The sequence below is a fragment of the Mustelus asterias genome, chromosome 25, assembly GCF_964213995.1.
Source record: "Mustelus asterias chromosome 25, sMusAst1.hap1.1, whole genome shotgun sequence".
Classification (NCBI taxonomy): Eukaryota; Metazoa; Chordata; class Chondrichthyes; order Carcharhiniformes; family Triakidae; genus Mustelus; species Mustelus asterias.
The window spans coordinates 53,508,286-53,580,374 of record NC_135825.1 but is presented as its reverse complement, the minus strand read 5'-3'; the positions used below and the strand labels follow the sequence as shown (position 1 = coordinate 53,580,374).

The window sequence follows — 72,089 nt, the reverse complement described above, 5'->3', positions numbered from 1 at the left end:
TGCTAACCACCCCGGCAGACGCCCCCCCCCTCCCCCCCCCCCCCCCCCCGCTGGATCGGACCCCCCTGGGAGGCAGGCCCCCCCCGGCAGACTGCTCCCCCCTCCCCCCCCCCCCCGGGATCAGACCCCCCAGGAGGCAGGCAGGCAGGCCCCCTCGGTGGCAGGCATCCCTTCTGCCCCTTATCTAAAATCTATACCCCCTGATCATTGATCCCTCCACCAAGGGGAAAAGTTCCTTCCTATCTCTGCCCTGCATAATTTTATATATCTCAATCATATCCCCACCCTCAGGGCCCGAATTTACCAAAACTTCGTGCCTATTTTCGGGCGCGAAATCGCGGTAAAGTTGGGCATCGGGCCTATACCGCGATCTGCACCCGATTCCGAGCAGATCAAGGCTTTACCCACACTCGATTCGGGCGCGCCCAATTGGGCAGCCTGACGATTTAAGTGTATTTCCATGCATTTAAATCAACTTAATGAATCGCGCGTCCAACTCTCCCGCCAAATCCCACTTTACTGTCTTCTGGCCCGTTCCGGATCCACGCTTTTAGCGACCTGCAGAATAAAAGTCCGAAGTGGATTTCTATTCTGCAGGGGAGCCTCCGAAGCCCTCTCTGCCCTTGTGAAGTCACCATCCTCCTCGACCATGCTTCGCGGACAGCCCTGCTAACCACCCCGGCAGACGCCCCCCCCCCCCCCCCCCCCCGCTGGATCGGACCCCCCTGGGAGGCAGGCCCCCCCCGGCAGACTGCTCCCCCCTCCCCCCCCCCCCCGGGATCAGACCCCCCAGGAGGCAGGCAGGCAGGCCCCCCTCGGTGGCAGGCAGGCCCCCCTCAGCAGAGCACACCCCCAATCTACCTCGATCGCTGGTCTCCCTCCACCATCCTTCCGTTAGCAAGATAAGCTGCATGTTCCTCAGCTAGATCCACTTTGGTCAACACAAAGATGGTCCTTCTGCCTTGTGGGTCCATCTGGCTCACCAAGTCAGTTACAATACTGCGTTCAGCATCAACTGAACCATCTTGGATACAAAGGATAATGAATGGTACTGGTCGATCTTCCTGGTGCTATCAGTACTGTAACATCAGGAATGGCTGCCGACACCAAGGATATAATTTTTAGCATAAGCAAGGCTTACAGGCTGAACCCTAATGCCGTTATCCTTTGTATCCAAGATGGTTCAGTAGATGCTGAATGCAGTATTGTAACTGACTTGGTGAGCCAGATAGACCCGTCACACCCCCTCTCCTCCTCCCACCCCCCCACCGCAGAGGGTGATCTGGGTCCCGCCCCCTCTTCCCCCCCCCTCCCCCCCGTGTGTCCCCCCCCCCCCCCCCCCCAGATGATCTGGGTCAGAGAGCCGCTCTCTCTGCTTTTTTCTCCCTGCCCGGGCGCGCTGCTTCAGATTTTTTTTCGAGCCGCGCATGCGCAGTTCAGAGCTCCGATCGTTCCGGCAGCGCTAAGCCCCGCCCACAGCGCAAATCGGACCAGAGCTGGCAAAACACGTATGGGCGCGCTGGAAAGAGGATTCCGGGCTCGGATCTACTTGACGCCCAGATTCGGCACTTGGACTCCAAATGGTAAAATCAGGCCCTCAGTCTCCTCTTCTCCAAGGAAAACAACCTCAGTCTACCCAATCTCTCTTCGTAACCATAACTCTCCAGCCCAGGCAACATCCTGGTAAATCTCCTCTGCAACCTTTTCACTGCTATCACATCCCTCCCATAATGTGAATTCCAGAACTGCACACAATACTCTAGCTGTGGCCTAACCAAACTTTTATATCGTTCCAGAATAACCTCCCTGCTCTTAAACTCTATGCCTTGGCTAATGTGTACCAATCACCTCAACTAGTAGCAGCAAGTTCCAATGTACTAATGTTACCTCAATAAAATGCTTTTCAAACTGTAGTAACGGGATCATCAAAATCCTATTTCACTGGGATCAATTCGAAAGAATCATGGAAACCCTACAGTGCAGAAGGAGGCCATTCAGCCCATTAGGCCCTTGCTAGTGAAAGACGTTTTCTTCTGATAGCACAGTTTTCCATTGTGTAGTTGACACTGTCATTTGGAAGTTAGGACAAAGAATTATGATAGGGAGCTATTGACAGTGTGATGATATTTGAAGGGATTATCTGGGATGATGCCAAAACCTGCGAATATTTACAAGAGGTTGCCTCGAAGCATTCGCAGTGATGACACATCTTCACAGGGATATAGACAGGTTAAGTGAGTGGGCAAAAACTTGGCAGATGGAAAATAGTGCAAGAAAATGTGAAGTTATGCATCCTGGTAGGAAGGATAAAGAATTTAAATGGAGAAAGACTGCAGAAAGCTGCAGCACAGAGGGATATGGGGATCCTCATGCATAAATGCTAGTGTGCAAGTTCAACAGGTAACAGGGAAGGCAAATGGAATGTTGGCCTTTATTTCAAAGGGAATGGAATATAAAAATGAGGAAGTATTGCTGAATCTATAAAAGGCACTATTAAGACCATACCTGGAATACTCTGAACAGTTTTAGTCCCCTTATCTAAGAAAAGATACTCTGGCATTGGAGGCAGTCCAGAGAAGGGTCGATCCCGGGTATGGAGGGATTTTCTCACATGCAGAGGTTGAGTAGGTTGGGCCTGTACTCATTGGAGTTTAGGCAAATGAGAAGCGACCTTGTTGAGACATATAGGATTGTCAGGGGGCTTGACACGGTAGATGCTGAGAGGTTCTTTCTCTTTATGGGAGAGTCTAGGGCCAGAGGGTACAACCTCAGAGTAATGAATCATACAATCATAGAATCCCTACAGTGCAGAAGGAGGCCATTCGGCCCATCGAGCCTGCACTGCCAACAATCCCACCCAGGCCCTATCCCCGCAGCCCTACATATTTACCCTGTTAGTCCCCCTGACACTAGGGTCAATTTAGCACGGCCAATCAACCTAACCCACACATATTTGGACTGTGGGAGGAAACCGGAGCACCCGGAGAAAACCCATGCAGACACAGGGTGAACATGCAAACTCCACACAGCCAGTGACCCAAGGCCGGAATTGAACCCGGGTCTCTGGCGCTATGAGGCAGCAGTGCCAACCACTGTGCCACCCTGTGTCGCCCTTTTAAAATCAGAGCTTAGGAGGAAATTCTTCTCTGAGAGGGTAGTGAATCTGCAGAATTCTTTATTGCAGAAGGCTGTAGAGGCTGGGTCGGTAAGTATGTCAATGGCTGAGATAGACAGGTTTTTAATCATTAAGGGAATCAAAGATTATGGGATAAGGTGGGAAAGTGGAGTTGAGGATTGTCACATCAGATGAATCATGATCTCATTGGATGGCAGAGAGATTCAATGGGCCAAATGGCCCACTTCTGCTCCCATTCCCATATGGTCTTATTCCTGTATACAAAGCCATTGCTCTCCTGGTTTCCAGGTTTAAATAGGCTGCGATTTTCCAGCCCTGTTGTGCATGGCGCGGGTCGCACTAATCCTGGAAATTGTGTGTGGACCCAAAGATAGGTTTTGCGCCTGGCACCAAATGGTGCCAGCGATCTTCCCAGTGCATTTCTACTGATGCAAACTGGATCTCGCCACAGTGGGAAGTCACATGGGCACAAATCACTACTGGACCCTCGAAGCATGGACCAGGTGCCATGGATTGCAAGGGTGAGCGCAGAGGTGATGATCGCTTAGTACTAACCTCCAGGGTGCAAAAGGGCAAGTCAACCACTGCCATGGTGTGGGGTGGACTGAGGGGAACCTTCATCGGTGCAGGGACTTGGGGGCTTGGTGGGGCTGGAGTTCTGCAGGTCGGGGCTCACCACTGGGTTGGGGCTTGTGTAATGAATATTCTTACTGGCTGCTGAGAGGCCCTTGTGGGACTACTTGTGATGCCAATTACAAAGCCTACTACTGTTGCACTGGTTACCCTGACATTTTGATTTGATTTGATTTATTATTGTCACATGTATTAGGATACAGTAAAAAGTATTGTTTGTTGTGTGCTATACAGACAAAGCATACCGTACATAGAGAAGGAAAGGGGAGTGTATAGAATGTAGTGTTACAATCATAGCTAGGGTGTAGAGAAAGATCAACTTAATGCAAGGTAGATCCATTCAAAAGTCTGAGGGCAGCAGGGAAGAAGCTGTTCTTGAGTCGGTTGGTATGTGACCTCAGACTTTTGTATCTTTTTCCTGGCAGAAGAAGGTGGAAGAAAGAATGTGCGGGGTGCGTGGGGTCCTTGGTTATGCTGGCTGCTTTTCCGAGGCAGTGGGAAGTGTAGACAGTGTCAATGGATGGAAGGCTGGTTTGTGTGATGGATTGGGCTACATTCACGACCCTTTGTAGTTCCTTGCGGTCTTGGGCAGAGCAGGAGCCCATACCAAGCTGTGATACAACCAGAAAGAATGCTTTCTATGGTGCATCTGTAAAAGTTGGTGAGAGTCGTAGCTGACATGCCAAATTTCCTTAGTCTTCTGAGAAAGTAGAGGCATTGATGGGCTTTCTTAACTATAGTGTCAGCATGGGAGGGACCAGGACAGGTTGTTGGTGATCTGGACACCTAAAAACTTGAAGCTCTCAACCATTTCTACTTTGTCCCCCTTTATATAGACAGCGGCATGTTCTCCTCTACGCTTCCTGAAGTCGATGACAATCTCCTTCGTTTATTGTGTGTCTGTATGTTTGTTACTGTGTGTTATTGTGTGTCTGTATGGTTTATTATGTGTTGCTGTGTGACATCAACAGAGTCCATTTAGCAGGCTCCCCGCTGGGCACCAATGCCTCCGCATGGCTCCGGTTCCAAGATTTTGGAGTAATCAGCTACATGCCGGAAATTGGGTCTTGCCTGGAGAGGTCCAGCAGGCCAGCGATTGGGAATGGGGGGTTCGGAGTGGCAGCAATGCGGGGTTGCGGAGCTGGCCAGCGATCGGGAGGCCAGCAGTGTGGAGCCGATCTCGGTTCTGACAGATTAGTGCATACGCAGTGGCCCACTCAGCGCTGTGCTGCCAACCTCTCAGGTGTGAATAGGTCCCGCCCCCAGATTTTCAGAGTGAACCACACTTGGGCACTCTGCAGCGCTCAGAATGTGGGAGATTCAATCTGAAATTCCCGCTAAATAATCCTGCGGGAGTTACCCCAGTTTTCATGCAAATTTGGCACTTAGAATTTTTTGGGGAGAATCACCGCCATTGTGTATTTGTATGTTTCATTATGAGTCACTGTGTGTTATTGTGTGTTTGCATGTTTCATTATGTGTGTTATTGTGTGTTATGGTGTGTCTGTACGTCTCACTATGTGTTATTGTGTGTTTGTAAGTTTCATTATGTGTGTTATTGTGTGTCTATATATCTCATTATGTGTTATTGTGTGTTTGGACCTTGCATTATGGTCAGCAGAAAGAATGCCAGGTTCTTCTAGATTCTCTCTGAAATGGCACCAATCTCACCCAATCTCTTCTAAGCAGAAAATTATTGCGTTAAATATTAAGGTTCAATCTGGATTGTTTATCAAGTAATGAAATGCTTCATGCCATAACAACAACTCCAAAGAAAACATCCCAAGGTGCTTTGTAGGATTGTTATTGAACACAATTTGGCACTGGGAGAACTGCTTTAATTGAGATTTATTATTATTGTCTTTCTGTAAGCCACAGTCTTGGTTTTAGTTGGCTTCCAGTTGGGCCAATGGGAATAGTTTTGGGTGCTTCCTGCACTAATGGCTGGCCAACAAGCTGTTGCAGGATTTAGAAGAGTGAACCACGGGGGTAAATCCTCTAATCACTTAATCCAATCCTGGGCAAATAATGGAAGTCAAATCCCCACAGCAACACAGAGCTTCCAATGTGTAGCAGAAACTATGGCCCGTTAGATGTAACACCGCGAGATGAAACTCAGAGCGACAGTCCACCTTTCAGAAGTGTTATTACAGTCTCGGTTCTCCTGCCTATTCAGTCACTGTGATCCCTCAATAATATCCATAATCTTTAAAGAGGTGGCCAAGTTTAGAGATCTCTGCTGGGTTTTATTGAACAAATATAATTGGCATACTTTTTAATCAGTTCCCTAAAGGGCATCAAACAACAGCTGGATGTTAATTCCAGGCAAAACCCATCCTTGCAATTCTTGTGTAAATATTCTCCATCTTTTTAAGTGTAGATTCTCTCTATGTTTGTCCTACAGCCAGGAGGGTGGAAGCTGTTCTAATTAAGCAGTAATTACGGGAGTGATTTCTGTGTTAATGTGGGAGTCATTCACAACCTGCGCTCTTCTGGGCTTTGTGATAGGTGGGAGATTGTGGTAATAGTCAAACACCAGAGACTGTGGTTTATCAGAGGCAATGGTATATCAGATGTGGAGTTGCTGGCGTTGGACTGGGGTGGGCACAGTAAGTAGTCTCTCAACACCAGGTTAAAGCCCGACAGGTTTATTTGGTAACACAAGCTTTTGGAGCACCGCTCCTTCATCAGGTGAGAGTAAGTAGTCTCACAACACCAGGTTAAAGTCCAACGGGTTTATTTGGTAGCACAAGCTTTCGGAGCGCCGCCCTTTCATCAGGTGAGTGGCACTCACCTGATAAAGGAGCAGCGCTCCGAAAGCTTGCGCTACCAGATAAACCAGTTGGACTTTAACCTGGTGTTGTGAGACTTCTTAGCATGGTATATCAGAGGCTGTGGTTTATTTGAGGCAATGTTATATCGGAGGTTAAGATATTTCAGAGGCTGAGGTATATCAGAACTTCCCTTACACCAGTGATTTTGATGGGCTGTGATATATCTGGCACATCCAGCTATGGCATATTTGGCTACGTGGCACATCTGGCTGTGGTGTATCTGGCTGTGCCACATCACCAGATCACAAAATAATTAGTCAATCCTTCCAGAAAATCGCTGCATTTCTCTGTTGTATCTTACTACTCTACCCAGGAGTTGATTCTATGTATTGAATGCTCCTTGTGTACAGTCCAATTTCCTTATAGAGTTTGTTGGTGGGATTTTACAGTCTTGTTCGGCGCAAAACCGTACAATCTCACCCATGGTCAACGGATATTTTCATTGTCCACCCCTCATCCTCTCCGCTTCCGTGACGGGCAATCTGGTAAAATTCCGGCCATAGAGTCATACTGTACACAAGAGCCCCTTTGGCCTATCGAGTCTACACTGACAAAACTACACTAAATCTACACTAATCTCACTTTTAAACACTTGGCCCGTTGCCTTGAATATTAAGACATTACAAGTGCTCTTTCAGACATTTTTTACAGGTTGTGAGGTTTCCCGCCTCTACTCCCCTCCCTGGCAGTGTGCGTTCCACACCCCCAACCATCCACTGAGTGGAAGCACTTTTTCCTCGCTTTGCTCCTCACCTCAAAATTATGTCCGCTAGTTTTTGACCCCCTCAACTAAGAGGAACAGCTGCTTCCTACTCACCCTGTGCATACCCCTCATAATCTTATACACCTCAATCAATTCCCCCCTCAGCCTTTTCTGCTCCGAAGAAAACAACCCAAGCCTATCCAACCTCTCTTCATAGTTCAAACACTCCATCCCAGGCAGCATCCTGGGGAATCTCCTCTGCCCCCTCTCTAGTGCAATCAGATCCTTCCTATAGTGAGGTGACCAGAACTGCACACAATACTCCAGCTGCAGTCTAACCAACACTCTGTAAACTCCCACATAACCTCCCTGCTCTTATGATCTATACCACAACTGATAAAGATTATCTTAAATTTACTGTTTATTAGTTTCTCCCGTTCTTACAATGCAAAGTAATTTTCCAGATTTATTTTTCCATAGTGTTAACCGCCCCTTATACATTTATAACATCACCCTTCAGGTTCTCCTTTCAATGCTGAAAGGGCTAGATTCAACCAATCTCATTTTATAACTCATTTGGAAGAATATAATGGCTATTCTCTGCACTGTCTGCAAGGTGTGAATGACTCCCTTGTATCTTACCAATCAGAATGGACACAATACTCAGGGTGTGATCACATCATGGAATCATAGAAACCCTACAGTACAGAAGGAGGCCATTTGGCCCATCGAGTCTGCACCGACAATAATTCCACCCCAGGCCCTATCCCCACAACCCCACACATTTACCTTGCTAATCCCTCTAACCTACACATCCCGGGGCACTAAGGGGCAATTTAGCGTGGCCAATGCACCTAACCCACACATCTTTGGACCGTGGGAGGAAACCGGAGCACCCGGAGGAAACCCATGCAGACACGGGGAGAATGTGCAAACTCCACACAGACAGTGAGCCAAGCCGGGAATCGAACCCAGGTCCCTGGAGCTGTGAGGCAGCCGTGCTAACCACTGTGCCACCGTGCCGCCTACACTACATCAGAGCACCTTGCAATTTGACCTTAGTTTCCTCGCATTCATGCTCTACAGTTTTGGTCAAATAATGCAAGTTTCTATTTGGGAATTGTTGGCTTTTACTGTCTGGATGTGTTGAAGGTTTTCTAAGACTCCTGTTCAAGTTCATTATTAGTTATTTCAAAGCTGTCATTGAATGGCTTGTGTGGACCATGATAGATGCAGGGAGGATGTTCCCGATGGTGGGGGAGTCCAGATTCAGAGGTCACAGTCTGAGGATTCGGGGTAGACCATTTAGGACAGAGGTGAGGAGACATTTCTTCACCCAAAGAGTGGTGAGCCTGTGGAATTCATTACCACAGGAAGTAGTTGATGCCAAAACATTGAATGCATTCAAGAGGCGGCTGGATATAGCACTTGGGGCGAATGGGATCAAAGGTTATGAGGAAAAGGCAGGATTAGGCTATTGAGTTGGATGATCAGCCATGATCTTAATGAGTGGTGGAGCAGGCTCGAAGGGCCAAATGGCCTCCTCTTGCTCCTGGCTTCTATGTTTCTATGTTCTTTCATCTCTGCAATATTTTACACTACAATAAACTTCATCCAAGTACATATCCTTAGCGTACAGGTACAAAAGCCAATCAAAAAGGCTTTTGTAATCTTGGCCTTTATCGCAAAGGGCCATAGAGTCCTAGAGATATACAGCATGGAAACAGGCCCTTCGGCCCAACTTGTCCATGCTGACAAGGTTTCCCAAACTAAACTTATCCTATTTGCCTGCGTTTGGCCCATATCCCTCTAAACCTTTCCCATCCATGCACCTATCCAAATGTCTTTTAAATGTTGTAACTGTACCCGCCTCTACCACCCCCTCTGGCAGCTCATTCCATACACGCACCACCCTCTGTGTTAAAAATGTTGCCCTTGAGTCCCTTCTAAACCTTTCCCCTCTCACCTTAAACCTATGCCCTCTAGTTTTACCCTACCCTGGGGAAAAGGGTATTGATTATTCACCTCATCTATGCTCCTCATGATTTTATGTAAGGTCACCCCTCATCCTCCTGTGCTCCAGGGGAAAAAATCCCGGCCTATCCAGTCTCTCTTATAATTCAAACCCTCCAGTCCCAGCATTGAAAAGCAAAAGAGAAGAAATGTATTCTCAGTTGTAAAAGCCTTGACCAGACCCCCATCTGAGCCAGGCACTGGAAGAAGGATATATTGGCTTTGGAGGGAGTGCAGTGCAGCTTCACCAGAATAATAAACGGGGATTAAAGGGTTAATTAATGAGGGTGGGTTGTAGAAAGTTGGCTTGCATTCCCCTGAGACAAAACATTGAGGCTTTACCAGATTGAGAAACTATTTCCTCTGATCGGAAGTTGAAGGACATGGAAATATAGGCCGCCAAAAGTGCTGAATTGTTGGGAGAACTGTTCTAACTCCTGACTGTTTTCTCAGTGCCGCTTCAGATCTGAATCTCCGCACTCTGTGCACTGCAGAGGTCCCAGTCGGGAATCTCATTAAAAACCCTGGGGGAGCAGGGCCTATTCTCGCCAGAGTCTGACAATCCTGGAACTCTGCGCATGAGCAGTGGCCCCGATCTGTCAACTTCCCGTTTGCTGGCCAACTCGATCGCTGGCCAGCCCGGGACCCCTGCAGTGCTGCCCCTCCACCCCCCAACCCCACCCCCCCCCCCCCCCCCCCCCCCCCACCCCCGATGCGCATCAATTGGACACGAGGCACGAAGCTTCGGTAAAAGAAGGCTTTTATTAGCTAACAATGGAATTAACAGAACTTTAACACACTATCCCAGACTGAAGGGGTCCCGCCCGAGCAGGGGGTCTTATACCTCTCCCAGGAGGCGGAGCCCGACTGGGATGTGCCACAACAGTAACAACCACAGGTGTATCAATCCCACCCTAGCCCAACAACAACATTAGAACAACCCAACAACAACATTAGAACAATCCCACAGTGGGAACCAACGATGGTTCACCACACCCCCCCCCCCACCCATGGCCCAATCGTGGCCCCCACAGCAATTCCTGGGCCAGCCCTGACACCCCCTGTCCCGGAGCACCCTGATGTCCAGCCCACCCCTCCCCCACCCCCCCCAGCAGTGGTGATCTCCCACCCCCCTCACCCCGGCAGACCCCCCCCCCCCCCGCGACCCCCCCTCCCCTGGGTCAGACCCCCCTGGCAGACCACGGCCCCCAGCCCGCCCCAGTCGCTGCCCTCCCTCCATCCCAGACCGATCCTGTCTGCAGAGTGGCAGCGGGACCCCCACTGATCGCCCCTAGGCCCCACCCACAACAGGCCCTGTCCCCTTGGCACTGCCAGATGCCCGGTGGGCAGTGCCAAGGTGCCCTCTGGTCAAGGGCACTTTGCCCCTCGGGCAGTGCCAGGGGGCACAGGCTGGCACAGCCAGGGTACCCATGCCCAGGGGGTGCCATCCCCCCACTGCCCGACGAAGGTACTGTGAAAATCCCCTAGTTGCTACACTCCGGCACATGTTCGGGTACACTGAGGGAGAATTTAGCATGGTCAATGCACCTAACCAGCACATTTTTTGGACAGTGGGAGGAAACCATAGCACCAGGAGGAAACCCACGCAGACACGGGGAGAATGTGCAGACTCCACACAGACAGTGACCGAAGCCGGGAATCGAACCTGGGCCCCTCTCGCTGTGAGGCAGAAGTTCTAACCACTGTGCCACCGTGCACAAGACTTTAAAGTGCATTTACGTGCCCTTGACAATTGGGCTGAAACCTTCACTGGCCAGCTTGGGACCTGCATTGAAAGAGAATCCACAGTGTTACAGAGCACCCCAGCTGTTGGGCTCAGGAAGGTCACACTCTGTTTTTTACTGCGTGGGCTGCTGTAAAGCAGGTAGCTTGAAAGAGCCCAGTCAATCTGACAGTCCAGTTAAAAGGTAAATGTCTAAGGTAAGTCAATGGGGTTTGAGTGGTCGGGAGAGTCGGAGGTCAGGGGGGGAAGGGGTGTTGGGTCGGATGGATGGTCAGGTCGGTGGGGCGAGGGTTTGGACTAGGTTGTGTTGGGTCAGAGGAGCGGGGTGGCGTTTCAGGTCAGGCCCGCAGGTCCAGAGGGTCATGTTGGGTCCAGGGGGTTGGGGGAATCCTTGAGCGGGGGGCGTGGGGAGATCGGGATGGAGAGGGAACCTTCGGGCGAGGAAAACAGGAGCGTGGGGGAGACCCCTGGGTGTCAGAGGCATGGGGGAGTCCAGTGGGGAGAACTGTCTATTGTTTGCAATAGCTACCCAGAAGTTAGAAGAGGTTTTAATTCTTCTAACCTTTTCAGAGTAACTATTAGTGACCCTGTTGTAACTGTCCAAACTTAGCCATTTAAATCACATTTTCAGATGCTTCCCAATGCATAGAACCATAGAAAATTACAGCTCAGAAACAGGCCCTTTGGCCCTTCTTGTCTGTGCCGAACCATTTTATGCCTAGTCCCACTGACCTGCACTTGGACCATATCCCTCCACACCCCTCTCATCCATGAACCCGTCCAAGTTTATAGAACCAAGTTTATAGAAGCATCTTCAAGGTGACTGCCAAATCCAGAGGAATTTAGCACATCTGGGCAAATGGTGTGCAAACCCTGACCTGTGACATTCCGAGAGGGTTCCCAATGCATCTTTGAGGTAGCCCCCCGCCACCAAATCCGACAGTGGGAAGCTCAGAGATCATGGCCCATTAAGATTAGCGCTCGACCACTTAGAGGTGAAATCAGGAAGCATTTTCTCAGTGAAAGGGAAGAGGAAACCTGGAACTGTGAATCCTGGAAAACAACTGGAGTTTGAGACTAGATTCCCATTGGTTAGAATTAGTGAGGGGTATGACGCACGGGTGGGAAAATAGAGCTAAGCTCCAGACCAAACAGGATTTAACTGAATGGTGGAGCAGGATGAAGGGGTTGCAAAGTTTCCTCCTGTTCCTCATGCCCCTATCTTACAATCCAATTCATTTTGTAATTTCTGACTTACTTTCTCCAATTCCACCATTCTCCGAGCATCATTTAGAACCCAAAGAATCCCGACAGTGCAGAACGAGGCCATTTTAAAGGTTAAAGTTTATTTATTATTGTCACAAGTAGGCTTACATTAACACTGCAATACTAACATTGCTGTTAAAATCCCCTATCGTGCACTGACAACAATCCCAGTCAGGCCTTATCCCCGTAACCCCAAGTATTTACCCTGCTAGTCCCCCTGACACTAGGGGGAAATTTAGCATGGCCAATCCACCTAACCTGCACATAGAAACATAGAAAAACTACAGCACAGTACAGGCCCTTCAGCCCACAAAGTTGTGCCACATCTTTGGACTGTGGGAGGAAACCGGAGCACCCGGAAGAAACCCACGCAGACACGAGGAGAAGGTGCAAACTCCACACAGGCAGTCACCTGAGGCTGGAATTGAACCCGTGTCTCTGGCACTGTGAGGCAGCAGTGCTAACCACTGTGCCACTGTGACCAGGTATTTTGAATATGAACAGGTATTTTGCACCAATCTTCACTGTACAGAATACAAGTAAGATCCCAGAAGCAACTGTAAAGCAGGAAGTGGAAGGCAGGAAGGAACTCAGAGGGGCGGCACGGTAGCACAGTGGTTAGCACTGCTGCTTCACAGCTCCAGGGTCCCGGGTTCGATTCCCGGCTCGGGTCACTGTCTGTGTGGAGTTTGCACATTCTCCTCGTGTCTGCGTGGGTTTCCTCCGGGTGCTCCGGTTTCCTCCCACAGTCCAAAGATGTGCGGGTTAGGTTGATTGGCCAGGTTAAAAATTGTCCCTGAGATGTGTAGTTAGAGGGATTAGCGGGTAAATATGTGGGGGTAGGGCCTGGGTGGGATTGTGGTCGGTGCAGACTCGATGGGCTGAATGGCCTCCTTCTGCACTGTAGGGTTTCTATGAAAATGACAGTTACCAGAGAATTGGTACTGAGTAAATTGTTAGAGCGGCAGGCTCTGGAGGGGCCCAAATCTTCATCTTAGACTCTGAAAAGAAGGGTCTAGTAAGATAGTTGATGCATTGGTTTGAATTTTCCAAAACTCTTCGGTTCGGGGAAGATCGCATTAGCTTGGAAGATAGAAAATGTAACTCCTTTATTCAAAAGGGGAGGGAGACAGAAAGAGGAAAACTACAGGCCAGTGCGCTTAACATCTGTCAAAGGGAAAATGTTAGAAGCTTTTATTGAAGGAGTTCTAGCAGGGCACTCAGATAAGCTCAAGTTAATCAGGAAGAGTCAACATGGCTTTGTGAAAGTGAAACCATGTTTAATCAATTTATTGGAATTCTTTGAGGAAGTAACATGTGCATAAAGGAGAACCTAAAGGTGGATGTGTTGTACTTAGGTTTCCAGAAGGCATTTGATAGTGCCAGACCAAAGGTTATTACGGAAAGTAAGAGATCATGTTATAGGTGTGACCGATTGGCATGGATAGGAGATTGGCTGGCTAACAGGAAGCAGAGAGTAGGGATAAATGGGTCTTTTTCAGATTGGCAAGATGTAACGAGTGGTGTGCCACAGTGTTGGGGCCTCAAATATTTACAATGTATATAAATAACTTGGATGAAGGGATTGAAGCGATGGCTGCCAAATTTTCCGATGACTCAAAGTTAGGTAGAGTTGTGAAGATGACATAGGAAACTACAAAGGGACACAGATAGGTTAAGTGAGTGGGAAAAGATCTGGCCAAGGAGTGGTCTTGACAGAGTGGCTGTAGAGAGGATATTTCCTCTTATGGAATCTGGAATGAGGGGGTCATAGAATCATAGAATCCCTACAGTGCAGAAAGAGGCCATTTGGCCCATCATGTCTGCACCGACCACAATCCCACCCAGGCCCCATCCCCATAACCCCATGCATCTACCCTAGCTAAGGGTCAATTTAACATTGCCAATCCACCTAACCGATGCATCTTTGGAGTGTGGGAGGAAACTGGAGGAAACTCACATAGACGCGGGGAGAATGTGCAAACTCCACACAGACAGTGACCCATGCCTGGGAATCGAACCCAGGTCCCTGGAGCTGTGAGGCAGCAGTGCTAACCATTGTGCTACCGTGTCACCCATCAGATTTCACCATCTCCGGGATTTGAACCCAGGTCCCCAGAGCATTATCTTGGGTCTCTGGATTACTGGTCCAGCGACAATACACTGTACCACTGCCTCCATTGTCACTGTTTAAAATAAGGTGTTGCCCATTTAAGATGGAGATGAAGGAGAATGTTTTCACTCAGAGGGTCGTGAGTCTTTGCGACTCATTTCCTAAAAAGGTGCTGGAAGCAGAGTCTCTGAATACATTTAAGGCAGGGGTGAACAGACCCTTGATCAGCAAGGGCGGTGATAGGTTAACAGGGGTAGGCGGGATGCAGATTTAAGTTTACTGTCAGATTAGCCATGGTTTTATTGAATGGCGGAACAGGTTTGAGGGGCTGAATGGCCTACTCCTGCTCCTTGTTCGTATGTTCATATGACCATTCCCCTTCTGTTTCTGAACCTAAGCCATTGATGTAAATTTAACCGAGCAGTGGCCCCAATTCTAAGTCCTGGGGCACATCACTCAGTGCACTGCACCAACCTGATGTGGGACTCTAAACTGCGGCTGTTGTTTCTGACCTTTTTGCCAATTTCTTACCCATTACAAGATCTATGCTTAGTTAGTCACCATCTGAAATCTTACTGAAACTGGAGCAGTATCTCTCTGACTGAAGTTAATAAAACAAAGGGCAACGAAAACAAAAGTTTTTGGGATTGCTCCTGAAATCCAGCGTCATTTTAAGTTTATTTTAAGTTCATGGGTCTTTGACGTACTCTTAGTTGAGGCAGAACAGTCATGACCAGCTTCCAATGCTGAGTCTGTAATGGTTAGTAAAAGAATTATTCAGCTGAGAGGAAGGCCATTCAGCCCATTCTGGCTCTGCCAGTGCTTGTCCTTCAAGTTCCACTCCCAGAAGTATAGAGTGTACTGTTACTGTACGAATGTAACATGTTTGTAGTATTGCTTCGAAATGATATTCCACCAGTATGAGGCACTCTGTCCAATAACTCAGTCAAGTCTTACCCCGAGGAAGTAAACATGAACACAATTTTGCTGCATTGCTGTGGTCACGGAACCTTTCTTGCAAGCTTTGCTTTTGCCATTATTTTTGCTTTTCCTGATGGGTTGAAAATGTGTTCAAACTCCTGACTGTTTAATATTCAATAATTCCTTCAATAATTTATAACTTTTTTAACAGCATTCAGTCACGACGTATTCTTGGCGGGTCCACTTTAAATGTAATGCAAATACTGCTTGACAGACTGTCCTAGATCAATACGATATTGCGCAGGGTAACAGATTGTTCTAGATTAAGATGAAAAGATCACTGAGTGACCTGCTCTGGCTCTGGACAGCCCCAGCTCATAATGACCTGGCAATGGTGGCAGCCTCACTGAAGCTGCAATGTCCACCTTTCTATAACTTTGCTGTCTTATAGGCCGATGCTGGGGGAGTGAGGCCAAAATCACAGAAATTACAACAAATCAGCTTATTGATAACTTGGTTTTTCAATTTGATTTGATTTGATTTGATTTATTATTGTCACATGTATTAGTATACAGTGAAAAGTATTGTTTCTTACGTGCAGACGAAACCTAGCGTTCATAGAGAAGGAAAGGAGCGAGTGCAGAATGTAGTGTCACAGTCATAGCTAAGGTGTAGAGAAAGATCAACTTAATATGACATAGGTGTGGTGAACCATTGTTGGTTCCCACCAGGTAGTGCTGAGCCATGGTCTGGCCAGTACTATGAGTCTGTAGATATGTTACTGTTGGGGTTAGGGTTGGGCTGTTCTACCTGTTAATATAGTCCTATGGTACACCCCAGTTGGCTCCGCCTCTTGGGAGAGGTATAAAGGTCGCTGCTCTGCCTGGTGACCCTTTAGTCTGGGATTGTACATTGTATATAGTAGCTCCGTTATTGTTGGCAATAAAAGCCTTTATTTCCCGAGTACATCCTGCCTCTCGTGTGATATATCGCGCATCAATAGGTCCATTCAAAAGTCTGACAGCAGCAGGGAAGAAGCTGTTCTTGAGTCGGTTGGTATGTGACCTCAGACCTTTGTAACTCAATGTCAACAAAACGAAGGAGATTGTCATCGACTTCAGGAAGCGTAAAGGAGAACATGCCCCTGTCTACATCAACGGGGACGAAGTAGAAAGGGTAGAGAGCTTCACGTTTTTAGGTGTCCAGATCACCAACAACCTGTCCTGGTCCCCCATGCCGACACTATAGTTAAGAAAGCCCACCAACACCTCTATTTTCTCAGACGACTAAGGAAATTTGGCATGTCAGCTACGACTCTCACCAACTTTTACAGATGCACCATAGAAAGCATTCTTTCTGGTTGTATCACAGCTTGGCATGGCTCCTGCTCTGCCCAAGACCGCAAGGTACTACAAAAGGTTGTGAATGTAGCCCAATCCATCACGCAAACCAGCCTCCCATCCATTGACCGGAAGAGAGAATGTCCGGGATGCGTGGGGTCCTTGATTATGTTGGTTGCTTTGCTGAGGCAGCGGGAAGTGTAGACAGTGTCAGTGGATGGGAGGCTGGTTTGCGTGATGGACTGGTGACAGGTGAAGGTATCATTACAATGAGAAAGTCTATGGTTAGATGTTCCTTCTCTGCTATTGGTTGGTTAGATGTCCTAAATGCATCAAAACCTGGGTTCAGGTGGGCAGAAAGAAACAACTAGTGCTTCTGTTGTTGATCGCTATCCGATGATCCATGGTTAATGAGGTCAGACTTGCCTGTAACGATTAGGGGGATTGAATTTGGTAGGGGGATTGAATTTAGGAGTCGTAGCGTTATGTTGCAACTGTACACAACTCTGGTGCGGCCGCACTTGGAGTACTGTGTGCAGTTCTGGTCCCCACATTACAGGAAGGATGTGGAGGCTTTGGAGAGGGTGCAGAGGAGGTTTACCAGGATGTTGCCTGGTATGGAGGGGAGATCCTATGAGGAGAGGCTGAGGGATTTGGGATTGTTTTCGCTGGAAAGGCGGCGGCTAAGAGGGGATCTTATTGAAACATATAAGATGATTAGAGGTTTAGATAGGGTGGATAGTGATAGCCTTTTTCCTCTGATGGAGAAATCCAGCACGAGGGGGCATGGCTTTAAATTGAGGGGGGGTAGTTATAGAACCGATGTCAGGGGTAGGTTCTTTACCCAGAGGGTGGTGAGGGATTGGAATGCCCTGCCAGCATCAGTAGTAAATGCGCCTAGTTTGGGGGCGTTTAAGAGATCCGTAGATAGGTTCATGGACGAAAAGAAATTGGTTTAGGTTGGAGGGTCACAGTTTTTTTTTAACTGGTCGGTGCAACATCGTGGGCCGAAGGGCCTGTTCTGCGCTGTAATGTTCTATGTTCTATGTTCTATTACTCACACAACCTCACTATCAGTGTTCACACAAAGAATGGCACTTGGACAATTCCGTCTTCAGGAGGGGAGGGATAGGGAAAACCGAGGCAAAGATTTGCAGACCCTGATGTTCCGTGGGTTCTCCAAGTTTCCTGCCGTAACTCTGATAGGCTTTCGCTGGAAGCTGGGGGAAACGGTAAAAGACCGGCAATGATTCTGTAAAACCCCAGGGTTTAAATGACAGGACAACTGCATGAGCTCTCTTTGTAATGTTTAAGTTTTAAAGTTTATTTATTTGTGTCGCAAGTAAGCTTACATTAACAACGCAATGAAGTTACTGTGAAACTCCCCGTGTCGCCACATTCCGGCGCCTGTTCGGGTAACACTGAGGGAGAATTTAGCATGGCCAATGCACCCTAACCAGCACGTCTTTCAGACTGTGGGAGGAAACCGGAGGAAATCCACGCAGACACGGGGAGCTCGTGCAGACTCCACACAGACCGTGACCCAAGCCAGGAATCGAACCTGGGTCCCTGGGGCTGTGAGGCAGCAGTGCTAATCATTGCGGCACTGTGGGCAAAGGAAATAATGTTTTTATCCTAATTGAGAGCTTCACAACTCTGCAAACAGCACCTTAAGACTGTTGGTGGTAAATTGTGAAGATTACCAAGCTATCAATTAAAATCTACAATTTTAAATGAAAATTCCCTTTCAGATTTGAGCTGCGTACTTCTGTCAGGCTGTTGGGGAGCAGATGGATTGCACACTCCCAACCCCACCGTAGTTTCCACCTATTTCCCAGGCAATGTTCAGCATGCTGACAGCCTTACAGTCATGTTGATCACGGTGTGCGGACGAGTTATACAAATAAAAACAATCTTTAAAACTAGGACACGTTAAGCTTTGGAAGGAGTAAACCTCAATATCTAACTCTTGGTGTCATCCAGAATTAAATCCTCTTCACTTGGTAAACGGCAAAAGCGTCATTGCGAGAAAGAGATGGGCCCTTTTAATTAAAAATCATGAAAGGAAAGTCAGATGTTGTCTGTTTGAGTAGGAGCTTTTCTTCTTAGAAGAAAAGGATAGCAGTTTGAATCCTGTATTTGGACTAACAGCCCCACTTAGTGTGATCATCCATTAATACAAACTGACCCATGAGTAAAACATTCATTAAAGCCCATTCAGAAGTTACTGGGATATTTAAGTGACCAACTGACCCTATAATCCCCGTTTCTAGCTTACAGCCTCCCAAAGGGTTCAATGAAGAGTATTGCTGTGAGGCAGTCAATAGTCATCAGTCTATGGAGAGTATTATGCTATTAAACATTTGTCCTTTCTTGTTTTGCTGTAGACCTGAAGAGTTTACCTGAGGTGATGGGCAGTGCTGGCCGACGATTGACAATGCTGCAGCAGAACCGGACTGCCTTCGAGGGCGCGATCCTGACCAACATGGAGAAGCCCAGCCACCCAAAGGGCCTCGAGTGGACGGTAGTGGAACCATCCAGTAACCCCTCTACCCCTGAACGGACACTGCCTGTCTACTTGTCCTACTTCGACATGCTGCTAACTGAAGATTGCACGTGGCTATCTAAGGGGCTGGTGGAGCGTCCCGAGATTGACCATGGGCTGAAGACTGAGCCGCACAAAGAGCCAGACCAATGCCCCATAGTGGACAGTCAGGAGCTGTGTGCGCCCACAGAGTTGGACTATCAGAACAGTGTCCACTTAGAAGAAAGATCCCTCGAACAAGTCCAGACGATGGTGGTTGGAGAAGTTCTCAAGGAGATAGAAACAGCCTGTAAATTACTAAACATTGCAGCAGGTAAATGAGAACAAATGTAATTTAAATGGTTAGGCTTATCAACTAGCCTGAATTGATTTTTCTCTACTAATCTAAATCTGGGCTCAAACTACGGCTGTCTATTGTATCAATCTCACAACTGTCAGCTATTGATTAATTTCTTATGTTGTTCATATGTTTGCATACATTTTCACTGGAGCTTCGCACCCAACAAGTGTGACGCAGTTAGAGTGTGACAGACTATACTGTCTGGGTATTATAACGAGCCAGACAAACCAGACTATTGTTACTGCATGGTGTGAGTGTTGATAAGAGGTTGCTTGGAGCAATACAATACAGATTAATCAACTGTGTGAGATAGCTGATTCATCAATGTTAATGTGCCACGATTCAGCTTGCTTCAGATTGATAAGAACTTGTCACTTGATGGATTCCTAGAAAAAGCAACACTGTACAGTGAGACTAAGTTGATTGGCTCTGCATGAATGTGAAACCCTACATTCTTGTACATTTATGTTAACTACAAAGCGAATGTCTGTAAGTTATGTTGTGGACAATATTTCTCGCCACATCATCTCTTCCAGGCGAATTGGTGTGAATCGATCTAAAGTGTATTGTTCTTAATGGTACCTTAACCACCTTATCTAGACTTATATGGGCGACACGGTGGCACTGTGGTTAGCACTGCTGCCTCACAGCACCAGGGACTCAGGTTCGATTCCCAACTTGGGTCACTGTCTGTGCGGAGTTTGCACATTCTCCCCGTGTCTGTGTGGGTTTCCTCCGGGTGCTCCGGTTTCCTCCCACAGTCCAAAGATGTGCAGGTTAGGTGGATTGGCCATGCTAAATTGACCCCTAGTGTCAGGAGATTAGCAGGGTGGATAAGTGGGGTTATGGGGATAGGGCCTGGGTCGGATTGTGGTCGGTGCAGACTTGATGGGCCGAATGGCCTCCTTCTGCACTGTAGAGATTCTATGATCTGCTAACAGTGGGATACACTGAGCACTCTCACTTTGACACTGGACAACACAATGAAGTGTATCTGAAACAGCAAATCCAGAGTGCATCTACAGAGGAAATAATTGTTTGAACAGCGAGGAAGAATGAATCTTACTTGAGCAGTTAAGAAGCGAAGCAATGAATTTACAATCTCAAGGTTCTGCACAAAAGAAATGGAGATAAGTCAACAAGGAAACCAATCTGATGATCTGTACAACTTGCCTTGATATCACGCTCCTCAGACAGCAGATTCCTCGTGGAGCCTCACAATAAGAGGAGTGGAATGTAATGGATATTGAGCATGGGGAAGAGGGAGGGAAATGGAGAGGCTGGAAACAAAGGCTTGGTGATGGTGGGGGGAGAGTTTGTTGGTGCTCCAAGAACATGGACAGAAGTGTCGAGGCAGAATCATAGAGTCATAGAGGTTTACAGCATTGAAACAGGCTCCTTGGCCCAACTTATCCATGCTGCCCACTATTTTACCACTAAGCTATTCCCAATTGTCTGCATTTGGCCCATATCCCTCGATACCCATCTTGCCCATAGATCATAGAATCCATACAGTATAGAAGGAGGCCATTCGGCCCATCGGATCTGTATCGACCACACTCCACCCAGGCCTTATTCCCGTAACCCCACACATTTACTCTACTAATTCCTCCTTAGGGTCAATTTTAGCATGGCCAATCAACCTAACCCACGCATCTTTGAACTGTGGGAGCAAACTGGAGCATCCGGAGGAAACTCACGCAGACACGGGGAGAAAGTGCGAATTCCACACAGGCAGTGACCAAGGCCGGAATTGAAGTCCTGGCGCTGTGAGATAGCAGTGCTAACCACTGTGCCACCCATGTAACTGTGTCTAAATGCTTTTTAAACAACAAAAGTGTACCAGCCTCTACTACTGCCTCTGGCAGCTCGTTCTAGACACTCACCACCCTCTGAGTGAAAAGATTGCCTCTCTGCACCTTTTTGTATCTCTCCCCTCTCATCTTAAACCTATGCCCTCTAGTTTTAGACTTCCCTATATTTGGGAAAAGATATTGACTATCTACTTTATCTATACCGCTCATTATCTTATAGACTGCTATAAGATCACCCCAAGACTTCTATGCTCCAGGCAAAAAAGTCCCAGTCTATCCAACCTCTCAACTGAACAAAGAACAAAGAACAATACAGCACAGGAACAGGCCCTTCGGCCCTCCAAGCCCGCGCCGCTCCCTGGTCCAAACTAGACCATTCTTTTGTATCCCTCCATTCCCACTCCGTTCATATGGCTGTCTAGATAAGTCTTAAACGTTCCCAGTGTGTCCGCCTCCACCACCTTGCCTGGCAGCGCATTCCAGGCCCCCACCACCCTCTGTGTAAAATATGTCCTTCTGATATCTGTGTTAAACCTCCCCCCCCCCGCCCCACCTTGAACCTATGACCCCTCGTGAACGTCACCACTGACCTGGGGAAAAGCTTCCCACCGTTCACCCTATCTATGCCTTTCATAATTTTATACACCTCTATCAAGTCTCCCCTCATCCTCCGTCTTTCCAGGGAGAACAACCCCAGTTTACCCAATCTCTCCTCATAACTAAGCTCCTCCATACCAGGCAACATCCTGGTAAAGCTGGTTCGAGAACACCAGAATAGGGCGGCTGAATAAACACTGGAGTGAGATTGAGGTGAGATTCAATGATCGAGGCGTGTGTATCCATGTAAAATCCATCCCATAGCAAAATGAATAGAAAGTAAAACAAACGTCTGCCTTTACTTATTTCCCTCCTTCTCACTCTTTACTTTCTTGGTCAAGGTAGAAAAACCCATGGGCTTGAAGTCTAAGATGGGCTAGAAAATTGCGGTGACCGTCAGGGAATCCTTCAGCACAGAAGGGGGCCATTTGGCCCATCGTGGCTGCACTGGCTCTTTGAAAAAGCTATCCAATTAGACCCATCTCCCCTCATGTACTTGAACATTTTTGCTTTGCAAGTTCCTACTCAATTCCCTTTTGGAAATTGCGATTGAATCTGTTTCCGCTGCCCTTTAAATTGTCCATTCCAGATCATAGCAACTCTTCACTTCTCTGCTTCTCTTGCCAATCTACGTCCTCGGATTACTGCTCCAACTCAGTGGGCCAACCACTCACCAGCAACTCAATCCAGATGTCTGTGCCACCCACCGTGCATATCGGGAAAACTGCATTTATAAGAACACGTCAGTTATAGTGCTGGAGATTGTACCAGGCTCAGATATATAACAGTCACATTTCACTGCAATAGCCCAACAACATTAATGCAAGTTTATCGGGGAACAAAGAACAGTAGATCACAGGAACAGGCCCTTCAGCCATCCAAGCCTGCACCGATCATTGTTTGATTTGATTTTGATTTATTACTGTCACATGTATTAACACACAGTGAAAAGTATTGTCTCTTGCGCGCTATAAAGACAAAGCATACCGTTCATAGAGAAGGAAACAAGTGAGTGCAGAATGTAGTGTTACAGTCATAGCTAGGGTGTAGAGAAAGCTCAACTTAATGCAAGGTAAGTCCATTCAAAAGTCTGACAGCAGCAGGGAAGAAGCTGTTCTTGACTCGGTTGGTACGTGACCTCAGACTTTTGTAGCCTTTTCCCGACAGAAGAAGGTGGGAGAGAGAATGTCCGGGGTGTGTGGGGTCCTTGATTATGCTGGCCGCTTTGCCGAGGCAGCGGGTAGTGTAGACAGAGTCAGTGGATGGGAGGCTGGTTTGCGTGATGGATTGGGCTACATTCATGACCTTTTGTAGTTCCTTGCGGTCTCGGGCAGAGCAGGAGCCACACCAAGCTGTGATACAACCAGAAAGAATGCTTTCTATGGTGCATCTGTAGAAGTTGGTGAGAGCTGTAGCTGACATGCCATATTTCCTTAGTCTTCTGAGAAAGTAGAGGCGTTGGTGGGGCTTTCTTAACTATAGTGTCGGCATGATGCCTGTCTAAGCTAAAACCGTATGCACTTTCAGAGTCCGTATCCTTCCATTCCCATCCTATTCATGTATTTGTCTAGATGCCCCTTAAATGCCGCGATCGTACTTGATCCCACCACCTCCCCAGGCAGTGTTTTTGTCATTCCAGTTTTGTTTATATCGGGACGAGTGAGTTTAGGGGGTTTACAGAGGACTGGAATGTACAGTTTTATTCTCTGAAAACAGACCTGTAGAACTGGTGACACTAAGCAAAGGATGTATTAGAGCTTCACGCTGGCCTATTTGAAGTGAGGTTCGTTGCCCTCTGCTTGGTTCTCTGATAGAGCTATTTAATTTGTTTTGCATCTTTCTCCCCCTCATTCTGCAACTTTCCCCCTCAGCTATTTCTCAATTTTCTTTTGTTACTTTTGAATCTGTTTCCACCATTATTTACCCCTTCCCCTTTAGAATCCTAAATGATCTTTGCATCTATGTGACATGGAATGCATGTGAACCCAGTAAATGGTATTGTTGCTTCCGTACCTGAACATCTGGCAACATCAGCCAATTTGATCACTGCACAAAACTCAGTGTCAGGAATGGAATCTCTGCAGTTCAGAGCTGCACGGGAACAACATTCACTTCAGTAATCAGCAACTCCCAGATCTGAAGCATTTATAAATGTGCAGACTTACCTAAAATCATTCTTCTTTTGGCTAAATTTTACTGTAGTCTGTTCCTCAATTCTGTTTTTTGGAAACCACACTAGATGGGTTGGAAATTAGATGGATGAAGCTTCATCCATCTTTATAGAATAAACCTCCCTTTATTCCACCTGAGATTCAACCTGGCCTCTCATTTAGTGAGCAAATTCTATTTTCCATTTCCCAAATAAGTCTTTTTTCTGCTCTCTCCAAGTTAGCCATTCGATTATTTGAGTTGCTTTAGTTTTCAGGCTGGTTTTGTCCTTTGCCTCTCAGGTGATGACTCGATTGGTATCAGTCCTTCAGTACCTCACCCAAGCACAGGTCCATGGGGGGGTTTGGATGGGTTGACAGGATATTCAACCCTGTGTGATGCATCATAGGTCACATTTGTTCGCGATGGGCACACACGCAGTCACCCTTTTCAACAAGGCTTACTCAACAGTGATCTGCAGAAGGGAGGCTTGGGCAGATGTACAGGACTAACCCATTCTCGGACACTGAGGCAGCACTGCCAGGGCCTAGTTCCTCTAACTCAGCCCAGGTGAGGTATCAACATTGTTCGTTCAGCATCACCGCCAGGTTGCCTATTTAGTCAATGGTCCAATAGTCCTTGCCAGGAAGCAATAGCACAATCCATGTTTTAAGGTGTTTGCTTACGAATAGTTGATATTAAATTGCAACCACAGGCCTGTTGCAGTCAGCTCCATCCTTCAGTTTCTCAACCTATTGCGACGGAAGCTGATTGACGTCCTGGCGAGTAACATCACTTCTGGTTTGTGGACAAGGCTACAGATCTACCAATTTTTAACCATGTCACAGAACAATTTCAGATGCAGCTAAACCAGTTTCTAAACCTTCGAAAGCTTGCTACAGTGGAAGAGCTGTAGGCGGCACAGTGGTTAGCACTGCTGCCTCACAGCATTTGAAACCCGGGTTCGATTCCCGGCTTGGGTGATTGAGTGGAGTCCGCACATTCTCCCCGTGTCTGCATGGGTTTCATCCGGGTGCTCTGGTTTCCTCCCACAGTCTGAAAGACGTGCTGGTTAGGGGTGCATTGGCCATGCTAAATTCTCCCTCAGTGTACCCGAACAGGCCGGAGTGTGGCGGCTAGGGGGATTTTCACAGTAACTTCATTGCAGTGTGAATGAGACACTAATAAATAACTTTACTTTTAGCTGCTGGTACAGTTAATGATCTGGGAATACAGGATGTAGGCTGTTCAGCTCCTCAAGCCTGCTCTTCCATTAAGTTAGATCGTGACTGATATATATCTTAACTGTATTTACCCCAGTGGATTCCATAACCTTAGTGCAAAGGTGCCTTGGTGCCAAATCGGAGATTATTTGATTCTAAGACAGATGGCAAGCAGTATTCCAACTTCCTTCTGAGGTTTTGCAATACACTCCATCCCATAATAAAATGTCAATCTATTTATGCAATGTCAGGCAGGAGGATGTATGCTTGTGAAACAATCATTTCTAGCTGTGGGGTAAATTCTGTTTCACAAGGTGTATTTGGCCACCTGAACCATCCTGTAAAACTAATCGACAGCTTCATAAATTAAAGGGGTTGTGAAAGGAAGAGTAAAAGGATTTTCTTTCATTCTTTGTTGGGACGGGAGCAAGGTCAGCGTGTATTACCCATCCCTAACTTCCCTCAAACTGAGTGGCTTTCTAGACCAATTCAGAGGGAAGTTGAGAAACTACCACATTGCTGTGGCTCTGGAGTCACATGTAGGCCAGGCCAGGTCATCATCATAGGATCCCTACAGTGCAGAAGGAGGCCATTCAGCCCATCAAGTCTGCACTGGCCACAATCCCACCCAGGCTCTATCCCCTTGACCCCACGTATTTACCCTGCTAATCCTCCTGACACGATGGGGCAATTTACCAATCAACCTAACCCACACATCTTTGGACTGTGGGAGGAAACCGGAGCACCCGGAGGAAACCCACGCAGACACGGGGAGAATGTGCAAACTCCACACAGACAGTGACCCAAGCTGGGAATCGAACCCAGGCCCTTGGCGCTATGAGGCAGCGGTGCTAACCACTGTGCTACCGTGCCGCCCCATAAGGATGGCAGATCTCCTTCCCTAAAGGACATTAGTGAACCAGACAATCAGTCTGACTTTTTTTTATTGACAAACAATGATAGCTTCATGACTACCATGACTAAAACTGGCTTTACATCTCAGAGTTTACTTTTGTTAATTGAGTTTAAATTCCACTCGTGGCAGAGGTGGGATTTGAACCTTTCGCCTGGGTCTCTGGACTACTAGCCCAGTGACATTACCACTAAGGTACCATCTTCCCCATCAAACTAAATATTATCAGGCAAGTGGGAGGGGTAGCCTGGAGTGTGGGCTGCTGTTTCTTTATTTTCTTGATTCATTCACAAGATGGGAGTATTACTGGACAGCACTTATGACCCATTCTTCATCGCTATTGCGAATCATAGAATCCTACAGTGCAGAAGGAGGCCATTCAGCCCATCGAGTCTGCACCGATCACAATCCCGCCCAGGCCCTACTCCCGTAACCCTACATATTTACCCTGCTAATCCCCCTGAAACTAGGGTCAATTTAGCTTGGGTCAATCAATCTGACCCGCACATCTTTGGACTGTGGGAGGAAACCGGGGCCCCTGGAGGAAACCCACTCAAGGTGATGAGCTGCCTTCCTGAATCGGGTAAGAATATCAGATTGCCTTTCCTAAAGGACATCAGTGAACGAGATGGGTTTTTACGGGAATCCGTTAATTTCTAAGATCAACATTACTGAGATTACTTCCAGGTTTATTTAATTAATTGAATTTAAATTTCCCCACTCGGGGGATTTCAACTCATGTATCCAGAAAGCTAGTCTCACCCAGGTCTCTAGTTACCAGTCCAGTAGCAATACTCTCTATTCTACTGAATCGACTGAGAGCAAGAGTTAGTACGTTTCCCAGCAGCTCATTGTGTGTGAAGCACGATGGAGATCTTTCTAAAGTGGAGTTGAGAGCACAATCAGATTAGCCTTGATCGTGCCAAATGGTAGAGCAGGCTTGAAGGGCCAAATGGCCTACTCCTGTTCCTAAGTCCTATGTTCTTATGAGAGCTATGATAAGGCCCAATGTAAATACAAGCTTATCTTTCTATGCTTATGGATTTGAATTCCCAGCTTTTTCTGGTGTGCGCCATCCACTATTTTCAATTCTTTTCCAGATGAATGAGGGGGAAGCAGAGTTCAGCAGGTGCCCTGCTATAGCTAGACCTCACCAGTAGACAATAACCAAGTGAGGTACTTGCAGATCTTACAACCAGGGGGAATTCCAGGGGGAAATATTATCACAAAAATCACAAAGATATATGCAGATGAGAGAGGCCCTTCAACTTCTCTCTTCCCTCTCCATCCACCCAGTGTTGCACTGAAGTATCTCTGCACTGATTTGAGATTTCATTCCATTGTTCTCCACTATCTTTCTACACTGCTTTCTGATAGCAATCCTAAACTTCTCTTTGTACCTATGTCCCCTTCTCCTATAGTTAAGATTTTACTACGTCATTTAGTATCTGATGCACCTCAATAAAGAATCCTTTCATTGACTTCCTACCAAATAAAGTAAAACTTACATTTATATCGAGCTTTCACAATCTTACAACATCTTCAAGTCCTTTACAGCCAAAAAGTACTTTACAAGTTGAGCCACTGTTGTGATGTAGGAAATGTACTGGTGAATATGACTTGCCATCAAACCTTCTGAGTATTTCATCCTTCTGACCCTAGGGAATCTTGACCCTCTGACCCTAGCTATCCTTGACCCTCTGACCCTAGCTAACCTTGACCCTCTGACCCTAGCTAACCTTGACCCTCTGACCCTAGCTAACCTTGACCCTCTGACCCTAGCTAACCTTGACTCTCTGACCCTAGCTAACATTCATCCTCTGACCCTAGCTAACCTTGGTCTGTGTGGAGTCTGCACGTTCTCCCCGTGTCTGCGTGGGTTTCCTCCGGGTGCTCCGGTTTGCTCCCAACTCCAAAGGTGTGCAGGTTAGGTTGATTGGCCATGCTAAATTGCATGGGGTAAATATATGGGGTTACAGGGTTAGGCTGGGATCATTGTTGGTGCAGATTCAATGGGCCTAATGGTTTCCTTCTGCACTGCAGGGATTCTATGATCCTATCACCCCTTGAAGGGCAGTTAGGTATGGGCAATAAATGCTGGCTTTGGCAATGATGATGTTCTCATCCCAAGAATGAATAGCGAACACAGCAGGTCTGTGGCCCCCTTATCACCACATTATCATTGTTCTAGGATTTTAATGGACTATAACACAAACCTGCTGCTATTTCAAAGAGGGATATAGATCATTCTGTAATCAGATTCTTTCACATAATTTCCCACTTGGTTCCCCAGATTCAACCTTGTCCCTCCTTTCTGACGCACCCAGTAACTCAGTGCTTTGGTACAGATAAGCCTGTCACAATATTGAACTGTCGATGCATTGATCAATAACCTAGGGTCAGAGGGGTGATCATCAGGGTCACCCTGGAAATAAGAGGTCAGGTTGATATCAGGCTTCACCGATTGGATAATGTCAGCAGTTAGCCAATAATCAGACCTGGGCATATTCAGCCAATCCAATCTTAGAACAGAGAGCAGCAAGGTTGTGTTGACCTGGACACTGGTGAAATTGGCAATCGGGTTTAAAATGAAGCCTGATTAAGTATCTGCCACTTTATGTTTTACAGATTCTACTTTATTGAACAGATATGTTTTTTTAAGTGTAGCAGTTGCCTCACCAAACTTAAAGGGCTGCTGCTTGCACAGTGGAGAGTTTGTAATAGTTCTAGGAACAGCCTGCTCCAAAGAGACTCTTGAAATGCCACCATGTTGGCTATGGCTACAGGGTGGGTACATGTTACACAAATCATAGCGCTGACGTCCTGGCCCAATGCTTCCAGCTATCCAAAAACAGTTGGAAATAAGGTTGTATATTAGTGCCAAATCTGCGCTTCCTTAGAGCTTGGCATCTTGCTGGTCACACAGGCCTTGTTGCCTTTACTGCTCCGTTCAGAAGGCCACCCCACTGCCTGGGGCAGTGATTACTAGGAGGCTATTCCAACTGGGAGGCCATGGTAACTGAGCCTCATTCATTCACACATACAGGGCGGAATTCTCCCCCAAAAATTGTATGTGTTGAATTCACAGAGAAACTGGAGTAAATCACGCTGGTTTTTTTCAGTGGGAATTCGCGCTGGTGGCATTGCAGAGGCCACCAGCGCGAACATCATGAGATGTCAGGGAGCAGGGCCCATTCCTGCCTGGGCTGAAGTCAGCTGAAGCCTCTGCACATGCGCAGTGACCCCGAACTGTCAGCCTCCCCCCGACCATTCCCAGGCCAGCCTCGACTCCATCCCCCCTGATCCCGGACCGCACCGATCTCCAGTCCATTGGAGTAATTTTGAGCGACCTGTTAGGCAGCCAGAACTTTTAATAAAAATCCCGGGACATTGGGTCACCATGGTTACAAGCAAAGGAAAGACGAGAGATAAAGGGTGGGATTTTAGGCCCCCCGCAGCGTGTGTTGAGGTGGTTGCTGGTACATGTGGTCTCATATCCAGCTCTGTGTAAGATTAACCTCAGTAAGAAGTTTAACAACACTAGGTTAAAGTCCAACAGGTTTATTTGGTAGCAAAAGCCACACAAGCTTTCGGAGCTCCAAGCCCCTTCTTCAGGTGAGTGGGAATTCTGTTCACAAACAGAGCTTATTAACCTGCCAGCTTTGCATACAGGTCTTTAATTTTCGAGATTGAATATTTATCCAGCTTGGTGGCCTGATTAACTGTTAGCTTACAATTGCAGGTTTCAATACGGGGACTATAGGTGCTGCCCATTCCAAGAACTGAACTGGCTGAATATTGCCTATTTCTTCCAACCTGCTTAACTTAATACCAATTTCTCTCTTGAAGCATACGGTACTGGTATTTCCCTAAAGAATTGGGAGTTGCCTCTGGTCAATGTAAATCTTAGCTTCTAGCCCCTTGATTTTGCCTAATTCATCACAGAAGACACTCTGGTATTTCCTTATCAGTTCGGGCAATCCCCCTTCCCGCACTTGAAAAATCTCAGCCCAATTCAACTTGATTTATTTCAGACAATCACGGTCGAGAAGGCTTGGTCCTTCACCTGTTACTATTATCAGTGGGAGTTGGGTAGACTGTTGTCCAAAGCTTACCCATGCTGTTGTGGTGCCTTTTATTTCTATAAGTATAAATCCTCAAATGATCAAAATTGCTGTTCGAGTTCCATGGTTGGACTTTCTCTCTTAGGTTCGGAAATGTGTGCTCGCCGTCACAGTGGCTGATGCCCCTTTATAAAGATGAGCTTCTTTCATCTTAAGAAGCTTCCAGTTTACCCAGAGCGTTACAGTAATAGGGTCTATCTCGTCTGTTTATAGATTAAACAGAGAATGAATACCAGAATCATTGGTGTGAGGCTCACCCACATCGTATACTTGTAACATCCTGGTTGATGAATCACTTGGTAGTCTTGATTTAGCTCAGCATCGCTTTATCAACTGTCCTCTTTTGTGACAATAAAAACAGTGAGAAGTTTAACAACACCAGGTTAAAGTCCAACAGGTTTATTTGGTAGCAAAAGCCACACAAGCTTTTGCTACCAAATAAACCTGTTGGACTTTAACCTGGTGTTGTTAAACTTCTTACTGTGTTTACCCCAGTCCAACGCCGGCATCTCCACATCATGACAATAAAAACACTCAGACTCCTTAAATCAACACAATTCGGAAGTATGGTTACCATCACATCAATAACGTTCCCCTTCCTGCATTACTGATTGCCTATCCTGTAGCTTTTTGTTTTGTGGGTGGCTGAAATTCTTTCCCACTTTATGGTTACTTGGGTGGTTTTCCCAACACAGCTGGCTGCGGGTTTCTGCCCTAACGAGTGAATGGCGCCATTTTTTGTGTTCTGCAGTGTCAGAATGTAACATTGGATCTGTTGTAATGTGACCAATGGCAACAATCTGTAAAGGTCAGCTGACCCAGTAGACCCTGTATGGCAGAATGACCAGCTGACTCAATATAAATTAGAACATGGTGGGAATTGTGGGGAACTTGGAATGGCCCAGGGTGAGGCCTCAAGTTTGGAGCAATGAAGTTTCTTAATTGAACCATTTCTTTGATTTATAAGTTGGAGTAAGTTTTGTTATATTTTTATTGTCCGCACTGGAAGAGTTCCTTCTGGGTCAACATGCAGCTCTTGTGCATCTTTTTCAGTGCTTTCCATGGGCAGCGCTATCTCCATTGCCATTTAAAATTTATGTCAATCTCTGCAAGCAATCTGTGTTGAATAGCGTTGTTGTTGTTCATGCCGCAGACCAACCTATCCCATAACATATCATTTAGGGTAGCTCCAAAATCACAATACTCTGATAATTGCTCTAGTTTGGCAATGTAAGTTGCACTCGGTTTGCCTGGGGTTCTTGTCCACAAATTAAATTTGAATCTCTGGAGTATGATTAGCAGTTGAGGTTGCAATTGAGTCTTCACTAAATCCACAAGCTCACTAAATGATTTGGAGTCACACGTGCTTGAGATTGTAAGACTGTGAGCAATGTTAGAAGGTCCGAGTTCCACAAACACTTAGGAGAATGGCTTTAAGTTTCACCTCCCTTCCTATTTCATTTGCTTGGAAATAATGTCCAAGGTGTTCGATATATTGTGTCCAGTTCACCATGGAGGGTCTATTCACACAAAGAGAGGCATTCTGGTGAGTACTTTTTTTTCAGACTTTGAAAACGGGATACTCACAGGTATCGGGCCAAAGACAGTGTCAGGATAATTTATCCTCATCACCAGGTGTAAAGATGCACTTTCAGAGGCTCCATTCATGAACACAAAAAGGATTTATTAATAAGAATTGTTTAGTAGCCTCATGGCTGTAGCTAGCTCCCAAAATGTCTCTTTGCCAAGGAACCTCTCTCACGATGGTGGCGATTCCACACTCCGAGTTGCGAATGGATGCACAGGCCATGTGACCCTTACTCTGCTGTGTTGCCCTTAAAGGGCCAATTACCACACTCACTAACAAATTCATCAACTTTAAATGTTTCTCTCTCTCCAGGTGCTGCCAGATGTGCTAAGTATTTCCAGCATGTTCCGTTTATATTGCAGATTTCCAGAATCTGCAGCGTTTTGCTTTTTGAAGAAGAGCTTTATATGGTTTCATAGGCAAAAACTTGAGGGAGGAGGTAACATAAAAACATACTCACTTACTCAGTCAGTGCTAAATTTAAGAACTGGATACATCTTACAGGACTGCAAAGCATAGTGAGGAGTAATGTTTCTTGCAGGGTTGATCCAATAATGGTTACTGGACAATGAATGTGTAATAAATGAGGATCACAATGCATCTTAAATATAAACTGCAAGATGCAAACTATTTTAAATACGTGACCCAAGCATCAGGGCCATAGCTTGTAGCTCAGACCACATTAATACTGAACCCCTGTGATTCACAAAGTTTCATTGACTGAGCAATGGAAATAACTCCTCTATTTTATTGTAGAACAGAATAAGATACAGAAGATCCCTTTCAGATCAAGGCAATTCAATTGGCCTGAAGTGTAGGCCATCATAGTCTAGGATAGATTGTCTTGGATTGAAGTCATTCTCAGAAACCAAACCATTCATTCCAAAGATCTTCTTGTTTTCAGACCCGATAGAGTGGAGTGTGGGCAATGTCCAGAAATGGATTTTATGGACTGAGCATCAGTACCGACTGCCGCAAATCGGGAAATCTTTCCAGGAGTTGAGTGGGAAGGACCTGTGCTCGATGTCAGAGGAGGAGTTCAGACAGAGGTCGCCCATGTGCGGTGATATTTTGTACGCACACCTGGACATTTGGAAATCTGGTACGTGTTCGGGCTGACAATGCGAGGCACAATCGGCCCCGATTCTTATCCATTGGTGTAATTACCACTGCTTTCCCCTGAAGCAATCAGGGAATTCAGCTCTTATAGAATCCCTACAGTGCAAAAGGAGGCCATTCATCCCATTGAGTCTGTTCCTATGGTGCAGGAATGTAGAAAGGGGAGTAGGCCTTTCAGCCTCCTGAGCCTGTTCACCATTCAATAAGACTGTGGCCAGGCTGCAGCTTGACTCTATGTCCGTATGGAACATGCTCAGAGGGACAAGCTTCATTCAGAATTGTTTGCAAAATCTTTTCACTTCGAGAACATAGAACAGTACAGCACAGAAACAGGCCCTTCGGCCCACCGCGTTGTGCCAAACATGGTGCCAAATTAAACTAACTTAACTATACTTGAGGGAGAATTTAGCATGGCCAATCCACCTAACCAGCACATCTTTCGGACTGTGGGAGGAAACCGGAGCACCCGGAGGAAACCCATGCAGACACGGGGAGCACGTGCAAACTCCATACAGACAGTGACCCAAGCCAGGAATCGAACCCAGGTCCCTGGGGTTGTGACACAGCAGCGCTAACCACTGTGCCACAGTTCCACCATTACAAAGTTCTTATAAGCCTCTTTGTTGTCAGAGACACTCATCCACAGTGGTTAGCAGTGCTGCCTCACAGCGCCAGGGACCCGGGTTTGATTCCCGGCTTGGGTCACTGTCTGTGTGGAGTCTGCACGTTTTCCCCGTGTCTGCGTTGGTTTTCTCCGGATGCTCCGGTTTCTTCCCACAGTCCAAAAGGCGTGCTGGTTAGGTGGATTGGCCATGCTAAATTCTCCCTCGGTGTACCCGAACAGGCTCCGGAGTGTGGCGACTCGGGGATTTTCACAGTAACTTCATTGCGGTGTTAATGTAAGCCTACTTGTGACACTAATAAATAAACTTTAAATTGCTTTGTTTAAATGTCACTGTTATAACGAGCTGCATCAAACCTTTACATTGCAAACCTCTTCTTGTTACCCTCTGTTATTACCGCCTCAGTATTACGGACTTTCTCATTACCAAACTTTACATTTAGATTGAAAATGAACGTCACCATTGTTATTCGCACTTGTAATTATAAATCGTTGCTTTCTTACAGACAGCGATTTAAATCCTCTCAGCACTTGTTCAACTCTAGTTAAATCTGCATTATTATAGGCACTGCAATTAGAAATCGCTTCATAAAAATAATCTCCGTCACTTATATATTTCCAGTTATTAAAATGCATTTCCTTGGTTCTGAGTGAGGTTCCATTATGATGTTTGGAGGACTTCATTGCGATGAAGCTTAGATTAAAAAGCCAATCGGTTTAGTTCCCACGGACATGTGCTGATAAAGACAGATTATTTTTTAATTACCTCATCAAAACATTAACTATTTCAATTGAAAATGCCACTAAATACTCAAAGATATTGGCTGTAATGTGTATCTGAGGTTAGAATGGAACAAGCTGTAAGACTGGCAACAGTTTGTGTGTCAGATTGACCAATCCATTGTTTTGTAAATCAAGCTACCACAAAGAGAACTGATGGTGCGAGATGACCTCTTACTCAGCAGTGAAACTGAGACTGCACTCAGCTCAACACTGAGTGGATCACATTCAGTGAGCTGTCAGAACCAAGCAGGCAAAACCAATGGTTACCATCAGTGTGAGTGTGAACCAGACAGTGTGAGCGAGTGTAAAGCAGACAGTGTGAGTGTGAACCAGACAGTGTGAGCGAGTGTGAACCAAACAGTGTGAGTGAGTGTGAAGCAGACAGGGTGAGTGTGAACCAGACAGTGTGAGTGAGTGTGAACCAGACATTGTGTGAGTGAGTGTGAACCAGACATTGTGTGAGTGAGTGTGAAGCAGACAGTGTGAGTGTGAACCAGACAGTGTGAGTGAGTGTGAACCAGACAGTGTGAGTGAGTGTGAAGCAGACAGTGTGAGTGTGAACCAGACAGTGTGAGTGTGAACCAGACAGTGTGAGTGTGAAGCAGACACTGTGAGCGAGTGTGAAGCAGGCAGTGTGAGTGAGTGTGAACCAGACAGTGTGAATGAGTGTGAAGCAGACAGTGTGAGTGAGTGTGAACCAGACAGTGTGAACGAGTGTGAACCAGACAGTGTGAGTGTGAACCAGACAGTGTGAGCAAGTGTGAACCAGATAGAGTGAGTGAGTGTGAACCAGACAGTGTGAGTGAGTGTGAACCAGACAGTGTGAACGAGTGTGAACCAGACAGTGTGAGTGTGAACCAGACAGTGTGAGTGTGAACCAGACAGTGTGAGCAAGTGTGAACCAGACAGTGTGAGTGTGTGTGAACCAGACAGTGTGATCGAGTGTGAACCAGACAGTGTGATCAAGTGTGAACCAGACAGTGTGAGTGAGTGTGAACCAATGTGTGTGAGTGTGAAGCAGACAGACATGATGTGGAGATGCCGGCGTTGGACTGGGGTAAACACAGTAAGGAGTCTAACACCACCAGGTTAACCTGTTGTTGTTAGACCCCTTACTGTGTTAACCAGACAGACAGACAGTGTGATTGTGGCTTTACACCATGGAGTGTGAATAATTTTACACCAGGCTTTATGACTCTTTAATGGGCAGTTGTGACTATATAATTACAAAGAATAGACAAGGCGGTAACAAAGTCAGAGCGGTGTTAGTGGATGAGGCAGGGAACTGGTCAGCCGTGTCTGACTCCCACCGAGACTAGAATAAGCAAACTAGTACCTGTCAGAATGGTTTGAATTTCTCACACATCTTTTTGGCAGGTTCAGCTCAGAGGGTAGTTCTGTATCAGTAAATTCTGTTTCACACTGACCTGTAACAGATCTGTCCAGTTTACTCAGCATGATCTTTATCCCATCTGGTTAGAGTTAAATTTGCCTGAATCGAGAACCTCAGTTGTTATTTTGCGGCTAGTTTTCCTCAGCAATCTATCCAAGAACCAACAAGGTGGCAGATTCTATTAGAGTTTGGAATGTGTAATTAACCAGATTTATTTTACAGCCTGACAGTGTGTGAACAATTATTTAATGATGATCAGGGTCTGATTGAGTTTAGTGTAAAGTTGGAAAGGAAGAAATGATTTCCTTCCCTAAAGGTCATGAGTGAACCAGATGGGTTTTTCCCCGACAATCGACAATGGTTTCATGGTCATCAGTAGATTCTTAATTCCAGATTTTTTTTTATTGAATTCAAATTCCACCATCTGCCATGGCGGGATTCGAACCCAGGTCCCCAGACGATTAGCTGAGTTTCTGGATTAATAGTCTAATGATAGCAATAATAGGAAACAAAGCAATGGCAGAGGAACTGAATAGTTACTTTGCATCAGTCTTCACGGTGGAAGACACCAGTGGGAAGCCAGAGCTCCAGGAGAGTCGGGGGGCATAGGTGAGTGTAGTGGCCATCACTAAGGAGAAGGTTCTGGGGAAACTGAAAGGTCTGAAGGTGGATAAATCACCTGGACTGGATGGACTACACCCCAGGATTCTAAAAGAGATAGCTAAAGAAATTGTGGAGGCATTGGTGGCGATTTTCCAGGAGGCAGGGAGGGTACCAGAGGACTGGAAAGTAGCTGATGTAACACCGCTGTTTAAGAAGGGAGGGAGGCAGCAGATGGGAAATTATAGGCCGGTGAGCCTGACTTCGATCATTGGCAAGATTTTAGAGTCCATTATTAAAGATGAGATTGCAGTGTACTTGGAAGTGCATGATAAAGTAGGACTGAGTCAGCATGGCTTTGTCAAGAGGAGGTCATGTCTGACAAATCTGTTAGAGTTCTTTGAGGAAGTAACAAAGAAGTTAGATAAAGGAGAACCAGTGGCCGCAATTTATTTAGATTTCTAGAAGGTCTTTGACAAGGTGCCACATAAGAGACTGTTAAATAAGTTAAGTGCCCATGGTGTTAAGGTTTAGATCCTGGCATGGATAGAGGATTGGTTGACTGGCAGAAGGCAGAGAGTGGGGATAAAGGGGTCGTTCTCAGGATGGCAGCCAGTGACTAGTGGTGTGCCTCAGGGTCAGTGCTGGGACCACAACTTTTCAAACTATACATTAATGATTTGGAGGAAGGAAGTGAAGGCACTATTGCTAAGTTTGCAGATGATACAACGATATGTAGAGGGACAGGTAGTATTGAGGAAGCAGGGAGGCTGCAGAAGGACTTGGACAGGTTAGGAGAGTGTGCAAAGAAGTGACAGATGGAATACAATGTGGAAAAGTGTGAGGTTATGCACTTTGGAAGGAAGAACGGAGGCATAGACTATTTTCTAAATGGAAAAATGCTTAGGAAATCAGAAACACAAAGGTACTTGGGAGTCATTGTTCAAGATTCTCTTAAGATTAACGTGCAGGTTCAGTCAGCAGTTAGGAAGGCAAATGCAATGTTAGCATTCATGTTGAGAGGGCTAGAATAGAAGAGCAGGGAAGTACATCTGAGGCTGACCCCATTTGGAGTATTGTGAGCAGTTTTGGGCCCTATATCTAAGGAAGGATGAGCTGGCCTTGGAAAGGGTCCAGAGGAGGATCACAAGAATAATCCCTGGAATGAAGAGCTTGTCGTATGAGGAACGGTTGAGGACTCTGGGTCTGTACTCGTTGGAGTTTAGAAGGATGAGGAGGGATCTTATTGAAACTTACAGGATACTGCGAGGCCTGGATAGAGTGGACGTGGAGAGGATGTTTCCACTAGTAGGAAAAACTAAAACCAGAGGGCACAACCTCAGGCTAAAGGGACAATCCTTTAAAACAGAGATGAGGAGAATTTCTTCAGCCAGAGAGTGGTGAATCTGTGGAACTCTTTGCCGCAGAAGGCTGTGGAGGCCAGGTCATTGAGTGTCTTTAAGACAGAGATAGATAGGTTCTTGATTAATAAGGGGATCAGGGGTTATGGGGAAAAGGCAGGAGAATGGGGATGAGAAAAATTTCAGCCATGATTGAATGGCGGAGGAGACTCAATGGGCTGAGTGGCCTAATTCTGTTCCTATGTCGTATGGTCTTATGGTCTAATACCACTGGGCCATCATTTGCCCAAATCTCCAATCCCCAGTTAAATCCATCATCCACTTAAGGAACCAGCAGACGGTGCAGCAACAGTGTTGAATATTGACATTGTGCCGTCAGTTTAATGCACTATCAGCTTCGCTCTCCCACTCTCCCAATGTCCCAGTGCGCTGCTCAGTTACTTCCCTATCGGCTGCTCGTGATAGTCTAGCCGGGTAGGTAGCAAAGAACAAAGAACAACTTCAGTGTTTTCACACAGAGAAACATTTCAAAACTTTAAGCAAAACACAGGAGCGACACTGCGTGGAAACGAGGAAGCTAGAGGGGAAAGACGATTCCTGAATAGGGGTAGGGTTATCGAGGAGTGTAAGAGGATATTTGGAAATAGGGACAGAGACGTATTAGTGAAGTCTTTGGAAAGATGATGCCAGGTAAGGGTGACTGATTCAGATTTGATTTATTATTGTCACATGTATTAACATAGAGTGAAAAGTATTGTTTCTTGTGTGCTATACAGACGAAGCATACCGTTCATAGAGAAGGAAAGGAGAGAGTGCAGAATGTAGTGTTACAGTCAGAGCTAGGGTGTAGAGAAAGATCAACTTAATGTGAGGTAGATCCATTCAAAAGTCTGACAGCAGCAGAGAAGAAGCTGTTCTTGAGTCGGTTGGTACTTGACCTCAGACTTTTGTACCTCTTTCCTGATGGAAGAAGGTGGAAGAGAGAATGTCCGGGGTATGTGGGGTTCTTAATTATGCTGGCTGCTTTTCCGAGGCAGCGGGAAGTGTAGACAGAGTCAATGGATGGGAGGCTGGTTTGCGTGATAGACTGTGCTTCATTCACGATCTTTTGTAGTTCCTTGCGGTGTTGGTCAGAGCAGGAGCCATACCAAGCTGTGATACAACCAGAAAGAATGCTTTCTATGGTGCATCTGTAAAAGTTGTTGAGAGTCGTAGCTGACATGCCAAATTTCTTTAGTCTTCTGAGAAAGTAGAGGCGTTGCTGAGCTTTCTTAACTATAGTGTCAGCTTGGGGGGACCAGGACAGGTTGTTGGTGATCTGAACTTCCTTTCAAAGATGATTCAGTCATTTTTGTCTGTCTGTAAAAAAATATATATTTTTATTTAGATTTCTGTCGGTAAAAACAAGAAGATGTGTGTTTTACACAGCACCTTATCACGTGGCCAGTAAAGACTTGGCAATTCTCTCCTGAATTGTTGATGCACAGTTGGCATTTTAATATAGCAGCCAATCATACGCCAGCAAAATCCTATAAACGCCCCCGTGATAGCCAATTATTCTGAATGTGTTTCTTGGTAACGTTGTTTTATTGAGGAATGTACAAGGTGAGGGTGGTTCGGCAGAGCAAGGGTTAATGTAGGACTTTTTTTTATTCTCAACTGCTGGGTGCAGATAGTTTGCTGTGTTTCCCACATCGCAACAGCGGCTGCACTTCAAACATCCCTTCCTGGGTGTAAAATTCTCTGGAACATCTTAAAGTCACGAAGTACATTTTATTAAAATTAATCTTTCTGATGTTTCTCTCAAGTGGGGGGAGGTGGCGGGAGAGATGTTGAAGAATGAATATTAAAGGGATGAGAGATGCCAGGGGAGTGCAAAAGTGATATTGAGTCTGGTGTAGGCAAAAATACCTCAGACTAGTCGTAGGTCAAAGTACAGTGGTTTATTTGCACAATTGTGGGAGAGGTCCGATTCCTAACACGGTCCCAGGCCTCTCAGCAAATACAGGTTAAGGACATATATTTATACCCCCCCTGTCACGTCCGCAGTTTCCCAGGACCCTCAGGTTCCCAGGCTGTGGCTTGTCCTCCATCGTGTGAACCTTGCTGCCTTGGCGGTTTCTTCACGTTTGTCTCAAGGCCGCGATTGTTGTTGCTCTCTGTGGACACCTGTGGGGCAGTCTCGTACAAACAAGTTCACTGGCATACAGAGGAGCAGGGGCCTATATACAACAATTTATGTACGTTCGTAGGTACCTGTATACTTTATATCAGTAAGGATATGATGAATATATATGAATGTATCATTATACGATCACAGAAGGCTTGCATGTAGGCTTCACTGTTACACAGCAGTACATAATATTAAATAATACAAATGGCTAACCGCTGGGTTAGCCACATTCCTGAACAGATTAGCCGGGAAAAACATACTTTTGTCTCCAACAGCTGCTGTCCTTGCCTGTTCAGATACATGAAAAACAGGTTCTGCAGACACGAAAACGAGTGCAATGATTCTCACAAATCTCTCAAGTATTTCTCTCAAGAGTTACAAAAGTCCATTAACCCTTTCCTGTCTTCAAGTCCAAAGATGTGTGGGTTAGGTTGATCGACCATGCAAAATTGCCCCTTACTGTCAAAGGGTCAGTGGAGAAAATAAGTAGGGTTATGGGTAGATGAGGGCAGTGGATGAGGGTAAATGGGTAGATGAGGGCAGTGCAGTTGATGTTGTCTACATGGACTTCAGCAAGGCCTTTGACAAGGTACCGCATGGTAGGTTGTTGCATAAGGTTAAATCTCACGGGACCCAGGGTGCGGTATCTAAATGGATACAAAATTGACTTCTTGACAGAAGCCAGAGGGTGGTTGTAGAGAATTGTTTTTCAAACTGGAGGCCTGTGACCAGCGGTGTGCCTCAGGGATCAGTGCTGGGTCCACTGTTATTTGTCACTTATATTAATAACTTGGATGAGAATATAGGAGGCATGGTTAGTAAGTTTGCAGATGACACTAAGATTGGTGGCATAGTGGACAGTGAAGAAAGTTATCTCCAATTGCAACGGGATCTTGATCAATTGGGCTAGTGGGCTGATGAATGGCAGATGGAGTTTAATTTAGACAAATGCGAGGTGATGCATTTTGGTAGATTGAACCAGGGCAGGACTTACTCAGTTAATGGTAGGGCATTGAGGAGAGTTACAGAACAAAGAGATCTAGGGGTACTGGTTCATAGCTCCTTGAAAGTGGAGTCACAGGTGGACAGAGTGGTGAAGAAGGCATTCGGCACGCTTGGTTTCATCGGTCAGAACATTGAATACATGAGTTGGAATGTCTTGTTGAAGTTGTACAAGACTTTGTTGAAGTTGTACAAGACACTTGGAATACTGTGTGTAATTCTGGTCACCTTATTATGGAAAGGATATTATTAAACTAGAAAGAGTGCAGAAAAGATTTACTAGGATGCTACCGGGACTTGATGGATTGAGTTATAAAGAGAGGTTGGATAGACTGGGACTTTTTTCTCTGGAGCATAGGAGGCTGAGATGTGATCTTATAGAGGTCTATAAAATAATGAGGGGCATAGATCAGATAGATAGTCATTATCTTTTCCCAAAGGTAGGGGAGTCTAAAACTAGAGGGCATAGGTTTAAGGTGAGAGGGGAGAGATACAAAAGTGTCCAGAGGGGCAATTTTTTCACACAGAGGGTGGTGAGTGTCTGGAACAAGCTGCCAGAGGTAGTAGTAGAGGCAGGTACAATTTTGTCTTTTAGAAAACATTTAGATAGTTACATGGGTACGATGGGTACAGAGGGATATGGGCCAAATGCAGACAATTGGGATTAGCTTAGGGGTTTTGAAAAAAAAGGGCAGCATGGACAAGTTGGGCCGAAGGGCCTGTTTCCATACTGTAAACCTCTATGACTCTATGTGGATAGGGTCTGAATGGGATTGTGGTTGGTACAGACTCAATGGGCTGAATGGCCTCCTTCTGCACTATTGGGATTCATATGATTCTGTGTTTCTATCTATGAGTGGTGGATATGTTTTTATTCATTCATGGGACATGGGCATCGCTGGCGGGCCAGCATTTATTGCCCATCCCTAGTTGCCCGAGGGCAGTTGAGAGTCACACTGCTGTGGCTCTGGAGTCACATGTCGGCCAGACCAGGTAAGAACGGCAGATTTCCTTCCCTAAAGGACATCAGTGAACCTGATGGGTTTTTCCGACAATCGACAATGGTTAATCCTTAATTCCAGATTTTTTTTATTGAATTCAAATTCCACCACCTGCCGTGGCGGGATTCGAACCCAGGTCCCCAGAACACTTATTAACACAAAGTGCTTTCCTATTTCACAGCTGCCTGGATGAAAGAGAAGTCGTCACCTGGAGACAACAGATATAATGGTAACATACTGCTGCCATCTGAACATTCCGTCTGTATGTAACCACTCTTTATACTCATCCAAACTGACCTGTTCAATTTTCAATCTGTTGAGTGTAGCAGTGCCGATGTTCTTGCAGGGAGGCCATGACTAGTGCTGGATCAACAAAAGTCACAAGTAGGAAAACAACCTGGCCACCAAAACGCTGCACCCGACCAGCAGATCAGTTTTGATTCAGTTTCCACCGCAGAGGATCCTAATCTTTACGATGCTGTCCCTGTCTCCTGTGACAGCGGCAAAGATTTCAGAGGATTTGTGGAAGGGGGATTGTGTGGGAAATGTCATAACAAAGAGTCCTTTCTCATTGTTGTTTAATCTTGCCACGCGAGCTGACAGACGACACAAAGATAGGTGGAGTTGTGGATAGTGTAGAAGGTTGTCAAAGGATTCAGTGGGATATAGATCTGCTGCGGATACGGGCGGAGAAATGGCAGATGGAGTTTAATCTGGGCAAGTGTGAGGTGTTGCACTTTGGGAGACCAAATGCTAAGGGTAAGTATACAGTTAATGGCAGGACCCCGAACAGCATTGATGTACAGAGGGATCTTGGGGTTCAAGTCCATAGCTCCCTGAAAGTGGCCACACAAATAGATAGGATGGTAAAGAAGGCATATGGCATGCTTGTCTTTATTGGCCGGGGCTTTGAGTACAAGAGTCAGGATGTCACGTTGCAGTTTTATAAAACTCTGGTTAGGCCGCACTGAGAATATTGCATTCAATTCTGGTCGGCACGTTACAGGAAGGATGTGGAGACTTTGGAGAGGGCGCAGAAGAGGTTTCCCAGGATGCTGCCTGGATTAGAGGGTATGAGCTATAAGGAGAGGTTGGACAAACTCGGGTTGTTTTCTCTGGAGCAGCGGAGGCTGAGGGGAGACCTGATAGAAGTCTATATGAGAGGCATGGGTAGGGTTGAGAGTCAGAATCTTTTTCCCAGAGTTGAAATGTCTAACACTCTAGGGGCATGCGCTGAAGGAGAGAGGGGGAAAGTTCAAAGGAGATGTGAGGGGAAAGTTTTTTACACAGAGAGTGGTAAGTGTCTGGAATGCGCTGCCAGGGGTGGTGGAGGCAGATACAATAGGGGCATTTAAGGGACTTTTAGATAAGCACATTAATATGCAAAGAATAAAGGGATATGGACAAAGGGTAGGCAGAAGGGATTAGTTTAATTTGGCGTCATGTTCAGCACAACATCATGGGCCGAAGGGCCTGTTCCTGTGCTGTACTGTTCTACGTTCTATGTTCTAGAAGTGAAAAGATTTTGCAAACAATTCTGAATGAAGCTTGTCTCTCTGAGCATGTTCCATATGGACATAGAGTCAAGCTGCAGCCTGGCCACAGTCTGATTGAATGGTGAACAGGCTCAGGAGGCTGAAAGGCCTACTCCCCTTCCTACATTCCTGCATCATACGAACAGACTCAATGGGATGAATGGCCTCCTTTTGCACTGTAGGGATTCTATAAGAGCTGAATCCCACACAACTATCCGGTGGTACGGTAGGGCGGCACGGTGTCACAGTGGTTAGCACTGCTGCCTCACAGTGCCAGGGACCCGGGTTCGATTCCCGGCTTGGGTCACTGTCTGTGCGGAGTTTGCACATTCTCCCCGCATCTGCATGGGTTTCCTCCGTGTGCTCCGGTTTCCTTCCATAGTCCGAAAGATGTGCTGATTAGGTGCATTGACCATGTTAAATTCTCCCTCAGTGTACCCGAACAGGTGCCGGAGTGTGGTGACTAGGGGATTTTCACAGTAACTTCATTGCGGTGTTAATGTAAGCCTACTTGTGACAATAAAAACTTTAAAATCTTTAATCGGGAAAGGTCTGTGTATAAGATCGGCATTGAGTGGAGCAGAAATGCCCTCCTTGAAGTATAAATATACTGAGTAGAAAACAAGAGTGGAGTTTGAATGTTGCGGCTGGCCTGACGGTTTCTGTGCAGAAGGATTGGATTTGTTTGACTTTGTGACCTCCCTGCAATCTATATCAAAGTTTGACATTTTGTCACACTGTTCAACGATGCTGTGCAATGTATTCAATGCACTCCATGTGTTGGGTGTAAACACTGGCATATACAAAACTGTAACACTACTCTGTTTTATCCAGTTATAATAACCCAACTACAAACTCAAAACAATTCAATAGTCCTCTGCTGCCCCTTGGACCTGGGGATGTCTCTGCAACTGGGACCAGATGGTGTCCCGTCACATTCTGATGGAGTACGTGACCTGTGCCAATAGATCTCTGCCAGTGCTGTTTGAACCAGTCATTGGTGGGCATCACAAAAGTGGCATTTCACGATAGGTTGACCTTCCTCTCTTCCCCCCTCATTGTGACGTTCCAAACTTGTACTTCCGTCCCTCACAAAACCAGCAACAGGCAATCAACAACTCCTTGGCATTGAGCCTTTGAGCACTTCCTACTCCCTCCCTAATGTCCATCGATTGGCGAGGTTTCACAATGTTCTCACTGTGTCACAGACCTCTGGACCTTATCCATCTGCTCTCCTCCAGAAACCTAATCAGTAGCAGTATTCAAAACACCCAGTTAGACAGGTCCAGTGACCCTGTCACTCCCTGGAGAGACAAAGAGATGAGATTGTTCCAAGTAAAGAGAGGTCTTGCCTCAAGCAAGCATTTGAAACATCTAACTATTACAAAGAGCTCAGATCAGTTCTTCAAAGTGAAGAGACATTCCGCCAAGGTATTGAATCCACACAAGTAGATACGATCAGTAACAAAATGCACAGCCCCCTACCTCTGAGCCTAACTAGGTCACCAACCCATTACATCAAAGCCACAGTGTCCATCCAGAAAAATAAGGTGCATTATTCAATAACAGTTTTGAATGGCTGCGGGTTGTAAGACTCTCACAACTTAGCATATTGAAAAAAACTATTAAACATAGACTGCACGTTTGAATTGGAAAAATGATTCTGTTTAATCGAACTTCTTTAATTTTATTTGCAAGTACAGCCTCAGAACTACATTGAAGTTACCACTCAATCTCACAAGTCTGCACTAGCATTTACTTTCCTGATTAAATGTCTTAATCACACTGAACTACATTTTCACTTCATTCCCTTCCATCCAGTTATCCAAACTAAGCTTAAATCCCGGCATAATTGAGAAAGAAACTATTGACCCTGGAAATTACCATCACATCCTCAAAGCTGTGTGTGAAGAAGTTCCTCCTGTCCCTCTGTACCCAGATCACTGACAATTCATTTTGGATTAATGGCCTCTCTCTTAGGTTAAGCAGTGTCCACGACAAGGAGAAGCGACATGACAAACTGTGCTTCCTCTCAACAGGCAGTGATGAACGATGGATGGACACAGAGGCAGATTCCTCCTGCTCTGGACAACCAATTCACCTCTGGCAATTCCTGAAGGAACTCTTGCTGAAACCACACAACTACGGTCGATTCATCCGCTGGCTGAATAAAGAGAAAGGTCGGTCACTTACTGTGCTCATTGCCCAGTATTTAATGGTCTGTCCCGCCCAGCCAGATATTACGCCCAGCGGGATATTACGCCCAGTGGGATATTACGCCCGGTGGGATATTACGCCCAGTGGGATATTACGCCCAGTGGGATATTACGCCCGGTGGGATATTACGCCCAGTGGGATATTACGCCCAGTGGGATATTACGCCCAGTGGGATATTGGCAGCACGGTGGCACAGTGGTTAACATTGCTGCTGCACAGCGCCAGGGACCCGGGTTCAATCCCGGCCTGGGTCACTGTCTGTGCAGAGTTTGCACGTTCTCCCCATGTCTGCGTGGATTTCCTCTGGGTGCTCCAGTTCCTCCCACAGTCTAAAGATGTGCGGATTAGGTGGATTGGCCATGCTAAGTTGACCCTGGTGCCAGGGGGATTAGCAGGGTAAATGTGTGGGGTTATGGGAATAGGGCCTGGGTGAGATGGTGGTCGGTACAGACTCGATGGGCTGATTGGCCTCCTTCTGCACTGTAGGGATTCTATGATGTTATGCCCAGTGGGATATTAAGCCCAGTCGGATATAATTACCGTCCCGTCGAAGTAAACAGCAATTTAAATGGCCCACTGCATCTGCCGGAGGTAGACACACCCTGGTGGGGGCCTAACATCCTCGTCATAGTCTTGATACAATGAGTGTGGCATTCCTTGATATTTATCAAGGTAAATGCAGGATTCCAGAATGATTGGGTGCAGGACAACCTTTTATTAATGGCTGCAGCCAACTTGCATAGAGCAGGATCCCATCCATAGTAATGCAATAACAATCGGGTAACTGGTGTTCAAACTGTCTGAAGGATGCATCTGCCAGACTGGGCCTGTGGTAGGTGGTGCTGGAACCCACATGAGGGACAAAGCTACTGGACCAGTCCCTCTCCGATCTACTTGCCACAAGTTCACAGTGTCCATGTCAATGCTGGTGAGACTGGCCAGCTCCCCCGTTCTTGTGGAGACAAAATCCTGTCTTTCCTCTGAGGATACCATCCTTTGTGTTGTGTAGTGCTACCACCATGCGAAATGGAACTGATTCAGAACAGATCTTGCAGCTCAGAACCTCACCCACCAGACACCGTGGGCCACCACCAGCAGCAGAATTGTATTCAATCATAAACTCGAGCTCCACAACCCAGTAAATCCCTTCACCATCAACCCTGGTTCAATGAGAAGTGCAGGAGGGCATGCCAAGAGCAGCTGCAGGCGTACCTAGAAATGAGGTGCCAAGCTGGTGGAAGCAGCATGTGATAGACAGGGGCCAAGGGGTCCCACAACTAGTAGATCAGAACAAAACTCAGCAATTCTGCCTTATTCAGTTATGAATGGTGGGTGGACAATTAAACAATGAGGCGGGTCCACAATATCCCCACCCCCAACCTGGCCGAGCCCGGCACACTAGTGCAAAAGGGAAACCTGAAGAATGTGCAACTATCTTCAGCCGGAAATACTGAGCCTCCTCCTGAGGTCTGTTGCAACTTAGGTTCCAGTCTTCAACCAATTTGATTCCCTCAACATGAAGCAGACACTGGGAGGGGGCAAAGGCAACACCCTGGCTATAACTCTGAAGACTTGTGCTCCACAACCAGCCACAACCAAACCAGGCTATTCAGCATTTCTGCAACATTGGCATCTCCCCAATAAAGTAGAAAGCAGCACAGGCATGTCCATAAAACCATAAGACATAGGAGCAGAATTAGGCCACTCGGCCCATCGAGTCTGCTCCGCCATTCAATCATGGCTGATATTTTTCTCATCCCAATTCTCCTGCCTTTTCCCCATAACTCTTGATCCCCTTATTAATCAAGAACCTATCTATCTCTGTCTTAAAGATACTCAATGACCCGGCCTCCACAGCCTTCTGCAGCAAAGAGTTCCACAGATTCACCACTCTCTGGCTGAAGAAATTCCTCCTCATCTGTTTTAAAGGATCGTCCCTTTAGCCTGAGGTTGTGCCCTCTGGTTCTAGTTTTTCCTATTAGTGGAAACATCCTCTCCACGTCCACTCTATCCAGACCTCGCAGTATCCTGTAAGTTTCAATAAGATCCTCCCTCATCCTTTGAAACTCCAACGAGTACAGACCCAGAGTCCTCAATCATTCCACATATGACAAGCTCTTCATTCCAGGGATCATTCTTGTGAACCTCCTCTGGATCCTTTCCAAGGCCAGCACATCCTTCCTTAGATACCGGGCCCAAAGCTGCTCACAGTACTCCAAATGGAGTCTGACCAGAGCCTTATGCAGCCTCAGAAGTACATCCTTGCTCTTGTATTCTCGCCTTCTCGACGTGAATGCTAACATTGTATTTGCCTTCCTAACTGCCGACTGAACCTTTACGTTAACCTTAAGAGAATCTTGAATAATGACTCCCAAGTCCCTTTGTGTTTCTGGTTTCCTAAGCATTTTCCCATTTAGAAAATAGTCTATACCTCCATTCCTCCTTCCAAAGTGCATGACCTCACACTTTTCCATATTGTATTCCATCTGTCACTTCTTTGCACACTCTCCTAACCTGTCCAAGTCCTTCTGCAGCCCCCCTGCTTCCTCAATACTACCTGTCCCTCTTCATATCATTGTATCATCTGCAAACTTAGCAACAGTGCCTTCAGTTCCTTCCTCCAGATCATTAATGTATATTGTGAAAAGTTGTGGTCCCAGCACCGACCTCTGAGGCACACCACTAGTCACCGGCTGCCATCCTGAATAAGACCCCTTTATCCCCACTCTCTGCCTGCTCCCAGTCAGCCAATCCTCTATCCATGCCAGGATCTTACCCTTAACACCATGGGCTCTTAACGTATTTAACAGTCTCCTATGCGGCACCTTGTCAAAGGCCTTTTGGAAATCTAAATAAATCACATCCACTGGTTCTCCTTTAACTAACCTCCTTGTCACCTCCTCAAAAAACTCTAACAGATTTGTCAGACATGATCTCCCCTTGACAAAGCCATGCTGATTCAGTCCTACTTTATCATGCACTTCCAAGTACTCTGCGATCTCATCTTTAATAATGGACTCTAAAGTCTTGCCAATGACCGAAGTCATTGTCCTGTCCACAGAAAGCAAGACAAATCTATTCCAGCCAGTTACCACCATATCAGTCTACTCTTAGTTATTAGCAGTGTCAATAACAGTGCCATTACTCAGCAGTAACTTGCTCAGTTTGGGTTTTGTCAAGACTGTATCCTCTAGACAGCATTACAACCTTGGCCCAACATGGACAAAGAAGCTAAATTTCAGAGGCGAGGTGAGAGTGATGGCGCCTGACATTAAGGTAGCAATAGACCAAGTGTATAATCGAGGAGCCCTCGCAAACCAGAAGTTAGTGGGCATCAGGAGGAACATTTTCCACTGGTTCAAATCACTCCTAATAGAAAGGAAGATAGTTGTGGTTGTTGGAGGTCAGTCATCTCAGTCCCTGGAGATCACCGTAGGAGTTCCTCAGCATCCCAGATTCCAGCATCTACAGCTGCTTCATCAATGACCTTCCTTCCGTGAGAAGGAATGACGTGGGGAAGTTTCCTGGTGATTACACAGTCACATTCACAATTTCCAATATACTCAAACATGTAGCAAGACCTGGACAATGTTCAGACACAGGCTGATTAACGACAAGTAACATTCACACCACACAAGCAATGGGCAATGAAATCTCCAAAAGAGGGAAGCAGGCCAATTTGCTTTGACCTTCAATGGCTTTACTATCACTGAATCCCCCACCATCAACTCCTTGGGCGGGTCTCGGTCAATTGCTGCGTTAGTGCCAAGGGCACTCGTTCTCTTCTGTGGAACTCTCTGACAGCACTTAGGGTGTTCCTACACCACATGGTGCGGTTCATCACCACCACTATCTACTCAAGGGCAATTAAGGATGAGCAAGACTTGATAACCCCATCCATTAATGAGTCTTTAAAATTTCCAGGGCAGCCCTGGGCATATTAAAGATATCTGTACACCCCCAGCTGCAGCCCCAACCAAATTCAGTCAGCGTTAGAATTGCGTTGCCATGCTGGAATGGAAGGGAAGCGCTTTCACCCTCTTCATTCTTAGTCTATTAAGTACTTCGATAATTTGTAACCACTAACAAGCAGGAACTTTTTTCACCTTATCCCTGTCCAGGTATATTTAAGATTGAAGATTCTGCGCAGGTTGCCAGGTTGTGGGGAATCCGGAAGAATCGACCAGCAATGAACTACGATAAGTTAAGCCGTTCTATCCGGCAATATTATAAAAAGGGGATCATCCGGAAACCTGACGTATCGCAGCGTCTGGTGTACCAGTTCGTACACCCTGTATGAGGGGAAGAACAGAAGCTTCAGAGACTTTTAGTGATGTTCACGTCCAACAACAGGTGACTTGAAGGAAATGTCTGAACATTGAAGGCCTGAAGCCTGCCTGAAGTATCAGGATGTGTTTCAGAATGCACACTGCCTGCCTGTATTTACATTTCACAAACCCTTTCAGATTGGTTTTCAATTTACTCCAGTGGCCGAGATACTCTCTTTTTCGATAACCACCAGATTGGACCGGCAATTTATGAAGCTTAGTAGCCCATCAGAGCCCTGAAGTTGTGTGATCCCAACTGAACCTTTATTGTGCTTTTTCTGCTCTACCTAAGTACCATTCTATGATTTGAAAGAGTTATCTAATTAATATTCCAGTAGCCTAATTAGTGTTCCAGTAGCCTGGGACTGCACTATGGCTGCGAACTTTGTTCATATTTCTGCCTTTAATAATGATACCGCATGACTTAAAACATAATCTCAATCAAGAAGATTTGAGCCATTTTATTGGTTACCAATAAGATAAGGATGAAGATGCAGCAGGTGTGGTCAAGGATCAGTGAAGAGGATTGGGGGGGGAGGGGGAGTAAATAGGTAGATCTCTCCCCTCACAAAAAGCTTTTAAAGATTTACTGACAATCAAATATTTCACTTACATAGCCTCCTGAACTAACAATTCTCTGATCCATCATCGATGAGATATGGTCGCTCATTGAACTTAACCGATATTGCATCTTTTTCTCCCCCTATTTCTATCAGTGAGAGACATCAACAATGCAGATTCTGAGCAGCTGGAACGGAATATGTACCCGGACAGAACGATTTTAACTTTGTGGAAAGGAATGGGTTAGAATCGACCCTGTAGGGTGTACGTTCATTTGGCCCAACCAGATGTTGCCAGTGTTTCAGTCCTGCACACAAACCTTTCCCTACACTAATTATCTAACCCTACGAACATGTCCCTCTATTCCTTTCTCTCATGTGTTTACCAAGCTTTCCTTTAAACATATCTCCGCCAGTCACCTCAACTTGGTGATAGCCACTAGGCTCCCTGTTGAATTTGTTTGTGACTATCATATTTATAACACCTACTGTTAGAGTCCCCAGAAATAGAAACATTTCTGTCTCATCACTCTAACATTTTCCAGCCACAAGACCTCCGAGATATCACCTAATTCCAGCCTCTTGAACATTCACCACTGGTAAACATTTCTTCAATTGCCTCGGCCCTAACCCTGGAATTTCCTTCCTAAGCCTCTCTATCCCTCATCCCTCCTTTAAGATATGTGGGAACTGCTACCTCTTTGACTCAGCTTTGGCCATTCACCTTATCAGTGCCTTCTGTAGCTTGACATCAAATATTGCATTATAACGTTCCCGTGTGGAACCCTTGGGATATGTTCTTACGTTGAAGATGATACATGTGTACAAGCTGTTATTACAAGACCCACCCCAACTGAACAATTACCTGTTGCCACAAAGCAGTGTGGCATTGCAAACATCCATGAGTGAGGCATCCCCATCTTTTCTGCTGGAGGGTGAGGTACAAGTATAAAAAAATGAGAAAGAATATTTAACCAATGAAAAATAACATTGTGAGCAGGCAAATTGTATAGAGATATGAAATGATTAAAATGGCCAATAGCCTAATTTAAGGCTGGAGCATCATTTACAAAGCTTGGTTGGATGCATCCATCCTGGATTAAGCCCCGTCAGGGGCATCCCTTAATTACAAAAATACCCCTTTACTGGATGGCACATCAGGTGGAAACTTTGACACATTGATGGGGACAAGTTTATGTCTCTAACACTCCATGCGTAGAGTTTCTAATCACAGCGGTGTGGAAGTGAAGCACAGATGTAAAGATCTACACTACAAAGAGTAAATGAATATTAGAGAACAGTCATCCCTATACTCCCATAGCTCTGTTTCAGAACCACACTGGAGCTGCCCTGAGGGCAGGTTGACTGTAAAACCTGTTGACGGGGGATGGATGTAAATGGGTAGGGGAGTTGGGGGAAGAAAGGTTTCCACACACACTGTTTGATGCTGAACAGAAACCCTCCAATCCTACATAAAGTTGTACATTCAAGTAGATAGAGTACAACTCCCCAGCCTGAGGCCTACCAGAGGGCACCCTTTCTAAAATCTTCCATAGGTGTCAGCATTAATTCCAAAGTTCCCTTATATAATGTTGGCTTGATGTAGAGTAGTGACATATACATCAGCATGAAATGTTCAACATGTATTATTGATGGTATTGTACATTATCATCATGGCTTTGGACTAGAATCCAATGGTGTCTGATGTTGATGCCAGTGAAACTATTCATAACATCCTCCGAACCTACGGCACCACACAATCCCCCGCCACCACACCCCCCACCACCCCCCACCCCCACCCCCCACGCCCCCACCCCCCACCCCCCACCCCCACCCCCCCACCCCCACCCCCCCACCCCCCCACCCCCCACCCCCACCCCCCACGCCCCCACCCCCACCCCCCCACCCCCACCCCCCACCCCCCCACCCCCACCCCCCCACCCCCCCACCCCCACCCCCACCCCCCACCCCCACTATTCCCTGTTTCACTCACTTAACCCAGAGAGGGTGAGAGTGCTGCAATAGCTGATAAAATAGCCATCGTCGCCATTTCCACCGACTATCTGGGATTATAACATAAACTCGTTCTTGATGGAGATGGAGTTTCATGGCCTGAAGAACGTTGTGGGAAGATCTCTTGCTGTGGTCCCCGAACACACGTCCTCTTCCAATCACAGCACGGGCAATAATTGACCAACTCACTCCAACTCACCACATGCCCTGAATCTTTTAGTAGTTTTCTCTGCCTTGATACAGTTCGGTTAATAACCAGCACCAAGATTAGCTGTATCAGTCAATTTAGCAGGGCCATAATCTTCTCATTTTAATCAACATCTACATTAATGCTTGAGTCTAATGGAATTTAAGGTGGTTTATAAATTGAGAATAGTTTCTATTTGAATTTGACTTGAGTAGCACTGTGGATTTTACTAAGCTGCCCCTAACACTTGGCAATATTGAAGTTAATGGGTGAAAATGATTAAATGGGAGAAAATGATGAAAGTGCTATCATATATTAATGACAATTAAATATAATTAGCCCGTTACCAGCACAGACATCATTGCATCCTGCTCACTGTTACTGGATACCTTGATCAGGGTTTGCCAAAGGCATCTACAACTGAACACTCTCATCTTAAATAGTTAGCGACAAGTTGTCCACGTGCCAACAAGCTGAGTGGGATTACTATTCGCACTGCCAAAGTACTGTAACAAAAGACCTGGGTTTAATGTCTTGTATAAAGAGACACTCAACATTCCTCTTGTACTTTTTTTTCCCACTTCAGACATGGACACTGTACGCCACACACTGTTTACATTTATGGAGTTTAAACCAAAGGTAACGCTTGTGGCATTTTGGATAAATTCAGCTCAAGGTGATTGCCAATCTCTTTCCTGGATTGTACTGGGTCGGGGGGAAGGGGAGGTGAGGGTGGGGTTGGGGATGTGTCGTGTGTGGCGTTGATCAAAAAAAAAAGAAATGTTCACAGAAATTTGCAGGTGAACTTTCAAGTGGTTTCACGGTGAGAGTGGAATGGAATCCTAGGATGGTCAGAATCGCAGAATCTATACTTGGTATTGCCACTGAGTGCAAAATGTACAAGAGACCCTCCATCTTCTCACCTTCTCCAGAATTATCATCCCACCTCCAACACCGTACCAAATAAGTTTCAGCTTTTGCCTCGAGTGACGATGCACTGCCTCTTAAAGAATGTTAACTTGAACCCAAAATGCCAAACCTCATTTCAGTGTTGTTTATCTAAGCTGTAGTAAACCATCTTTACTCTCATAAACAGCAACATTAACCTGTAAGAGTTTAATTCTTTAGCTCCATCGTTCACCATGCTTTAAGGCAAGGAGTTTGGATTGCTGCCTTTCTGTTTATTGTTAATTGTGTTTGTTTACATATCGCAGCTGGCCCGTGGCTCCTTTAGAAATACGTATGTGTCCTGGTGGAACAGTGCGCATATTCCCAGAAGGAAAACATTTCCGACAAAAAAAAAGCCTTCAAAATCTGTTGTCACCAGAGTGACTTTTTCTGTGGGTTGAATCTGCCTAAAAACGAACCTAAAAGTGGTGATTGTTACCACTGACAGGGGGGATGATTACCTTGCTTTAACCTATGTTTGTATCGGTCCAGTCCGGTGGTTTGGGATGGAGAGTTTAGGTACTACAGAAGTTACCTGGAGATTTTTTGAATCATAGAATCCCTACAGCGCCATTTGGCCCATCGAGCCTGAACCAACAACAATCCCACCCAAGCCTTATCCCCATTACCCCACGTATTTAGCCTGCTAGCCCCCCTTACACTAAGGGGCAATTTAGCATGGCCAATCCACCTAACCTGCACATCTTTGGAGTATGGGAGGAAACCGGAGCACCCGGAGGAAACCCACGCAGACACGGGGAGAATGTGCAAACTCCAGACAGACAGTGACCCAAGATGGGAATTGAACCCGGGTCCTTGGTGCTGTGAGGCAGCGGTGCTAACCACTGTGCCACCATGGATTGATGTAAACCAATGCTGTTGGCAAATTAGCAAGTTTAGTCTGAATAATGACATTATTTCCATCTCCTCCACTAAGACCTGGAGCCAGAGTCAATTAGCAGCAGTAAAAACATTCATACCTCCAACTTGTACCACTGCTTAGGATACTGGTGTTGCCAGCAATAAGAAACATTGAAATACTTTTCAGAAGTTGCCATTATATTGGTGAATTTGGTTGTCTGGTATTACCGAAGTTTTTTTTAGCAGGTTTATGAACATATAAAATACTAGATAGAGTGCTAGCTTAACAGGCAATGAATCAAATCTTTTCATCTGATGGGCACGAGATTTGTGCAATACGTTACCAAGGACGATAACTTTGACAATGCACAGGATGAAAGGGAAATTAAATACATTTGTAGACAGTGCAAGGATTAATAAATAAACTCTGGTGAGACAGAGGAGAAGTTGATTTGTGAGGAAGAAATATTGTGTTAGACTTAAGGACTTCTTCCTAAAAGCTTTTTACATGGAATTTCCATGGAGGTTTATCTAATTTCCAGCTTCAATGTTGGTGGAAGATTGGCTTAAATGCTGGAAAAATTTGTTGTTTCTGCCTTTTGCGCAGTTAGGGTGGGAGATCGGAAGAACACAATCAAAATTCAACAAGGTTATTTTAAAAATCCTCATAATTCCCTTTCTGGTCCTGTGCCTCCTCTTTCAGACAGAGGAGGGGGATAGTGAGAGTTTTGGAAGGTTCCCCATCCTTCCAAAAGAGCCACTGTCAAAAGACTGACTGATCATTCGGCTTCCATGAAACATTTCCTCTCAGGCCCTCCAGTGGCTAAGCAAACAGGCCGTCCCTTTGGGGCTGAAGAGATGTCAGATCTTTTACACTGGAAAAGATTCCATTCAACAGTTTAGCACTCAAAATTTGGTAAAGATTCCACATCAAGGTACAAAGAGGTTATCTAGCTGCACAATGGATACTTGTGAAGAAGTGGCCGGGACTGGGGCCTAAGTTATTCATTGGGGAATGGTGTCAATTTTAAACGCAAAGTTTGATGAATTATAGATTTGTAATACTTGCTTTCAACATGTCAGTTTTGTTTTGGTTTGATACTGGATTTGTAAAAGTAAAACTGTGAAATACAATAATTAAAACGACATGTTGAAATTTCTAAGTTGGTTTGTTTTTAATTTGGACATATCCTCTCGCTTTGGGTGTACAAGTGTCTTAGATTGACACCCAAACCTCTTCACAATGGAAACAGGGGACTCACACTGATCAGGAAGGATTCAGGTAATGGGAATGGGATGAAACGAGAAAGAGCAGGGAAGTAAGATTAGCAAAGACCAACCTTTTTATTTTAGAGATAGGCAAGTGGTTGATGTAGGCTAGGTGGCTAGGATGGGTAGGGTGGGTGATTTGGGTTAATGGGAATGTGGGTGAGTTGGATGGTGCAGATAAGTAGGTCCAGTAGGTAGGCGGGTGAGGTGGGTAAGTGGGTTGGGTGAGAGAGTAATCACATCAGGAAGCAGTTAGATCTGGCCGGGGGGTAATTAGGTGGTTGGGGAAGTAGTCATATTGAGTCGGGAAGTAATCAGGTCGGAGGGACAGTCAGGTCAGAGGGTAGCCAGGTAGTCGAGAGGGATAGTTGGGTTGGAAAGGTCGGGAGTTGGGTTGGGGGGAGTCAAGGGTGGTCAGGTGGGTGAGGGGGTATTTGGTTGGGAGTTTGGGGCTGTGGGTAGTTGGGAGTGGGGGGGATTCTAGGGTGATTGGGAGCATTCAGTTGTGTAGTCACCCTTATGTTAGACTGGGTTTTAATCTGTCAACACCTCCTGGGTATCAATCCATGTTAATAGCATGGAACTGGCCCAAGTCTCCAACTCTAAGGCAAAGGCGGAGACACTCACAGAGGATCCTGCAGAGCAGGGGAATTACCCATTGAAAGGTGACTCCTACAGGGCCCCAAAGCACATCTCCGTCACATGTCCAGTCTCCGACAATCTGGAGACAGGAAGATGTGTTCATTTTATTAAATTTATAGTGTTATTGATTAAACTCCATAACCCAACCATGGATAATCGTTGCATAATATTCTGAACGAAACCTAATGAGTTACACAAAACAAAATAAAAATGGCAGTTGACGTGTTGTGGCTGTGGTATGTGGGAGCTGGTGGACACTGGTGTGATCCACAACAACCACATCTGCATTGTGTCTGCAGCTTGAGATACTTGGGCTCAGAGTTGATGAGCTGGAGTTTGAGTTTCGAACATGGGGCGATGAATTAGGGAGGCTGAAAATTACTTTGAGACTTTGTTCCAGAAGGCAGTCGTACCCTTTAGCTACTTCATGGTCAGGGTCAGGAAGGAGTGACTGTAAGAAAGTCTGGTCTAAGGATCCTGAAGGTAACAATGGAGGAACCTCAATCCTTGCAATTATCCTACTGATATGATGTGTGGATGAGAGCAGGAACTGCAGGGATGATGAGCAAACTGACCACAGCACCGTGGTACATTCAAATGGGAGGGACAAAAAGCAATGTGGTAGGGGACAGTATAGTTCAGGTGTAGACCTTGTTCTCTTCAGCCAAGAGCATGGGTCCTGAAGTCCAGGAGGGACTTCCAGTCTGCCCAGTGCCAAGGTTTGGGAAATCTCCTCTGAGAAACTTGCAGTGGGAGGGGAAGGGTCCAGTTGTCATGCTCCACATGGGTACCAAGGACATAGGCAGGACTAAGAGGCTCTGCCAAAGGAGTAAGAGCAGCTAGGGGCTAAACTGGAAAGCAGAACCACAGAGGTAATTATCTCTGGATTACTTCCTGAGTCAAAGGTAAAGTGTATAGGGTAAATCAGATCAGATAGGAAGACTTGGACAATATCCAGGCTTGGGTTGGCCACACAAGTGCCAGCCAATGACCATCCCAAAAAGAGAGAATCTATCATTGCCCCTTGACATTCAATGGCATTACTACCTCTGAATTCCCCACTGTCAACATCCTGGGGTTAACATCAACCTGAAACTGAACTGGACCAGCCATATAAATACCGTGGCTACAAGAACAGGTCAGAGACTGGGAACTTTACAGAGTAACTCAACTCCACACTCCCCAGAGCCTGTCCACCATCTAAAGGCACAAGTCAGGAGTGTGATGGAATACTCCTCACTTGCCTGGATGAGCGCAGCTCCAACAGCACTCAAGAAGCTCATCACCATCCAAGACAAAGCAACTCCACCTGCCACCAACATCCAATCCCTCTACCACCAACACAGAGTGGCAACAGTGTGCACCATTTCCAACATGCATTGCAGCAACTCACCAAGGATCCAAACCCATGATCTCACCAACCTAGAAGGACAAGGGCAGTGGATGCGTGGAAACACCACCACTTGGAAGTTCCCCTCTAAGTCACTCACCATCCTGACTTGGAAATATATCACCGTTCCTTCATTGTCGCTGAGTTAAAATCCTGGAACTTCCTCACTAACAGCACTGTGGGAGTACCTACACCATATGGTTCAAGAAAGCAACTTGCCACCATCTTCCCAAGGGCAATTAGAGATGGGCAATAAATATGTTGGCCCAGCCAACGATGCCTACATCCTGTGAGAATAAAAAGGGAGCAAAAGTGGGTGATCTAGCCCTTCCTCCCACTCCCCCATTCATCGTTCATCATCTACTTCAACACAATTTTCCTGCACTAAATGGAGAAATGGGTTGTGACTCATGAGACACTGACGCCACGACTGGGGAAAGTGGGAGCAGTGCTGCTGGGATAGTCTTCACCTCAATGCTGGTGCATTGTATGAGGCTGGAGAGAGGGCTATAAGCTGAATGGATGTGGGGGGTGGGGGAGGGCGGAGGGTTCATGTGAGATGAGATTTGGAAAGTTGGAGAGAAATCGTGCAGGACAGTGATGTTGGTATGAGAAGCAGAGTGTGACAGGGAAGGACAGATTTTAACCTTTATATGGATTGGTGAAGCAAATTGGCAAAAGCAGTCTGAAAGATGAGTTCAGGGAATGTATTCTGGAGTTAGGACAATATTCATGGCCGCTTGTTATGTTCATCCTCATAACTGGAACCATTCTCGCTCTATCCACTCTATCGGAACCTTTCATACTCTAACATTTACCCCACCATTAAGGGTAGTTCAGTAAAGCAGTTCACCCCTCAGTCTTGTTCTTTTTAAGAGAGCTAGCCTGATAATCATAGAATCACTACAGTGCAGAAGGAGGCCATTTGGCCCATTGAATCTGCACCGATCACTATCCCACGCAGGTCCTATTCCCGTAATCCCATATATTTACCCTACTAATCCCCTTGACACTAGGGTCAATTTAGCATGGCCAATCAACCTAACCTGCTCATTTTTGGACTGAGAGAGGAAACTGGAGCACCCGGAGGAAACCCACGCAGACACGGGGAGAATGTGCAAACTCCACATAGACAGTGACCTGAGGCCGGAATCGAACCCGGGTCCCTGTGAGGCGGCAGTGCTAACCACTGTGCCACCATGCCGCTGAGACTGATTTGGCCTTCTGCCACTTTGAATAAATACCCTTTGTTGCCACTTGGGGAGACGGTGGTGTACTAGTATTGTCATTGGACTAGTGATCCAGAGACCCAGGGTAATGCTCTGGGGACTAGTGTTCGAATCCCAACATGGCAGAAGGTGAAATTTGAGTTCAATAAAAATCTGGAATTAAAAGTCTAATGGTGACCATGAAACCATTGATGATTGTCATAAAAAGCCATCTGGTCGCCAATGTCCTTTAGGGAAGGAAATCTGCCGTCCTTACCTGGTCCGGCCTACATGTGACTCCAAGCCCACAGCAATGTGGTTGACTCTTAAATGCTCTCAGGGATGGGCAATACATGTTGACCCAGCCAGTGACACCCCCCAGCCCATGAACAAATAAAAAAACCTTTCTGTATTGGAGCCAGCTAACAATTCATTCTGTCACTTTTCCCCTGAGTTCACATTCTCTAAACTTACTCATTCATCTATTGTGGGGCACCTTATCAAAACCTCTTACAAATCCAGATATATTACAGCCATGGGACTAGCATTGTCTACTCTCCCTGTCCCCTCCTCAAAGCATTCAATAAGGTCAGTCAAGCAAGATTTTCCCTTTTGAGATCCATCCATCATTGGGTTTCTCATTTCTAAATATCCTTCTAGTCTATCCTTTCATAAGGATTGCATTATTTTTTCTTCCACTAATACTAAGCTGACAGGTCTGGAATTCCCTTGCCTGTTCTGTCCCTCTTTTTAAATACAATAATTACATTAGGTATCCGTCAGTCCGGTACCAAACCTTTTCTGGAATTATTAAATATCAGCCCCGGTTAACTCTTTCTTAGATTATTTTCAAACATATGGATGCAATCCACCTGGACCAGGAGCTTTGTCTTCTTTGATTTACATTTGTTTATTCAATACATCCTTTTTTAAAATCTTAAATGCACTTATTTCAATCCTCATCTCATCACTCCGTGCCATGTCTACCTGCCTGCCCCAGCTTTCATATTTTTTATTGAATTGCTTCTAAAATGTTTTAGTGTTTTACGTTCTTTGATAATTTAATTTCATAGCTCAGTTTTGCTTTCCTAATTGTGTTTATTTTTCACTTCTTTCCTAAAATCTTTATTCTCTTAGCATGCATTCCTCTGCTGTCGATGTACTTAAATGTCTGCCTCAATTGTTCCCTTGGGCAGGGTTACCCAGCTCAGCCACCAGCAGGCAAGGCCGTGGGTGGGACAGGAAATTTGGAAAGCCATTGCAGGTCAAAGGCTCTCCAAATGCTCCCATCCCACCTGCGATGATGCCCACCAGTGGTGCGGCCAGATATTTCCAGCCTTTGTCCATCCATGGTATCCCAGTGGTGTTTAGTTTTCTCCTTCCTTTTGTTGGAATATATTCTGCCTGCTCTGTTTTGAACAGTTTTACCATTTCCCATTGCTTTTCTACGCTAGCTAGTATCATTACCTATATCATTATCTATCGAGAGATATGGGTCAAATGCGGGCAATTGGGACTTGCTTCAGGGTTTAAAAAGAAAGGGCAGTATGGACAGGTTGGGCCGAAGGGCCTGTTTCCATGCTGTAAATCTCTGGTTCTACCCATTTTATTTTCCCAAGTTCTAGTCTCAAACTCTCAAAATCAGTTTTTTTCCAATCTATTAGATTGATTTTCATCATTCTTATGTCCTTCTTAATCATCTTAAAACACATAATATTATTTGATTTGATTTGATGGTCACTGTTGCTTAAATGTTCCCCTACTTTTACTTCTCTTATCTGCTCGGAATCATTCCCCCATTACTAAACCCAATAGTGAAAGTTTAATGTTTATTTATTATTGCCACAAGTAGGCTTACATTGACACTGCAATGAAGTTACTGTGAAAATCCACTAATTCTCACACTCTGGCACCTGTTCGGGTACACGGAGGGAGAATTTAGCATGGCCAATGCACCGAACCAGCAAGTCTTTCGGACTGTGGGAGAAAACCAGAGCACCTGGAGGAAACCCATGCAGACATGGGGAGAACATGCAGACTCCAAACAGTGACCCAAGCCAGGAATTGAACCTTGGTGCTGTGAAGCAGCAGTGCTCACCACTGTGCCACCATTGACAAATTAAGGAAGAAAGAAATCCTGTGTGCAGTATAGGAACTCTATTCTTGTCCTTTTTACCTACCTCTACTGTCCAATGTATGGCTGCAAAAGCTGGACCATCAGGAAGAGTGTCGAGGCACAAATAAGGGGCATCTGAATTGAAAAGACTCCAACGGATATTATGTGTCATGACCTTATCTCTACTTTTTGCCTGTAATTACACATCAATGATAGCTTCCAACCATGCCAAGCTCCAGTGAATGTGTTTCTAGAAACTTGACAGTATTTCCCAAGTCAATAGAAAACAAAAACTGGCAGAATGAAAACCAGCTGTTGATTCATCTGTTTGACGATACTGCCGTAGACTCAACTTCCTGGCCAGGATTTTCCCAAAAAAATCACGTAGAGGGCGATCTTAGCAAAAACTTCCTATGCACTGAATGAACGAGAAAATGGGAGAGCTTCAGACTCCTTTCTCTGGCGAATTGAAAAATGCGATCTTATGGCACTTAGTCAAAAAACAGGTTCCAGGATGTGATTCTCGCCAGTAGAGAGAGGGGTGGAGCCTAATCTCACCGGTGAAGCCAGTTGTTGAGCTCTAGGGGTGCCTTGCACAGGTGCCCCAGTCTCCCAGTGTACAGTGCACTAGATTTCCTGTCACTCTCTCCACCCTCCCCCCCCCCCCCCCCCCCCAAAATCTCCCTCCAAGGACTTTGGGACCCATTGCCGATCCCATGTGCCAGGCACTCCACTGATCACCACCCCAGACATCATCCCATCCCCTATTGCCACCTGGCTGATCGCACCAGCCCGCTGATCGCCGCCCAGCTGATCAACTGCCCCTGATCACCACCCTGGTCCATCAAACCCCGTTTGCCACCCCGGCTGATCCCTCCCCCCTGCCCCATGGAGTTCCCTGTCCCTTGGCATGCCTGGTGCCCAGTGCCAAGCTGGCAGTGCCCAAGGGGCACTGCTCAGCCTTTCCCCCTGACCACCTGGGGGGCTTCAATGTCTGCCAATCTCCCCAGCAAGACCATCACATCTAGTCCCCGTTGGCAGGGAACATACATGATCCTCGCCAGTGAGGACCTCGACTGACGAACAGGTAAGGACAAGTGAGCCTGGGTGATAGCGTCCAGGACTCATGAATTATATTTAAATTAAGTCATGACTATTGAAATCATAAAGACAATTTCACCAGCGAAACAGGGCCGATAACACCGAGAGGCGAAAAACCACGTGCTGAACCTGATTTTACGCCTCTTGCCCGATGGTACCGGCTGGCCTTGCTGATCGACCGGTGTGATGAGCTGGTAAGATCGTCCCCCAAGTGTCGTAATGGTGAGAAAATAGGAGAGATGGGACTGCAATCATCCAACAATTTGTCATTTTTTTGGGAGAGTGGCAAGTTGCACACTGGTATTGGCAGAGCGTCGCAATCTCACAGTGGACTGGGAGACCCCCTTGCCCATCGGTGGCATATTTCTCCACCCGCCCCCCTCCCCAACATGGATCACCAGCATTGGGGGCCTCCCATGGGTCCCCCTTCATGATGCCTGACATGAACCATCTCCATGCTCCACCCCCTTCATACCCCTTCCTGCATAGCCCTTCCTTAGCTTGGCACTGCCCCAGCACACTAGACACTGCCCTGTCTACCCAGGGGCTTCAATGGTTGCCGAGCCCCTTTGCCCATCATGCCTGGTCTCTGCTAGTAGAGACTAATAGTGATTCCCTGGATTCACCGAAGGGTTGGAAGATTCTGGGAGAATCCAGCATGGAATGGGCTAAGCATATTTAAATAATACTTTAAATATGCTAATCAGCCTCACTCCCTTTCTGGGCGAGGTCTGGTTTGTGCCAGTAAAGGGACCAGGAGGATTGCAAACTGTTTGGCGCCAGGCGTGAAACCCATTTTTAGACCTGCACGTAATTTTCCTGGATTGGTGCGATCTGCGCCAGGCGCGGCGAGGCTGCAAAACTGTCCACCTTGTGTTTTTAATGACTTAATGGGAAGAACTTTCCCAGTCCCTTGGCGGTGGGTGCCTACTTTGCTGACGTTTCCCTCCTGTCTCTGGCTCTTTATCTAGGGTTGGATTGGGTCCAATGCCAACAATTAACTTACCGGAGTTAAGGTTGTTAAGGCTGTAGTTTTCCTACAAGTCAATTTTTCCAGTGTCATATGGCTCCCCCCTCCCCCACCCCGCCCCCACCATCCCAGGTGTCAGCATCCTGGCAACTCAAAGATGACTGCACAGCAGGAGGTCAGAGCTGCATGGCATCGCCTGGATTTAACATTTAGAAAACCACAAGGCTGTTGTTCTCTCGTGTCAGAGCCTTGCCATTGAGTTAGGATTTCCTGAAACCTGCGGTTGTGATGGGACTAATGTAGTGGCAGGTGCTCCAGGAGAACAGTGGCACCTCCGCTGCATTCCAGCCAGCTATCCTTTGATTTATTATTGTCACATGCATTAACACAGTGAAAAGTTTTGTTTCCTGCACGCTATACAGACAAAACATACCGTTCATAGAGAAGGAAACGAGAGAACCGTCAACAGTATGGCACTAGTGACACAGTTGGGGGAGGGCGGGGGGTTGTGTTGTTGGTTGCCCTTTCCATGGGCTGCAGTGTGATACACCTCCCATCTCCTGCTCAGCATCACAGATTGGAGGAAGTTTGCTAATTGGCCACTTCCCCTAAAATGTCACCGAATGTGCACTGTTCTGTGGAGCGGACTCCCAGCAAAATTCAACTCAATGCTTCTATTGTCGGTGTTTTTAAAATTAGAAGTTTGGTGGGGGGTGAACGTCTCAGGACAGACCATCCCTCAGAATAGAGGATTTTCCAAGACATGAGCTAGTGTCTTCTCTTTGAGGTGTTGATAATGCTGCTTGAATTGGGATGAAATACTCGGGAATGGACAGGGAAATGGGAGCGGATATCTCTGATGCAGGTTTTTAAACAGGCTAAATGAGCACCTCATCCATTTTTTTTAATTTTCGGAGCACAAACCTGAGTTTTATTTGAAGACCTGCTCTTTCCTTTGCCACTTCGTCTTTATCCCTCCGGAGTTTCACTTAGAAAAAAACATTTTTCAATCGCAAAACACTAAAGCAACAAACTCCTTCAGCTGCAATTTACAACCAGGTTCAAGACAGAAGGGGAAAGAACACAAACCTTGCACTTAAGCCGAGTAGAATAAGAGGCAGAACATCTTGGGACATTAGTGCAGAAAATAAAAAGGTTGTACACACCAATAAAATAGTCTCTTTATTGATATTTCTTTTAAATGGAATAAATGACAAAAGTCCTCAGGTATGTTCAATAAAGGCGACTACTTTCTTTGCCAAAGTGAGCAGACAATAGAAGGAATTTATCCACCAAATGACAACCAAAGCTATAAACTTATATTTAGCTTGCTCCATTGTCTTCCGTATGGTGTAGTCAGCCAAAGCATGATTTGCTAATTGTTCCAACGTTACAGATCTTCAATACCAAAATCAATAAAGACTTGAGGTTGAGAAGAAGAATCATTTTTATTTGGGAGAGGGGGAACTAGAGAGAGGGGAGCCAATGTTTTGAAGCTTAGACTTCAGAAACAGTGGAAGGTATTGGAACATTTGTAGTCCCTATTCAAGAAGTATTGTCTTAAATTCATAAATTACTCATTGAAAAATATATTCCTTTGGGTTAAATTAGGGCCTAGATTAACCACACAATGCACTGTGAATGCTGAAGTGCATTATTTTTTAAAGTGTACCTTGGAAGACACTTGAACATTTTGAATGGTTGCCGTTAAGTGATAACTGCAGTCGGATTCTACCAGCGTACAAATTGTTGCATATACAAGGAGGCACAAAGACAATTCACAAAGGTGCGACTTATACACCAGCTTTTTACAGCAATTATCACTTTGCTGACCTAACACAGTACCGCTCACAGTCGGAGAACACAATTCCTGCAGTTGTTTGGAGACGAAGCAGATATTTTTTTCCAGAATTCCTCCAGCTTCAATGGCTGCCCAGTTACAGTTTGAAATAATTTTCAGATCTGGGGACATTCTAAAATGACAATTCAACAAAAACCCCCTGTCCTTTAGAGATTTAGAAACTGCTTGACAATTCGGCGTCGACCTGGATTGTTCTTTCTACTGGCTGGGCAAGCTCTTTATTCCACTATGATAATGTCAATGTGACACGCGTGGCACTGAGGCCAAACCCAGCTGGCACTCCCAGCATCCTATGCAAAAAAGAAAAACTGAAAGGGTTTGCATAGCACATATGAACATGACTCAGTTGCAGTTAACATTAACAGCAGGTATTGTTCAAACAGGCACCTACTACATCAGTAGTATCAACTTCCAGCTAAATTAACATGTAAACATAGGCTTGAAAGGAAGGGAGTTTTCACTTCACAACAGTGATCGTACAGAAGAAATTCAGTTCAAACCTATCCACACAGTACAATCACAAGTTACTAGTTAAATTACAGAATCATATACACTGATTATACAACAGCATCATATGCAACTTTTATACATGTATTTGGAGTTGAATTCGCAGAATGGTATATCAATACATCTAATTAAATGTTGCATTGCCACATCACTACATTGACATACAAATGGCCTTCTGAATCAAGCACAGATGCTGCCTTTTCCATTTAATAAATAACTTGTATTACGCACAGATGGCGCATTAAGCAGAACGGTCAGTAGCAGAATTTGGAACATATCCCTGGTCAGTGATGGGGGTTTGCCAGCAGTTCGTTTTCATTGTCACCGGGATAACAACTAAAATAGCCTGAAAAATCTGGATTTAAAGATCAGGTTCCCCGTTTCTCTACCCCCGCCCCCCCCCCCCAACCACACGTTACTTTGCCTTGTGAAGGATGTGCAGGCAATGTATTATTAAGGATTGCAACAAATTATCCTTAGCAAAGCAAACCTCAGAATTCAAGCCATTACCTGACTCGTTTTCAGCACCCTGACCTGCCTCGGTTCTGAACTTGGCAAATGGTGACAACCCAATTGTCAGGTGGTAAAGGTGTGGGGGACGCTACCCCTGCACAGGGCTGACCATTCATTCTAATATAAACTTACTCAGAAATTCTAAACGCTGCAATACATTGTTGATGCGATTTGTAAATGTATCACATCTGTCAAGTCGAGCTGCAATTATACTTTCGCAAGAGTCGATTTCCTTTTTTTAAAATTATATATTCTTTATAGATTTTTTTTAGTTACAAAATACTCTGCTAAATATACATTTTCCCACTGCATCTTTGCACTAACTAGGCCAAAGTAGAGAATGAAACAGTTTAATAGTGCAGAACTCCCAACCAACTCCCAGCCGTAGCAGTTAAAAACTATTTAAAAAACTGAAACCTATTTAACTTGGGTCCCTGTTCCAAAGCCCACCTGCAATAGCTGCAGTCACATTCAGGAGAGTAGCAACAACGCAACAACCTTATTAGGCCAGTCGCAGTTGCGATGCGAATTTGGTGTCAAGTTGCTCAGAGTGAAGGTATGCATTGATAAGTTTGAGATCACCACCGGGAGGCAGTGTCGCGCTGTTTCAGCTTCGCACTTGCTGGGCACACGGACAGCCAGGAACTATTTTAGAAAAGTTGCCAGATGGTCCAAATGATATTTACCCCCCTCCCCCCGCCAATTTTGATAAAGACAATAGCTGTCTGTTCAATCAGCAACCCCGATATTCATAAATTTAGAAGTGGATTTCAGGCACGGTTGTGCAGGAATTAATTTTCCCGAGTCAAATAGCAATAAGGGTCTGGCAGTATCGATATCACAAGACTGACAGGTCCATGCGCCCAGAAACAGGAATTAAACTGCACTGGCTCACTTATGGAATGGATTTTTTTTTTAAAGAAAACCTTAAAAGCCTGTACATCTGCTGTGAAATGATGGCAAAAAGTTTAAAATTTATTATTTATTAGTGTCACCAGTAGGCTTACATTAACACTGCAACGAAGTCACTGTGAAAATTCTGTGGAAAATGTACACAGCATATTTCACTGCCTTGCTCGTGTGTTTTACATCAAAGAAGAGTTAAAAAATTTAGAAGGAAGGTTTTGGGGTTATTGAATAGATCCCTTTTGTAAAGTATGGGCTGGCGATACAGTCTACTTGTTTCTCAATTCAAAAACTGCTCAACATGAATAATCATTCCATATTTAAAGCGATAGATCTCACACTGCTATATTACCTATGTTGCTTAATTGAAAATGTTGGCTAATTCAAGGTTTTCTTTAGCAGATTAAATGACTAAATGTTCAGAAGTATAATGCAAGCAGCTATTTACTATACTGTGATCACCTGGTGCCACACAGAGTTTGTACAACCCAATTCTGTGTTTTGGGATCCAAGTTCCCTCCCCGTTCCACGTCCCAACAGCCCCTGATTTAATGCCCCATTCCAGTAAGCATGGTACCTCAAAGTGTAATACACAGTAGTGCTCATGGCACATTCAGACAGGTAACAAAATAGCTATTTAACTGTTAAACTTTATCATTTAACTGCAAGAGCATTGGACGGATAAAGTTAGACATGCAGAACATCCCAGGACAAACATTACACAAAACAAACAGCTGTCAATGCTAGTGAAGCAACTATTTGTTTACATACAAGAATTGCACATGCAAGGTGTGCATAAATGATCAATAAATATCTAAGTTTGCCAACATTGTAATGTGGTGTTTGTGGAGATTGTGCAACCACTTGTGGTTCAGCAGTACAGTACCACACATCCCATGTTCCCCAGATTGGGTGCTACACAGTCGGGCTTGCTGAATGACTCTTAGAAAAAGCACTGTTGGATTTTAAATGGAAGCACATTTAACTTTGAAGATTTGTGCGGAGTTAGTGAATGAGGTGAAGAATGGGTGGATAAATACATGAGTGAGAAAGCATTTTCTTTAAAAATACACATGCGTACACACACACACACACAAAATGGCAAAGCAGTTTGGCACTAATGTGCACTTTTGGCTGTTAAAAGATGGGGACTAATCGGGGACCAAAAAGGGTGAATGAGGAACGGTATTACACAAAGCCAACAAAATCTAAGCACTGATGATTAGTGAAATCGCTTGAGGAGTTGATCGATAACAATCGACTCAAGTCTCTCAAAAATTTCCTTCATTCTTTACCTACCTAAAGTGCAACTGTGAAAGCCAACATTAAACAGAGGAAGATCATCATCCTGCTGTATCCACCTTAGGCTGAGGATACAAATGTTGGACTCCATTAAAGCTCAAATCTCACCTCAAAACATGTTGCTCTTGGGACAGGACAATTGTTGTGCATGGCCACTGATATCTGGGTTATGTCTTAATGAGTATCACACAAAGACCAGGAGTTCAGCTTCCCCCCCCACACCCTCTAATATTCATTTGAATCAAGTGTGAAGACATTTTTTAAAAACCCTACAACATGCAAGCCAAGTCATAGATTAAAAGACAACATCCCTTTCATTTTACCTATCTGTAATAGAACATTCGAAAGTTAGAATACACTGGACCTAGCTTCATCATGTGGCAGCTAACAGTCACAACTGCTGGGCTTCAACCTGACTTTACAGAAACTGTTGGGCAGTGGCAAACTCTAACCGCAGCGGCTGTGGAAGCGCATTACGTTTTGAGGAGGTTTGCTCCAAATTAGATGCCACTAGTCCATATGACCTTCCCACCCTGAAGTTTTGTCTCTATAAAAGGTACCCAGATGCAACGAAGGAAACATATGCATCCATTCCCTCAGGAGAATCTTGCAATAAAATCTGCTGGCTCTCAACAATATTTTCCATTTTGTTTCCTCTACCATATTGACTATTTTGACATCACTAGCCCAAGAAACAGATAGATAACTGAACCACAAAGACACGCACAATGTCTTACAATCCCTACAGATGTGGATTTGCCAGCGTTGGACTGGGGTAGGCACAGTAAGTAGTCTCACAACACCAGGTTAAAGCCCAACAGGTTTATTTGGCAGCACGAGCTTTCGGAGCGCTGCCCCTTCGATGAAGGGGCAGTGCTCCGAAAGCTCGTGCTACCCTTCAATGAAGGGGCAGTGCTCCGAAAGCTCGTGCTACCCTTCAATGAAGGGGCAGTGCTCCGAAAGCTCGTGCTACCCTTCAATGAAGGGGCAGTGCTCCGAAAGCTCATGCTACCCTTCAATGAAGGGGCAGTGCTCCGAAAGCTCGTGCTACCCTTCAATGAAGGGGCAGTGCTCCGAAAGCTCGTGCTACCCTTCAATGAAGGGGCAGTGCTCCGAAAGCTCGTGCTACCCTTCAATGAAGGGGCAGTGCTCCGAAAGCTCGTGCTACCCTTCAATGAAGGGGCAGTGCTCCGAAAGCTCGTGCTACCCTTCAATGAAGGGGCAGTGCTCCGAAAGCTCGTGCTACCATATAAACCTGCTGGACTTTAACCTGGTGTTGTAAGACTACTTACAATCCCTACAAAGTGCTGGAGGAGGGGGGGTGGGGGGTGGGGGGGGGAAGGGGAGGCATGGAGCTGGAAACCTGCCCATTGGAAGGGTTGGATTCAAAAAAAAGTTTCCGAGAAAATAAAGTGAATAGACTTTGCAAACACGGAGGGTTTAGAAAACAGAGAGAGGACTTTAGATGTAGAAATGATCCTCAAGCTTTGATCATTGCTTATCTTGGATTAAATATTACATCATCACTCCAGGTTAGGATTCCATTCGCTCTTTGGGTCACTTTTTTTAAAGTTTAGGATGTAATAAGGGAAAAAACAAATCTCTGAATTTTCAGAAAGTTTGTGTAAAAGTCATTGGATATGCTGAAAATGCAGATTCGCACTGCATGCTACCTTTTCTGTGGAGTCATACCCACTATTAGAACTGGACTGACACTGCCTAAACTAATTTCACATTGGACCCTCAGCTCCTTCTTGTATTGTGGTCATGTTTACTTTAAACTGCTGATGGCCAACACAATATTGTTCAAGTGACTGATTTAATGCAGTCATTAATGGGCCAGTGTCCCTCTGAACCTCAGTGAAAGTCTTTTCAACACATACATGACCTGTCTCATGAATGGTTGATGGCTCAGTGGATTTAATCATCAGAATTTCATCCACCTTTAACTGCTGGAATAAACAGATACACAAGTGATCGCACCCTTTAATGCCCAACCTATGGATTCAGTATCAAATTCCTCAACAATTAGTTTTACACACTCTGGTAAAGAGACAAAAAGCTTCAGGAATCTTTGGGAATCTAGTGGACACATCCTGTCCAATGGGGTAAACACATTCCCCTTCAACTGGATCAATGAGAATTATTGGGGCAGGGAACATGTGGCTCATACAATAGACATTCCCATGAACACAGTCTCAGAATTGGAATTGCAATGGCCAATGGGTTTGGTCAAAGAAATACACAAACGAGCAACAAATTAATGGGCCAAAGTAGTGTGTGTGTGTGCGTGTGCACGTACATTGTCATGATGTGGAGTTGCCGGCATTGGACTTGGGTAAGCACAGTAAGTGGTCTCCCAACACCAGATTAAAGTCCAACAGGTTTATTTGGTAGCATGAGCTTTCGGAGCGCCGCTCCTTCATCAGGTGAGCGGCGCTCCGAAAGCTCGTGCTACCAAATAAACCTGTTGGACTTTAACCTGGTGTTGAGAGACTACGCATGTTTGTGCATGCCTTTATGTGCATGTACATATGTGCATGTACATATGTGCATGTACATATGTGCATGTACATATGTGCATGTACATATGTGCATGTACATATGTGCATGTACATATGTGCATGTACATATGTGCATGTACATATGTGCATGCCTGCCTGTGTGTGCACCTGCCTGTGTGTGCACGCATGTGCACAGGATCCTGTGTGCGCATGTCCGTGGCTATGATTCAGTGAGCATGCACAGACAATTCAGGGAGCTGGCAACAGCAAATCAATAACTGGAACCTCAGTGACGTAAATAGGTTACCTGTGAGTTGGATAAAGGAGGGAAGAGAAACTGCATTCAGAATGAGGTTTCCTGGTCATAAAGGACATGAAGAGCAAATGAGGAGCCACTTCTAGGAGAGGAGAGAGCACGCTGTAGAAGTTAAGTAGGTTTTTTTTTTAAATAGGTGTTTTACATTGACCATTAATGTACGTACAGTCTTCTCAGCCCACGGATAAAAGCATGATTTGCACAAATGATGACAGGGCACTATCCTACTAACAAAAAGTACAAAATGAAATGATCTGTCAAATCACCTCAGAACAGGAATAGCATTATCTAGAACACATATATACAGCAGCAGCAACTAGCTCAGCAAGTACAATGTGCAATCAGATAACTTCTACATAATTGGCTGGATACAAGCCAAGCTGTCCATTCTCCAGGCGTCCTTTGCACCAGCCCTGCTCATCCTCATCTTCGATCTTTATTAAGAAATCGCCTGCATTTTGAAGGGGACAAAACAAGCAGTTAGGCATTTCATTCCCTCATTGCACCTTTATCAGCAACTTGTCACGCAGAAAACTTTTTAAAAACCCTCTAAACCCCAGCAACTGCAGCCATTCAAGGCGGCAGCAGCAGCTTACCACTGCCTACTGAAGGGCAACCAGGTATGGGCAATAAATGCTGGCCCAGTCAGCGACCCCCACATCCCATCAAATGAATTTTAATAAGGGCATGTCTAACTAGTGGCAGGCACACATGACAAATTCTGGCTCATTACGAGAGCACAAAGAAGCAGCCCAGAAATCTGGGAAATCTTTCTCTTACATGTGA

At 45.7% G+C, this 72,089-nt stretch overlaps 2 protein-coding genes across 2 annotated transcripts in view; one reads left to right on the top strand and one right to left on the bottom strand.

The window, feature by feature from the left end:
* The first annotated feature begins 19,113 nt into the window (after window positions 1-19,113).
* On the top strand, window positions 19,114-50,101 carry spdef (SAM pointed domain containing ets transcription factor). Its single transcript, XM_078197976.1, has 5 exons — window positions 19,114-19,561; window positions 32,900-33,097; window positions 42,231-42,311; window positions 45,624-45,764; window positions 49,923-50,101. Exons 1-5 carry the CDS (start codon window positions 19,114-19,116, stop codon window positions 50,099-50,101), a joined length of 1,047 nt encoding a protein of 348 aa, XP_078054102.1.
* A 21,065-nt stretch (window positions 50,102-71,166) lies between these two features.
* The window catches only part of pacsin1b (protein kinase C and casein kinase substrate in neurons 1b), a 263,525-nt gene continuing 262,602 nt past the window's right edge, over window positions 71,167-72,089 (bottom strand). The window contains exon 11 of the mRNA XM_078197783.1: window positions 71,167-71,754. Within this exon, the coding sequence (XP_078053909.1) occupies window positions 71,645-71,754 (110 nt within the window). The 3' untranslated portion in view covers window positions 71,167-71,644. The remainder of the gene's footprint in view (window positions 71,755-72,089) is intronic.

Bases quoted from the DNA above. Each gene is read 5' to 3' on its own strand.
- spdef (XM_078197976.1), top strand. From the start codon at position 19,114: ATGGGCAGTGCTGGCCGACGATTGACAATGCTGCAGCAGAACCGGACT. The intron at 19,562-32,899 runs GTAAATGAGAAC...TCTTGTTTTCAG, and splicing joins ATTACTAAACATTGCAGCAG to ACCCGATAGAGTGGAGTGTG. The intron at 42,312-45,623 runs GTATGTAACCAC...TCCTCTCAACAG, and splicing joins GCCATCTGAACATTCCGTCT to GCAGTGATGAACGATGGATG.